This window comes from Semicossyphus pulcher, unplaced genomic scaffold, assembly GCF_022749685.1.
Source record: "Semicossyphus pulcher isolate SPU_LCO1_2020_fin unplaced genomic scaffold, fSemPul1.0.p SCAF_1, whole genome shotgun sequence".
In the NCBI taxonomy this organism is placed as follows: Eukaryota; Metazoa; Chordata; class Actinopteri; order Labriformes; family Labridae; genus Semicossyphus; species Semicossyphus pulcher.
Window position 1 is genome coordinate 19,527,322 of NW_027211603.1, and position 72,089 is coordinate 19,599,410.

Sequence of the window (72,089 nt, forward strand, 5' to 3'; positions counted from 1 at the left end):
ACGATGCTAACTCTTCAAACAAAGCTGTGCCCTACAGGTCGCTTCTTCTGTGTGGGATGTGTGTGAGTGTCTTTCCAAAAGCATCCCCTGGACCTCCGTACCCTTTCTGTTCACACAAAAAACTCAGGAGGGGCCGGCCTGTGGGCGGGGAATATGGTAATACCCTCCAGAGGAAGTGAGCGCAGTGTAGTGGAATGTAGTTGCCATTAGTGGGAGTTGAGCTGAGGTTGAGGCTAACAGCTAGCCTGCTATGTTGAGTGTGAGCCGGAGACGCAGAGGATAGTGATGAAAACATGCCTCACTTCACTGTGGTACCGGTGAAGGATCAAGCTCAGTCCAGCTATGACAGCCTGGAGGGGATTAACTGGGTGGATTACAGGGACACTGGACAGGAGTACCATGACCATCAGGATACAGTCAGCTCTGATGGTGAGCCTCACAACTTTTTACAAGTTTTTAATCTGTCAGCTTAGACATAATGTGACTAATTTGGAAGTTTTCAATTTAAAGAGAATCCTTAAAGTTCACGAGTTGGACTCAGCACAGCGTGGGGAGGCTTTGCTTTGTCCTGAGAGGCTCCTGAACAGCTGGTTGTATGGTTACCATGGCAATTCTCCAGCGCCAGAAAGCAGTTCTCCTATAGCAGGAGGGTCTGTTTCTGACAGCTCATTTTGGGTAAAGTTGTTGCAACATTTCTGGTATCATTTTGAGGGTTTTTTTCCCGGCTTTTGGAGTCCTTTCAGAATAAATTCAGGGACAGATGAGTAACAAAGGGGAAACAATGAAGGGGGGGATAACCGTGGGGCAAAGGCACAACGGGTGTGGGATTGTGTGAGGGGGGGGGCCGGTACCACCGCAACAAGTAAAGGCCTCAAGTGCTTCCTCGCACAAAAGATGGAGCTCTCTTTGTGCCAGGGAGGGATTTCCTTTCACAGAGATTGGCTGCTCAACAACACAGGAGCAGATTTCTCCCTCCTCGCCTCTCTGCCTCAGCTTGTTTCTCACTGTCACTCACTTGTTTCTCCACTGTATCAGCATGGAGAGGGGGTGCAGTCCCTGACAGGAGAGAAAAGGAAGACAAGGAGAGGAGCTTGTGGGATTATGTGAGAACAGGGCTGTTTTGTGTGGGCTTAGGGAGTGAACCAACTGGGGGAACAGAGTTGTTTAATAAAAGACGCGCATGGGTGTGGCCTTCAAATAAAGCACCCACGCTTTACAGAGGGCCTAAAAGGCCGGCTGGGCACAGAAACCACACACCGACTGGTCATCCATTTATACTACATTACTGCCAAGCACTGAATATCAGACTCACGTGTTAGCTCCCATCAGAAAGAATCAAAGTTTATGCTCACATAGTTGTGTAAATGTGGGAATGCATACATATACATTTGCTAGAAATCAGTGGCATGCATGAGATGATCTTTGCTTCAGTGAGCCGCAGAGCTAAATAGGGCTGATATTTGAAGCATAACAAGCAGGAATCTCAGCACATGTTGACGTAGCTGTCTGCTTGTGTATTTGTGGAACGCATGGAAGTCTCCCTGCAGAGCCAAATGGCAGTCATAAACAGCAGAAATGCAAGGTAATACACTAAAGATTCTGGCAGAGCTTTCAAAGTTTTAAAAAGTAGCGGCTTGCTTGTTTTTGGCAGAAGTTTGTACCATACCATTATGCTGGCAGGGAGGAAGGAAAAGCAGATGTCCTGAAATAACCCCCAAACTTTTATGGATGAGCCTGCTGCTGTCTCCCTCGTCTTCCTGCTGTCATAATTCTCCCTAACTCACCCGAGGAGAGCTTCCTGGAGATTGAGAACAACAACAACCATTAAACATAGTGCAAAGCTGCAAGGATGACTATAGGCCGGAAAGGCTGAGAAAAAGAAGAAGAAGGAAGTGAGAGAGTGATGAATAATGAGATGGAGCAAAGGGCACGCAGTATGACACCGTCAAGTTTGAAACACATGTGGGAAATGAGCCGTAACATCTACTCTACGCAAGATAAATGCATTTTTGGAGCATCTTTAATGTGTTTTAATGTAAAAAAAAGAGTAAGTGAGAGTGAGAAAGTATAACATGGTAATTTTAAGCATGTAAATCTTTCCTATGTCTCCAACTTTAGTTTTTTCCGTGCAGCATATTAAAGCAACAAAAAGTTGGGTGGGTTAGTGTTCTGTGGTAAAAGCAGTCCAAAAGTGGGTGTGGGTACAGCATGATTTCATCATGGGAGTGGTGGGTTGGGGTATAGCAGGCCTGTGCTGTGTGTCTGAGTTACAGTGTGACGTGTGCAGCACGGAGGAAGTGACAGTGCAGAGTCTGTTTCAGCCTGTGAACTTGGCTCTGTTCAGATCAGCACAGGATCTACACTGTGGTCATTGTGACAGCACTACACTCCTGAGTGAGAGCAGTTACCCAGAAATAGGCCGAACATCTCAGAGAGGAAAGTTTGTCGCACAGTCTGCGCTTCTTACTTTCTTGCCAATGTGGAATATAAGAGCACATGTGTTTAACTTCTCTTCATTGGACAAGACTTCTTATTTCACTACCAATAGTTAGTCAAAATCTTGTTGCCCTCATTTCCTTGTTTGTAAAAGTCAAAAGGCAATCAGAAACTTCTTGTTCAGCTGAGTTTTTAAGATTTTTTTCTATGCATGGTCTTGAAAAGTAAGCAAGACACGTCTACAAACTTTGTTGTAAATAGTTACACAATCAATTCAGTTATATCAACTAAAATTCTGTTGATATATTGAGTGTAAAAAGTACACTGTTAATCCATCCATTGTCTATAACGCCTATCCTGTTCAGGATGGCTGGAGGGGCCGGAGCCAATCCCAGCTGTCATTGGGCGAGAGACGGGCTACACCCTGGACTGATCACCCGTCAATCACAGGGCACACTGTTAACAGCGCATTGCAAATCTTATGGCCATTTATTCTTCTTCTTTTCGATATTCGTATGGTATGATTAACTCCAAGCTAAATGATTATTTTTGCCACTTGGGGGCAGCAGAACAAACTAAACACCATGTTTTAGCATTTCCGTCTTTCTGCTTATATTTTTTTGTACTACCTGAGTAGTAGTTCAGTTCAGTTTTACCACTCTTGTCAAAGCTACGGAAAGCAGAACTTTATCACGTAAAACCTCTGATAAACCACACTACAGAACCACTGTACCTGCTCCTTGAGCATGGCCATGCAAACATATTGTATGTATTAGCTGATAAATATACAGAAGTATTCAAGCTGATAGAATAAGAGCTAAATTCTTCCTCAAAAGGTTGGTAGAGACCGAATATTGGACGCACATTCACCTTGAGGCCAGAAACCTGGATCTGTATGAATTCTTATGCTGCTCTTAATCTGCAGGATGCATACTGCTAATAGTTTGCTAGCAGGTTCTTGGCACCAACTTTAATGAAAGTGTGTCTGTGTTGTTAATGGAAAAAAAAAACATATCGCTGTGTCTCTCTTGGTAAATAATAACCATGTAGCAAACCTTGGCCTAAATCTAAACAGAAACGTTCCTGAGAAACATGTGTGATGAGCGGATCATTCGGAGAATGCTGCAGTGTGTTCCCTCTCTAATTCAGGAGAACAGGGGATCATTCCTGTCATGCTGTCTGGCATGCCACACAGATGGCCCTGCAGAGATAAACACAAAGTGGAGGAGCACAAATGTTGAGCTGATGACAGATTTGGAACACATTCAGACACACAAACAAACAACTTAAGTTTGTAAAACTCTTTATAGATGATCATATCTGATAAAGATCACACTTCGATTCTAAAATTTGTCACAGATAATTTCCTGTGATGCTGCTCTATTTCCATCCAATCATCTGCCATCTTTGTTCCATCTGCTCAGTCGCGTCAAAGTGACAACAGAGCAGCTCAGATGTTTCTGTTTTTCCATCGTGTACCTCCTGCTCTTCCTGAGAATCAGTGTGTCATGGCACTTCTGCTATGGTTCACTTTAAACCTCAAGCATGACATCAGTGCGAAACAAAATGCAGCACTACACATGAACACATACATAGCTTAGTTTTCATGCATGATGGATTTTTACTGGTTGGTTCAACTCATTTTGCTTTCAAAATTTGACATGCCTGTGGGTTTTCTTCATGCAGAAACATGCTTGTTAGAAATACTGATCCAGGAAGCATGATGGGAAAAGTAACTGCAAGAAATGTAGCAACAGGCATTACACCTTAAAAGCATGTCCCTCAAATGATTCATTTTCTGTCATTTTTCAAGTGCCATAACAGACCTCATACTATATGATGGAGTGTGACATCTGATCTGATCCTCTATAGTAGTGTGCTGTTATGCTATGAACATGCAGCATGATGTGTACATATACAGGGCAGTGACTGTGTATACGCATAAAGTCTAGGATCTGCATTGTGACATTTACACAAGGCAAACATTGGTGCATATTGCTTGTGTTTGCAGCAAATGTAAAGCTTGAACTTCGTTAGGACACTGCATGTTCCTTTACATCCCACACGTTGAGTTTGTCGAGGCATCAGTTCTACGTCACAGTCACACACACGCGTTTAGAACATGTGTTTCTCCTGTCTGCTGTATGATGCAGCTCATCCCGCCCACCTTTACCCCCCGAGGTAATAAGTCTGAGCTGTCATCCTTTTCTCGTCATTAACACACGTCAAAGCTAATATGTTTTGCTGCACGACTCAGCAGGTTAGCATTCCTCTGTTCTGTTCGGATTAAACACAACGTTACAGTTTTAGTTGTAGTTGGTCTGTTGCTACAGCTGAATTTCCCCAGAAATACATGCTGATCATGTCATGACAGTTAATGCTGTAAAATATGGTGCAGGCTGGTACAATTTAAAGTGGATAAGTGTATCTATATCTATCCATACACTTAAATAACTGTGCTTGTGAGTGGCTTAGATAGGACATTTGCACTTCAAAAGTGTATCTAGGATTACTTTTGTGAGTGGATTGGATTTTCCATTGCTGCCAATCAGTGCATGGAATCAAATATGCACGCTTACATGTATGATAAATACAATTAAAGCACATAATGACACAACCGGACTTTTCTTCCGTCATATTTTGGACTTTGACATCAACTTCTGCTCATGAGGTGGAAATAAGGCTTCATTACTGATTCTGATGTCGGCAGGGGTCGAGTAGTTCAACATTACAATACACTAAGTCATGTTTAAGATTTTCAGTCCGAGGATTGTTTGTTCACTCACGATTTTGTCCTCACACAGCCGGTTGGAAAAGCAAGCTGATAGAGAGCAGTCAGCTGTAAGAGGTCAGAGTGACTCTGACAGTGGAGAGAAACGTTTTACAGGCTCAGAAACATATAATGACCTGAATACAGAGGACAATAGAGAACAAGTTTGCCCTATCACCATTTGAGCTTCTCCTATGCAACCGTCGTATCGTGTTTCACCCAACACAGTTTCATTGTTACATCTTGCTATGCTTTCAGTGTATCCATTGTATAGGAGCAGAAGGAGCGTATGACACTAATGTTCTCTTTCTCCTACATACACACAAATGTAAACAACTACATCCACACATCACCTCCAAACACTTATTCTGCAGAACATTCTGGCCAACAAGCTGCACAAAGTGGCAAAGTGGGCTAAGCTGCATGACTTCTCTGGCTCTCGGTGTTAAGTCTTAAATATTAAAGAGGAAGTTTAGCAAAGAGGCTTTTACGAACAGTAAGAAGCTAATGGACACCGATATTGTTTTCCACGTGTAATAGGCTTTAAAAAGTGCCGACACATTACTGGGAAGTTTCTGTCTTAAACATTTGTGCCTACATACCCCAACAATACCCCAACGAGTGCATCCAAATACACCGTGAAGTCAAAGTTTAGTGAAAAGTCAATCAAAGTTATCTTTGGACGCATGTCATTTGCACTTTGGAAAAACTTGACAACATAGCATCTTCTCTGGGAATTGATCTACCTGTGACACAAACATCCAGACACCCTGACACGCTGTCTGGGGCAACAATTGAGCCCTAAATAGGGTAGTTTATCTGTTGCCTACGCAGAAGATACAGTATCTTGAATGCTTGTCTCCACATAGTTAGTGGGTAAAAAGTAAAAGTTATTTTCGGCTTAAGTTCTCTGACTTAATGCATCTTACTGTAAGTGCGTCGGCCCCACAGCACAGACACTCTTTGATCTTCAGGCTGTGGGTGTGAGCCGGTGTTCGTAGGGGCTGAGGCGACATGTCGGCACACGTTGCAGTAAAGCCTCTGTTCTGCTTTGTGCCCACAGCATGAGTCCTGTGTGCCTTCATAACAGGCCAGTTAATCTTTAATCTTTTTAATTAGACATTTAATGTCAGGTTATTAACAGGAGACCCCCTCTGTCTCCTCGGCCCTGATGTTAAAGGGACTTTTAGTTTGGAATGGAGTGAGTTGGAAGCTGAACTATTTTAGGTTGAAGCATTAGGATGGATCATGTTAAAATATGTTTAGAGCAGCACTGGTCGAGTAACAGTTCAAGAACAGTACCTTCATAACATCTGCAGTAGTCTCCTTTCTGGGTTGCTTCTAACACAGACACTGTGTTTTCATCGCATGGCACTGACAGGAAGTTGACACTAGAGGACAGTATTTGCGCTTAGATCTTCACATCACTTGAATGAGTAGTTTGTCATGGTTGGAAAGACAGACCAACAGGAGTTTTCTTCGTCCAACTTAAAATGATCATATATTTATTTTGCATTTTTAAAAATGTTAGTCCTTGCTTTTATTGTAAAATGAAACATTATTTCATGTCTCTGTGCCTTGCAGATCTTTTCACCCTCCTTGAACTTTTTCATTTACTGTCATGCAACAACTGCTAATGAAAATGGATTATATTCGGGCCTTTATTTCTGAAATGGAAGGGGGGTATTACATGGTATTCAAAATAGTTTACTTGAAGAGCTTTGAGTGCTTTTGAAACCCCTGAATAAGATCTGGTGCAAACGACGGCCTTCAGATGAACTTTTGCATCCAACCCATGTCTGATTTTTGGACCGCTCTTGTTTGTTAATCAAACAGTAAAAAGCCAAATAAGTCTATTTTGCTCACAGGTTGTAACACTGACAATGTGGTTAAATACTTATGTAATGCTCTGAAGATAATTTATGACTTATTATTAGTCTAGATTCCTCTAAACTAAACTTCAGAACAAATATAGATCCTTCATGTGCTTCTTTTGAGATACCTTCAGCCCAACCTAAGGCCCTCACATCCCCATGAGCAGACACGTGCCTCACCGTGTGCGAGTGAGTGAGTGAGTGAGTTACCACTGTACCCTCTACCCCCCACCTCTCTCCCCCCTCACCGTGCACCATGTGTCAGATCAGGCCCCTGAATGAGTTTTCACCCTGGGTGACCGGGTGTCCTGGATAGTAATCGACAATTCCCCAAGCTAGAGCTCAGAGTCCTCTGCTGCAGACTGCTCACACAGCGCATAACTATGCTCACCCACAGTGACACAGAGAGCAGTGGGACGCAGAACACAGGTGAGTGAAGGCTCAACAGAATGACTTGCAGCAAAGCGGAGCTATTTTATTTCACAGGATTCATAGAGGGAATATTTTCTGTTACATGCCCACTTTCTGGGGTTTCAGTCTTTGTGTTGCAGGATGTCTTTGTGTTTTGAGATGCTGCTGTTAGAGTTTACATGCTCTAATAACCCAAGGTTGGGTAATTTCTGGGTAATGAGGTGTGTGCATGCCTGTTAGCACGAGTGTGTGTGTGATAAGTTTGCAGAGCTATTTTGCGTGCAGTAATTGCTCCGGGCGCTGTGCTCATCTCTGCGTGATTCTTTTCTTCAAAAGCAGAAGTTAATGAGAGTAAAATCTAATTATGTGCCTGTTTATCACCTGGACTCTGCTTTGCTGGGCTCTGCTGCTTCTGGCCTTCCGCTGCAGCCTCACTGCCTGAACTGTGTTTCCAAAGTTTACTGCTACAAGGGGATTATTTAGATGTCTGAATTATAATTAATAGAGAGCGTTCAAAGCAGGCTGGATATTGATTGCAAGGGACAAACTAGAATTGCTTTATAAGATTGTATTTTTTCTTGTCTGCTTCATTTCATTAATTGCATGCAGGAAATGATTTTTCCCTAATGGAGGTTGTGTCTCAATAATACCCATCTTTTCACAGTTAGAAAACTCAAATCAACCAAATGAAATCTTTTCTGTATTTCTAAATCTATTTACAACTGCAAATAGTTAGTTAACAGTGAGTTGAAAAGGTGATTTAGTGTTTTTAATAAAGTGATATTAATTAAAGCAAGTTATGTTTAGTTGTTTATCTATCATTAATGTTCATCTCATTGACAGTTTGCATGTGAAACATAGTGGTTTGGGCTGTTAATGTGACCCTTTGGGACAAATGATTGTAGGTTCCTAGTTGTTTGTACTATTTTAACTAATATTTTATGTAAATGAAAGTGACACAGTTTGTAAAGCTGTAAATTCTACTTTTTTTAATTCAGAAAATAATTGAAAATAAAATAGAATCCTGGTTTCAGCATCTTCATAAGACAGGCTGATGCAGATATTATTGCATGTTTTGATAAAAATCACATCTTTTTTGGTGGTCGCAGTATGTGTTACACGGAGGCCTCAAATATACCTTAAAGAACAGTGTTTGCCTTATTTTTTGTCAGTAAATTATATGTTTGTTTGGCTATATCGATCAAACTGTCGCTATAAAGCAACATTGCTTTGAATGCTAACCTTCAGTTTCTTCCTCTCTCTCCAACAGGACATGGGAACCACAAAGAAGACAGCCCGTTTCTCAACAGCGCTGATGCTGCTAGCAAGAAGAATGACTTCTATGACAGGAACCTGGCTTTGTTCGAGGTCTGTCCTTTTCACTCTCTCATATTTTTCTCTTATGACAAACTTAAACCAAACTCATTAATCTAACCTCTTTCCCTCCTCTGTTCCACCAGGAAGAGCTGGACATCCGGCCCAAGGTTTCTTCTCTGCTCAGCCGCTTGGTCAGCTACACCAACATCACGCAGGGAGCCAAGGAGCACGAGGAGGAGGAGAGCGCTCAGGCCTCACGTAGGAAGACCCCCAAGGTCAGGAGTCGAGCACAGCGGACGAACACTGTGCCTCGCTGTTTTAATAACACGTACACAAAGTCTTCTGAGGGTTTAGAAACATTAGCCTCCAACTTTGGCTGGAGATTTAGTTTAGTATTAAGACTTGCTGATAGATTGCTTCGGCACGCTCTGCAGTCACACTGTGGCCGTGTAAGACCTGCATACATGGAGAGAGCTGATAACATGATTGGATGACCTTTAAAAAGTACATCAATCAATACTAATGATCAATTCACTTGTTTCCTGAAATGTCATGGTCAATATTCTCCTCTCTCTCTCTCCATCAGTCTCCTAACATGGGCACTCTGATGGGAGTCTACTTGCCGTGCCTGCAGAACATTTTCGGTGTCATTCTGTTCCTCCGGCTGACGTGGATCGTTGGGATGGCTGGCATCATGCAGTCTCTCCTGATTGTCCTCATGTGCTGCTCATGTGTTAGTATGCATGCACACACACATACTGTATTGTACAATGACACACATTCTCTCTTGCACTGGGTTGATTTCCAAACAATATAGGCCAGATTTTATTGCTAAACCAGTCAATAGAATGCATGTGGTTGCCTGAGCAGCTGCAACTATTTAAGTCTAGAATACCACAGTAAGCTTCCACTAGCTTTTTACACAACAAATACCATGGGCTTATTGATTTCCAGGCTACATACTGTATTCTACATGTTGAGGAATATGCTCTCTCCGAGGAAAGCTGTGCATGATTTAAGCTGTCAGTTAGATCAGCAATTTAATTAATAATATGCAATTATATTAATTAGATCTCCTCCTTTCCCTTGCAGACAATGCTCACAGCCATATCAATGAGCGCCATTGCTACTAATGGTGTTGTTCCAGGTAATACTTCACTTCTACTCCGTTGCATTCGTTAAAAAAGTCCGCTATGACACATTTATTCATGAAAATATCCTTTATTATTATTGTTTTTTTTTAATTATCTTTATTTTAATTTCATGCTTTTCACCATGGGGTTTCGCTTACAATGACTTACTCACATACGTCTAACATGAAACCACTTACATACACATTCATAACACAAATACCCATCATCCCAGTCCCTTACCCTCTACAAACAAGGCATAAAATAATACAATATCCTTTACTAATACCTTAAAAATTTCCTAATTGATTTAGCATGATTGTGACATAAACTCCTTTCCAAATTCCTTCACCTTGAAAACTTCCTTGAACATAATTTTCCATTTGACATTCTCCCACTTGGGGGCAGTAGAGGTTTACTGTTGTGTCCACAGCATGTAGCAGGCCTATACTTTTTGTGTGTGTAAACACTTAGCTTTATGTTGCAGCTGGAGGGGCTTACTTCATGATCTCACGCTCGCTCGGCCCTGAGTTTGGAGGAGCGGTGGGGCTGTGCTTCTACTTGGGCACCACCTTCGCTTCAGCCATGTACATACTGGGGGCCATTGAAATCTTCTTGGTTAGTGCTGTTGCTACAACATAACTCTATGATGATACTCCAGCTCACATCTGTATGCTAATATGATTCCTAAACACTCGCCCGTATTAACTGTCCTGCTGTGTTTGTCCTCTCCTCAGAAATATCTGGTCCCCCAGGCGGCCATCTTTCACGCCACAGACCCCCCTGGGAGTGACAGTGCCATGCTGAACAACATGCGAGTCTACGGCACTATCTGCCTCAGTCTGATGGCTGTGGTGGTTTTTGTAGGAGTGAAATATGTCAACAAGCTGGCCTCTCTTTTCCTGGCCTGCGTCATTATCTCAATAGTCTCCATATATGCTGGAGCAATCAAATCCATTACTCATCCGCCTGAATTCCCGTAAGTCTGTAGAGAAGGTTTACCAGAAAGAAACGTTTGTCTTTACAGGAAGCAGTTTGAAATATTGTAGAATTAGTGTTCATGGGGAAGTGCTATTTTTATGTGACATTCCTGATTTGTTATGATCCTGTCTCCCACCCTGCACCAACATAATATGTGATGCTATTTTAAATCCAAATTCAGTCCTATCTGACTTAACTTTTCATAAAGAAGAGATACATGACCATAATGACGTGGTGTAAAAATGTAGACTAACACAGTAATTCTCTTACTTGTGTTCATGTTGCTGCTGTAGGATATGCATGCTGGGAAACAGGACTTTGGTGAGAGATCGCTTCGATGTGTGTGCTAAGACTGTGATAAAGGGAAACGTCACGGTGCCCAGTCAGCTGTGGGAACGGTTCTGTCTGCCGGGGAACATGAGCAGCGCTCAGTGTGACGACTACTTCATCCAGAACAATGTGACAGAGATACAGGGCATCCCTGGACTGAGCAGTGGGATTATCAGAGGTACGTTTATAGTTACTTCACTCGGAATTTAAGTTTACAGCATGTGATTTTCTTAGTGTCTAAGTTTCTATTTAAATCATAATTATTAGCGGTGGGGTACAGCTGTTGTGACCCAATTCAATCCATTAAATGTGATCCATTTAAGGTCATTAGAATCAAATTATGCCATAACTGTAAACAAAATCTGCATAAAATTATACCACACAATTTAAAGTATCTCTAATGTTAGTCGGTTGCTAATGATTGAAATGTCTGTCCTCTGTTGTCAGAGAACATGTGGGGCGACTACATGCAGAAAGGAGAAATCTTAGAGAAAGCAGCGCTACAGTCAGTGGATGCCCACAGTGCCGTGGAAAACTTTGGCATGTATGTGTCAGCGGACATCGCGACATCTTTCACACTCCTGGTGGGGATCTTTTTCCCGTCTGCCACAGGTATAACAATGACATAAACCAAAAATGTGTGGCATTACTGTCTGCAGTTTTGACAAAGGAGTTAACCTTTAATGATGTGACTGTTACAACAAATAAAGTGTAAAGACTTTGTGGTTAACCTGTAAAAGCATAACATGATTTTTGATGCAACATATTAAATACAAATTAGATTAAAAATAAATCAGCTTCCAGCTAAGTTGTAATTTTGTATCTTAATATCTCATTTAAAACAAGGAGCTTTAAACCTCTCTCTAATGCAGCCAGTAGGGGGCAGCCTTAAACCGTTTTATATGCTGGTATGTTTTATGTACAGTTTTTATCCACTGTCTATACTTTCTTGTAGGTATCATGGCCGGCTCCAACAGATCTGGTGATCTTCGGGATGCACAGAAGTCCATCCCTGTGGGAACCATCTTAGCTATCACTACTACTTCCCTTGTTTGTATCCTTATTTTGGTGACTACACAGAAAAGTGTTGCCTCTTCAAACAGGACATGAAAGCAGATTTGGTATTCATCTGTGTGTCAGTGGATGCTCCTTGATGTCTTGTATTCAGATTTCAGCTCTGTGGTTCTGTTTGGGTCTTGTATTGAAGGAGTAGTCCTTAGGGACAAGTAAGTTCAATGTGCTCAACTGCACGTCAGTACTATTATTAAAACTACAGTGGAAAGAAGATGACTTCAGTTTTGTTTTGCAGGTTTGGGGACGCTGTGAGAAAAAACTTGGTAGTGGGAACGCTCTCCTGGCCGTCTCCATGGGTCATCGTCATTGGCTCCTTCTTCTCTACAGTCGGGGCGGGCCTGCAGTCTCTTACAGGCGCTCCCAGGCTTCTACAGGCCATCGCCAAGGACAACATTATCCCTTTCCTCAGGGTGGGACAGCAAACACAGTTTCCACTGTATAATCACTTCACTCACGAACATGCCTCCTACTCAGTCCTACATCAGTTATCCCATAGTCTGCTTTGTGCTATTCATAAAGCATTACACTCAGGATGTTGTGTGGTGCAATGTTTGCATTTCCTAATAATCATTTGACCTGCATGCTAATTTGAATATGATACATTACCTAAGCGGGAGTGATTTGCATTGCCGCATGTGAAGGTTTTGAATTTTTTTGTTTCAGGTGTTTGGTCATGGAAAGACAAACGGAGAGCCGACCTGGGCTTTACTACTGACTGGTCTCATAGCCGAGCTGGGCATCCTTATTGCCTCTCTTGATATGGTGGCTCCCATCCTTTCCATGTAAGCTCACCTGCATGGACACATGCCAAATATATGACACTTGCCAAGTATTTCTTCACACATCCCACATATTAATTTCTCTAAGGCTCAGTTATGGACACAAATGTCTGCATTTCACTGTTACACCACTGGTTATAAGATATGATCTGTGTAAAATGTGTTTTTCTTTACTCAACAGGTTCTTCCTGATGTGCTATCTGTTTGTGAACTTAGCCTGTGCAGTTCAGACACTTTTACGCACACCTAACTGGAGGCCGAGGTTCAAATATTACCACTGGTGAGTACAGCTCTAACTCCACCATGCCTTTCACATGTGGTGGGATTTGGTGAATGCTAAATTATTTGATTGTCATGTCTTACGCATTCAAATCACCAACTTTTCATATATGACCAGCTCTCTGTTTATCCTACAGTGTTCATGATAGACGAATGGATTATGGATTACTGGTGAGCCTTAATGTAACTTCAGGTTCTACTTTATACTCACAGGGCTCTGTCCTTCCTCGGCATGAGTATGTGTCTTGCTTTAATGTTCATCTCCTCCTGGTACTACGCGATTGTAGCCATGGGAATTGCTGGGATGATCTACAAGTACATCGAGTACCAGGGGTACGTTTTAAGTCTTGAGTCAAGTTCAATGTGTTTCTTTCTGACCCTTGCGTGTCTGTTGTGGATGCTTCTGGATTCTGATTATGCTTGTGTTTGTCTCTTCGGCTTACAAACAACAACAGAGCTGAGAAGGAGTGGGGAGACGGCATAAGAGGACTGTCCCTCAGCGCTGCACGATACGCCCTGTTAAGATTGGAGATCGGCCCCCCTCACACCAAGAACTGGAGGTACAGCTTCACCTTCAGGATATGCTCTGAATATCTCTAGAAATGGGACATGCATGGTGGGATGAAAAGTCAAACACCCCACACTGTCACCCTCACAAATATCTCACATTGTTATGATTGTACAGCCTCTTATATGCAGTCAGTGTCATCTTTATGTCTCTAGCTTCTATGAAAATGGCCCTTTAGACTGATGATAATGCCACACAAAGTAACTGATACACAATAATTATGTGTCATCTTTTCCTTTTTCGTGAGAAGCTTGCCCACAGATAGTTTCAGTGAGTTAATGTGTCACCTTCTGCTGTAATATAAAACCACTCTGATGCTGCATTTCCTCTTTTACCACCCACACGAAGTGACACACAAGTCTTGTTTGTGAAGTAAACAGCACTATGTTAATAAAATGTCAAAACAAGTGAGAGCTATTTTATATTCTTTAGTCTTTAAGTCTTATTTCAACATGGAGTCAGGACCTGATTCATGGTGAAATAGTGTCATTTTAATCAAGACTTCTATACTGCATTCTGTCAATGGGATTTAATAGAATGGCAGGTGCAATTGACTGTCTTTGATTCTGTGCAATACAGACCTCAGCTCTTGGTGCTGTTGAAGCTAGACGAGGACCTCCATGTGAAATATCCTCGCCTGCTCACCTTCGCCTCGCAGCTGAAGGCAGGAAAGGGTCTGACCATTGTGGGCTCCGTCCTCCAGGGCAACTTCCTGGACAGCTACGGTGAAATGCAGGCGGCTGAACAGGTAAATACTAGAAAGGGATGCGTGCTGTACGCGCTCTATACAATTCTCCTTTGTGCTGTGCTGCTGACTGTGGTGCAACTTATTGTTGCAATTTAACAGCTTTTGTGGTTTTAAAAGCACAATGAAGCCAAAACATGCTTCAGAGTTCTACATTTGTGTCACATTTATTCATCAGCCACTGATTATTTTTTAGTATTAGTTGCTTTAATCAAAGGGCCTGATTGGGAATCAGCATGCCCTGTAATCTGAGCATTATATATTTCTTTTATAACTGTCTGATTGTTCATTATCACTGCTTTTTGTCATCATGGATTACATTTTGTTATTTTTTTTCCCGCCAGGCCATAAAGAATATGATGGAGATCGAGCGAGTGAAAGGTTTCTGTCAGGTGGTGGTAGCAGCTAAGGTGCGGGAGGGTGTCGTCCATCTGATCCAGTCCTGTGGTCTGGGGGGCATGAAGCACAACACTGTGGTGATGGGCTGGCCGTATGGCTGGAGACAGAGTGAGGACCCCCGAGCCTGGAAGACTTTTATCAGTAAGTGTCTCTCTGATATAGTTTCATACTACAGAACACTTAGCTCATCCGGCTGTATAGCAATCTTGAACTACTGCCACCCCAAATCCACCATGTGCTAAACAAAAACCTCACTTTTATGACATGCTGCTGTCAGAAGCTCATGTGAATAAACAATTTGGATGTCCAAATTTATATTGTCTAAGTTTTAAAGTGCCCTTTACAGGATTTAAGTTGTAGCTAAATCCATTTACACAGTATATTTACTATCCATGCCTCATTATGCTCATCTGTACTCAGACACAGTCCGCTGCACCACAGCCGCCCAGCTGGCCCTGATGGTGCCCAAAAATGTCTCCTTCTACCCGAGCAACCACGAGCGCTTCACAGATGGCAACATTGATGTGTGGTGGATCGTCCATGATGGGGGGATGCTAATGCTGCTGCCTTTCCTGCTCAAACAGCACAAAGTGAGCAGACAGATATCTTTGAGTTGTGTTCAAATTAATTTAGAAGTTGTGAATAATGAAGCTGATAATAATGAAGCACTGTCTGTAGAGTTAATGTCTGAAGTGTTTGAAGGCTGTTTCAAATATTATTGTGAGTGTTTATAAGTTTCAGCATTTTGACATTTTATTAAAAAAATGCAAAATAAAAACAAAGAATCAATAAATATGTATTGTATTCCTCTTTCATGTTATTTGGGACCCTTTCTTTCTGATGCTTTTACAACTTTTATTTGAAGTATTTTTTCAAAGTAATTTCACTGACATTGCAGGTATTACACTTGTGATTTCACACATGATTATATTTGGCTTTTAGGTTTGGAGGAAATGCAAGATGCGCATCTTCACTGTTGCACAGATGGACGACAACAGCATCCAGATGAAGAAAGATCTGGCCACGTTCCTGTACCAGCTGAGGATAGAGGCTGAGGTGGAGGTGGTGGAGATGGTGAGAATCTCTCTTACACACGCTAAGCTACGTTTTTATCTGGGTAGAACCAATAAAACAAATAAAAGTGAAACCAGATGTTCATTTTGGTTCAAGGTAACAAAACAAGCAGGTTGTTAAGTACAAGATTCCTTCAACATGTTTCAAGGTATTAAAAAAGTGCTGCTTTCATTGAACGTGACCTACTTTGCTTTTATGCTCTTTATTTATCAGACAAATATATTTCCGTTGGTTTAACCACTAAGATTACGTTTCTCCAATGGCGCTTTAGCATGACAGTGACATCTCAGCCTACACCTACGAGCGCACGTTAATGATGGAGCAGAGGTCTCAGATGTTGAGGCAAATGAGGCTGTCCAGTGCAGAGAGACAAAGAGAAGTATGTTTCCCTCTTACGATTAAAAAACATATGATGTATTATACATCACTGAAATACTAAAGTCTGCTGTGTTTTCATGTTTAAAATCTTCACTACTCTTGTCTGTGGTGGTCGATTTGGGAATTTAAGCTCTGTTAATTGAAACAAGTTTTAATAGTATGTTGCCAGGCAAGCCTCATAAACTTTCCATGGCTGTTGCAGGCCCAGCTGGTGAAGGACAGACACTCTTTAGTGCGTATGGGAAGTCTCTACTCAGATGAGGAGGAGGAGGTGGTGGAGGCTCCTCCAGAGAAGGTGCATATGACATGGACGAGAGAGAAGTGTGAGGCTGAGAGGAGGAACAGGAACAATGCGCCCGAGAACTTCAGAGAACTCATGAGCCTCAAACCGTGAGTAGAGCGCTTAACCTCTAACCTCCCCTGTTGTATGTTTCTTCCAGTTACTTATCAGCACAAATCTGTTTTATTCTGTCTTTATCCCCCGTGCTGCACCTCAGGGATCAGTCCAATGTGCGGCGGATGCACACAGCTGTGAAGCTAAACGAGGTAATAGTCAACAGGTCCCATGATGCCCGATTAGTGCTGCTCAACATGCCGGGACCACCCAGAAACGCAGACGGAGATGAGAACTGTATCCTTTGCTTGTGTGCTTGTACAGAAGGGGTGCATAGAGTTAAAGACACATAGACAATGTGCTGGTTATTGTCTGGTTTTACTTCTTTAACGTGTACCTCAGATATGGAGTTTCTGGAGGTGTTAACTGAAGGCCTGGAAAGAGTCCTGCTGGTCCGAGGCGGAGGTCGGGAGGTCATCACCATCTACTCATGACCAGTTATTAGCTGCTAGCCAGGAGCGTCGGCCTCATCAGACAACATTCCCCCCCCCCGAACAGGAGGCAGCACCTCTGCTCTGCTTCCAGACAGTTCTGGGTTGATTTAATTCGACACTATTATTGTGAAGTTTGGACTTTTGAGTACAAAAGATGGTTATCCTATTCTTGTAGAATATTGGGACACATTCGTGTACATATCCACCTGTCAGTGCTCGACTCTGCCGTTCTTTACAAAAGAAAGCTGTTATATTTCTTAGAAATCAAAGCCTATGTGTCAAACTGTCAAACACAAACTTTCGATAAGCATTTTCTATTTATAGGTCACAGATTTTTATAGGGGCCAGATTTGTATTCTAAAACAGCTCTTTGATTATTTTGGAAGCACATGTCTATTTATTTATTTATTTTTTCAATACTTCCCCACTGAGGTGAACACAATGTCACTGTAGGGAATGACCTCAGTGCTTGACGTCGGTTGTGTTATAAAGGTGGCACAGAAACCAGTTTGTAAATGTTGATACCAGAGATCATAAAGAAAAAGAGTTATAATTTATGGTTTTTGGACAGATGTTAGTGAGTGAACGACTGATGAAGAATTGTCTATGGTTGTTTTTTTGGACATGAAGAGTTTATCTTCACACACACAAGGGTCATACTATAAAATAATAGTCCTTTAAATGACTGAAATGTAATTTTAAGGATTACAACTTCAAGCTATTCTGATCTCACCTACACACGTCTATAGACTCTACTTTGTCTTTTCTGGTCTTTTTGCTAAACATCAAAGTATGATCAGTATTTAAGGCCAGCATACAGTGTAGAGAGCAAATGCTTATTTTTCATATAGGATAAACCATCTGTGCAAGCCAAGAGTGTTTTATATGTAAAGGATAAACCATGACAAGTGGTGCAGTTATTAAAAACTAATCACACAATGCTAAGAAAGCTCCTTGTCTTCCTTTCTCTTTAATTTTTGCAGCATTTTCGCCTTCCGATTAGCATGCACTGGAATGGATTATCCCACTTGAACCACTGACACCCGCCAGTTATCCAAGGAACTCTTATGTTTGCAATATTTAGGGAAAGCTATGAGTAGTCATTTCTGAAGAGCAGTGTGGCTTTAAAGTCAATGCTTAGTGTTTGTGTGAAAATAAAGCACTTAGTGTGACCTTATTAAAACATTAAAGTGAGCTCACCAAAGTTAAAGCGCTAATGTTGAAATGAGACAAACAAAGGGAGCTTTTGTTTGGTTAAAGTGCCACTTATCCTCTAAAATGCAAACTATGTTTTGTAAACCTCCATGATATCATTTGTAGCTGAGATAAAAAGAGAAAGAATCTGTTTATAAAAAAGAATATCTGTTTAAAGACTTCATAAAGTACAGCAGTGTTTTTATAATGAGAATTAGACATTTTGACATTTCCCATAACTAAACGCCGGCCTTGTGACCTCACCTCCGGCTCAATGGGTAACAATATGATATTTTTTCACGAACAAAAAACTAAAAATACAGATTTCAAACAAATTAAAGTGCCACCTCTCTTTTATTCATAAATGTCATTATTCTGCTTCGCATCATAATTCTGCACACAGATCAATCATGTCAGGACAGCAACAACAAATTCAGCAATACATTAAATATCTAAATAAATAAAAAGATACAAATTTCTTATATCTTTATTCTTATTGCCTATTTTTTATCTTATTCTATTTAAGTCTTTATTTTTATTCTAGTTCTGTGTTAATTGTTCTGCACCAAAATCACCAAAACAAATTCCCTGTATGTGTAAACCTACTTGGCAATAAACCCCGATTCTGATTCTGTATGTACAAATGTTTGTGCTTTTAAATATCCTCCTTAAATAAGTGGGGCTCCACACTGAATGTTTGTATAAGGGGAAAGAAAGTGATGAAACTCCCCTCATCCTTACTGACCTGTGGAGAGCTGGGATGACCCACACACGGCTGAAGTAATCTCATTAAGCTCTCTAAAGAAGGTGTAGCTGAACGGAGTTTCTAAATATTCAGTCCATCATCAGCAGGCTGGAAAGCAGCAGAACTAAGGCCAGGATTAGCAGACCTTTGGGTCTCTGTTGGGCTCTGGAGGAGGGGCTCCGGTCAGAGGGCAGCCCTCTCCTGTCAGGAGGTCTGAGGACCATCCTGCAGGGGTTCTGAACCTCCTCTAAGGGGACCTGGACCTCACTGGGCCGCTTTGCAATCAACGTGTCACGGACCTGGAAATAATGTGAGACAGGAGAAGAGGGCGACGTATAAAGTGATACTTTGCTGTGTTTTTTCAAATTTTATTCTTTTTTTAAATATTCAGTAGAAAAAAGCTTTAAATAAATTAGTATTCAGTCATTTTCGTCATCAACGTCCTTCAGACAACTGCCTATTATGTAAATGTTACTGTGGATAAATAAAAAAAGACTCCATCATAAAATAAGGTGGTAAGTGCAGCAGGACTGAAAAAGCTTTTTTGGCTTTTACCTTCCCACCCTAATTTATGAGACAAGGATGTTTTTCACATAAAAACATAATAATAATCTTCTCTCTTACCCTCTCCACCTCCTCAAACACTCGCAGGAAGTTCCTTCGCAGGACATGAGCCAGGTCATTCTCAGTCCAGTTCCTCAGCAGGAGTTCCTGGATCAGGGCGGGATACTTTGACACATCCTCTAACCCCCGAGGAAAGCTGTTAACGAAAAAACAAAATTTTAATCATCACATATTGTTTTGCAAAAGAAACCACTTATTTTGATGTTAATTTAAAACACAAAAAACGATTTATGAAAAGGCACTTATAATAACAATCACTTGAATCAAGTCATTTTAATTTGTTTTCGGACTGGATTGTTTCCAGGGAACTAAAGAAATTTGAAGCCGACCATTCAACGGTGACTTTACTGCAGCAGCCCTCTTTTTATGGCTTTCAGAAGAACAAAGTTATTGATTCTTTTCCCTGTTCAGTCTGTTGACAGCCAAGAAAGCTAAATTGCTGATAGCATGACAGGCTAACAAGAAAAAAATTGATCCGACTCAACAACAACCTGTAAAATGTTGTGTGGAGAGTGAAAGTAAGATGTGTCTCTGAAGATTCCCACTCACTGTTATCATAGAACACCCAGAAAGACTGCAACAACCACAGTACTGTAGCTTTACTGTTTGCAAACATGTTATCTGCATGTCGTGTTTGCAGCTGCATATTTCTTACCTCACAGCACCATCAAAGTCTGCTCCAATTCCTATCGACTCAGCTCCAATCACCTTCTTAATGTGATCAAAATGATCTGTAAAACCCAGGTGGAATAATTAATCAACTGAGATAAGAGAAATGAAAACAACAGATTTACTGCATCACTGAAAAAAGGCTCAACATGGACGCCTCACCAGCCACAAGATGAATGTTGGCTTCATCCCTGCAGGAAATGAACTTGCTGTGGAGATTCACCATGATCAACCCTCGGTTCTTTTTCTGAAATCAATTGAATGACAATAAATTAAAACCTTAAAACAAGCTATGTATTTCTGTCTCATTTCCAATCATTATTTCTACATATACAGTAGATGTGGTGAACATCAGGTTAATACTTGTCTTATCGAAATACCCTGTGACTGTGAACTGCAGTAAACTCACAGACTTGTTGAGCAGCATACACACAAACATCTACGGCGAAATAAGAAACATGCTCGCTCATGTTCAGAGCTGAGTTGAGGTTCAGTGAAATTAATATAGTATTATAATATAATATTACTACAGTTTATTGGCATTAAGCCTTTATCTCCTGCCACAACATGTTCTCACATTGTACATGCCACACTTACATTTGAATCAAATCAAAAAAACTCCACTGAGATCATGATGCTTCAAGGGATGGGTTTATGTTAACCAATATGCTGTTCAGATCCAACCAGAAGAGTGTTTTTATTTAAGGGCTTCTAAAAGTGAAAACTCCCAATGGATGCTTCTAATTTTACACTGCAAGAACATTTACACTGATGATGGTAGAATGAGCTTGGCTATTAATAATTAACACAGCATTCTACTCTTAACAACATATGACATATAACCACATATTAACAGCATCTGCATCTTTTAACAGATATTAAATATACATCCATCCAACCATTATCTATACCGCTATTCAGGGTCGCAGGGGAGCTGGAGCCTATCCCAGCTGTCATTGGATGAGAGGTGCAGTACACCCTCGACCGATCGCTAGTCAGTCACAGGGCCAACACATAGAGACAGATCACCTTGCCTACAGGCCATTTTAAAGTCACCAATGAACCTAATGAGCATGTCTTTGGACTGTGCACAGGGAGAACATGCAACGTCCGAACTCCGTCCAAACCGGGAACCTTGTAGCTGTGAGGAAACAGCGCTAACCACTGCATGTTGGATTAACGAGAAAAAGCACCAGTGATGAAGGAGATTGATCTTCACTTGTAAGCAAAGTACAGCCTAGACTCCAGTCCAGTGCCATAACGTTTGTTTGTTTAATCATCAACCAGGATACAAATCTTAACTGTCAGTGTCACCCATAGCAACAATATTAATGTATGGTACACATTTAGCAAAGAATGCTGGGGCGTAAACTTTAAAGTCTTGGCTCATACAATTCTTAATCAAATTGCTTACATTGTGCTGGAGGAAAAACACTCATCATCCATTAGCGGCTTCTACCAGTTACACATTATACTGACTGTTAGTGGGCTGTGTTGGAATAATGGGGTAATAGTGGAAATCTGGTCATACATTTTTAATCCTGTGGTACACAAAGTTAACAAAGAAAACATATAGCATGTTCTTTGTCAGAGGAACAAATAAAACTTAGAATGAAACAAATAAGTCAGTGACTCGGTTTTAATCAAGCAACTAAGCGAGCAATAAATCACTGCGTGAATGGGTTGTCTCACCAGCTCATGCAGCAGCCAGTCAGGTACGTTTCGGCTGTGGTTACAGACGGAGTGGGAAGATGAATGGCTGAAAATAACAGGAGCTTTGGAGTGCTTCAGAACCGCCCAGGCTGTGTCCCAGGACGTGTGCGAAAGGTCCACTATCATGCCCAGTCTGTTCATCTCCTCCACCACAGCCTGGAAAACAGATTGAAACCCATGCAAACTGCAATTGACAAAGTACATCCTGTAGCTGCAAACAGTTTATCTATAAACCGTATCTTTTCCAGTAAACATTAGTGTGCAGAGAACTTTCCACGCACATCATCAAACTCCTGCAAATGGGCTGGACTGGCTGATAAGAGGCTCTAAGCGGCTGATGTTTTGAAGTTCTCCCCAGGGAATGATATGGTCGCCTCTATGGAACTTCAGATCCCTGACGGGAAAAGTTCTGACTGTAATTCAGGGTATCTAGCCTTCTTGGGGTCTCTGGGTTGCATCAATGAAAGGATTCTGTCTCTGGATTCTTTGGTTTTACTTAATGACTTTCAGGCACCAAACAATGGAGAAACCTGGAGCTGATTTGGAACAACCTTAACCAGAGCTGTTTTTATTATAAAAATACCATTTCAAAGTATTGGGTGGTTCATAAGTTTACTTGGGGAACAGCTCTGAAAGTACTTTTTCTTGTATGCCAGTGACAGGTCTTTCTGGCTTTGTTGGAACAGGGGTCTCCTTGAGCAGCAGGCAGGTAACATAAGACAAGAAGGGCTGTGGATTCAGCAGTAAAGAAAAACTTATTTTGGCAGGAGTTCAGGAGGTCATGGAGAAAGACTTTTGGTTGGCCTGAAGGAGGTCTGGCAAACCATTAAATGACTCAGGAGGAGGATAAACATTCTGTCCTGGCCTCGGAACAGTGAACCAGCTCTTTACCCTCTGGATGTTGTTCACAAGAGAGGGTAAAATGGAGCATAAGATTGACATTACCAGTTGAACAATGACCCTTGGTACCAAGTAAAAAACATACTGCTACCATTACCAACCACTAAAACAACTACTTCTACAACAACTATCGCTAATTTGACCAGTAATATAAAAATAATAAAAGTAATAGTAGTAATAGAGTGGCAAAGAGTGTTGGCAAATATATAATACACAGATAGTTAACAGAATCATACCGACAAATTGTTTTTTGGATGCTATAAATTAAATGTGCACAGATAGTAGGTGGGATTAGAGAAGATCAAACTTACCTTCCCAAACGGTGTCAGGCTGTTGTTATGTCTTTGATAGACACTATAAAGTTTTGAGGATGATTCAGCCCTGCATTGATAAAGAATATTTTAATCACAAATTATGAAAGTATCACTACCAGAAAATGTAAAATATATCCAAACACAGCTTCATTTAGAGCATCTGAATGGGGCTGCTGGGGAAGATTTAGTCACATGCAACGTTTTAAAGGGAGTAAAAATAAGGTCTAATTTGCAAAGAGGAAATAAAATGTGAACACAACTGGTCTTTCAATTCAGTCAAACCTGTGAAAAAGAACTTAATCTATAATCTAGCAACAGAAGCGTATGGTAAAAGCATAGTTTTTTACATTTTTACCAAATATCTTTGGTGGACCTTTAGATCTTGTTATGTAGTATTCCCTAGTATTAATACTCTTTTGTGTTATGCGGCCATCATTGATGCCAAACAGAAACCCTTCTCGAAAATTCAGAGAAACAGGACTTTGTGCAGAAAGAAAAGCGTATTTTTGGTCCTAAACATACAGTATGTTGACTTCCGGCAAGTACATAAATATTCTGGATATTCTAAGTAAATAATGCCTTTAAAATAAATATCTTTATAAATAAATAATTAAGTATATATAATTACCAGGGCGTGTTGCAGGTGTGAGTGAGGGCCATGGAGCGGACCCCAAGCTGGTAAAACATCCGCAGGGCTGGCAGGCTGCTGTCGATGGAGTGGCCCCCCTCAATGCTTATTAAACAGGCTATTTTACGTCTCATCTCAGAATTCTTCAGTTCTGCAATGATGGAAACACATGTGACCTATACAGTACAAACTATCTCCAGCCAAGCCAAAGGCTGAGCTGTATAATAATCTTTAAGACAAAAGCCAAAATATGGTAATTACAATAGTGATGCAAAAACCATTATTATTTGTATAGCTCTTTTTTCTATGGACTGTTAAAAATACGTTAACAATATGGATTCATAAAGCACAGATTTTTTTTTTTTTTTTAATAAATTCATTGAATAGACCAAAAATAATCTCGCCTTCTTTCATCTCCATGCAATGTTGGATACATTGCATGCAATACTGTGTTGAGGTATACTTTACCCTGGGCCGATGTGACCAGCTCAAAGTCCTGGTACTCAGTGCACATGCGTCTGACTACATCTATTTGTTCCAGAGTCAGCCTCACAGCATCCTTCTCCTGGGCCCCACACATCACATAGACCGCAAACATCTGACAAAGGGACGGGGATATGACACAAGACAATAAGAGATGCATTCAAGTTACTGAGGTAACTCTAGGTTGGATCCATTCACAACATGTTACTGGTGCAGATAAAAAACAAGTCAAGGATCGTCAGTTTAAATGAAGTCAAGGTTGTTTTTTAGCCAACTCTCTGGGGCAAACACAGCAGTGTCAGGCGTAAAAGGGATTGATGAAGTTACAATACCTGTGCCTGCACATGGCCTGCTTGGAGTCGGGTGATGTCGGTGGCCACTTTGCTAACATTATGAAGGTCAATTTGGCTCAGCCGATTGTTGTGAAGTATCCTCAGCTGGAGAGCTAGGTCATTATGACTGACAGAAAGAGAGAGGGTGTGAGGAGAGCGGGAAATGAAGATTCATTGCAATTCGATTCCATTAATTCATGCCTATGAATGTAACCGCTGCGCAGGCAAGATGGTAAACATCCTTTACCCATCTATAAGAGGATATCTGGACATCAAGTCATGTACTCTGTCTCTCTCGGAGTATCCAGATATCAAACAACACAAAGAGGAGAGCACCACCAGCTGCCCGAGGGACTTCACCAAGAGGCAGCTTGAAGCACTTGTTGAAGGTTTCATAGAAGACATATTCTGAAAGAAAACAGAGTAATATTTGTGAAATACAAGAATGGAATAACAACAATACACACAAGTTCACATACATAAAACATAAACCATGACTATTTTTGATTTAATATAAACAAGTAAAGAGTAAGAGTAAGAGTAAAGAGTAGTCCCTTTTTTACACTGATAAAACATGAAGTAGGCTAGTATCAAACTTAAGCCTACTGCTTGGTATCCCATGAATCTTTTAGGCCCTACAAAGAGTACAGTTAAAACTATTACTATAATTTTGACGTTTTGACTAATTTATAAAAAATTCTCATGCATTTAATTTTAACGTTACTATTTATACAATGGTTGGAAACAAGGTTATTTAAACAACAATAAACATACCTGCCAGTTCGTCAAAGGCAACCTGTTGACCACCTTTATCAACAACTGCATAGAAACAGTACGAACTTTCCAGCTCTCCGCCCAGGCAAATGCAGAACAGACCTACCGGCATATACCACTAGCAGCTATACTCGGTGCAGCATTCATAGTCTGTCGGAAATACCAACACATATAAGTTAAGAATCCTGTTACGCCAACAGCCACATATTTCTTAGTGTTTTAATTACAGTTTCAGTGGAAGAAAATGTGACTTAGTGGTTATGGCTCTTTAGCCGTGCTCTGACTTCTGCCACGTCCACTCTTCACTTTCAAAGGTATAAAAGTGATTAGTATTGCAAACTAAGTATAGTCAATGATGGTGATAAATCAAATATATAGCTAAAGTTATTTAATGACACTAGGGAAAACAAAGTCATCTTTTTTCTAGGTTTTATGGCCTACATGCCTGCAAAGCTTTTCTTATGTAATCTACGTTTATTGTAATATCTGCACTGTAGCTTTTACTCTTATTTTTTTTAAAATATATTTTGGCTTCTGTTTTAGCTGTTTTTATTTTTTACTTTTAATGTCTTGTTTTATGATGTGTTTCTTTGCTTTTGTAGTTCTGTGTAAAGCACTTTGAATTGTCTTGTTGCTGAAATGTGCTATATAAATAAACTTGCCATGCCTTGCCTTACAAAACTCCCCCACTCGGAATTAGGAATTTACGAGAAGCATTTGAAGGCAACGTTAAGACCTGTGGGTTTGATGTTGCCATCTGTTGGCGAAATAAGGTAATCGTTACCATAAAACGTTTGTAAAACCAACTTTCACCTTTGCAATTAGCGTTTTTACATTTGACACGTTTGCAGTAAGCCCACTTTCGAGTTACTTAGCTTGTTTACCTTCTCTGAGGTTTTATAATTGTTAATGTTGTTTGATAACAGTTTTAGCCTTCAAGAAATACTCGAAATATTTTGCAAAATTTCAAGACGAAAAATGACGGACGGAAGTGCTCAATGAAAGAATGGCCATGGAAGACACAAAGGTAAGTCTAAAGAAAAATGTAAGCATTTTGGTATTAAAATGTGTAATGGTACAAAGTTTGGTAAGGAATATCCTTGTGGGGAGAACACTGTAAGGCCTAAATTCTGTGTATTTAAAAACAACCACACCCCCCCCAACGTTGTACTCTAAAAATGGTACAGTCCAGTTCCCTCCTTTTTGGACCCATGACCAACAGGTAGTATGGATGAAAAATCATGTAACAATATGGTTGACTTAAGTTGCATATAGCTAATAAATTTAATTGGATACAACGTATTGGTAATTGAACTGAGTGGTTACTTATTAAAAATGTGAAAGGTGGCTGTATGCATATAGAAATCATTTGTAGTGACTTCTGGTTACCATCCACATTTGCTTACTATGCTAACATGCTCACAAGACCCACCAGAGGCCTACTGTGCTGGTAAAATTGAATACATATTCGAAAAGCACGAAGCAGAATGTGTTATACTCTTTAACGGCACAGGTTAGCACTATGACTAAGCTAATACACGAAATAAAAATGTGGTTGATGCCCCTAAGCAAGCTATTCCTTCCCACCACCACCCTTAATTTAAAGTCTTCTCTTTTTTTTGCAGCGCAAAATATTTTTCTAACTGCCAAACAGAAGGCTTGAGGACTCTGAAATTCATCAAGACATGGTGAGTTTGGTTTAAATTCCTTTTACTTTTTTGGCTTAAAAAACTCCATTTTAAGTGTTGGGTTTTTTCCCGACACAAAGAATGCATTGCAATTTCTCCCTCAAGTCACTTCTCATGAGGAGGCAGTCAGAGACTATGGTTGTGACGCAAACTTTTCAGAATGCATAGTTGCCTGAAATTGCCCTAATATTTTGTATAGCCTACGAGTACTTTACATCACACTGTGGTCTGTTAGAGAAAACCTTTTGTCTGTGTTCTGTTAATACAGTGTTTGACCAAACATTGCATGCGTGCTGATGTTAATGTTGCTGGATTAAATCTGCAGAACATCCTCATGAAAGATTTCCAGAAAACCTGCAGTCTATAAGGTGTATTCAGTTAGACATTTTGTTATGTGGCAGGTGGTGACTTATTTTGCCCTTAAACCCTCCAGTGTCTGTGAAAGAATAAAGACTTTCAGGTACCTCTCCACTTTAGCAGTACCTGGTCAGATTACCCTGCTGTGTAACAACAAAAACCGCTCTGTGAGCTGCAGCTTAAAGTCCAAACCACAGAATACAAACTCTGCTTTCATCTGCTTTTAAACCTAAAATGTGCTTGTGTTTAATTAATCCGGGCTGGATTGGACAAATGTGAATTAGTCCGGTGTTGATGGCGAGCATCAGGGTGCCACAAATGAATTTCAATTAATTTCAGGGGGAAGATGCGACGCCTGATTCTGTGTTCCTCCAACTGAGATTTGGCCCTGTAGTCTGTAATGAGGAGAGTGATTCGCCTCTGATTGGAGCACCCTACTGCTTCAATGGAATAATCACAACTGTGTTGATATTACTCTACCAATCCACCCACTGTGCCGAGTGGACCCCCAGCTGACACTGTTTGAATTCAAATTAACCAAATCATTTAGTCATATTGTCGACCTGGAACGGGTCTGGCAATGCAAGAGATAGAAATCCCTCACGTTAAACTGAGTTTTTGGACGAGGGAGTTAACGCCAAATTCTGGTCATTAGTGAAGCTGGCGGCTGTTTTTGTTTTCGATAATGTGTTTGAAAGTATTAGTGCAGGGGTTAAAGCATCAGTTGAACCATTTCAGAAAATAGATTTTTCAAAATAATGCTTTTCTTTAAATCCCAAATGACACTTGGTGAGAGATATCTTTGTAAAAGAAGAACTTTGAATGACCATAAGCCTCCTACAGAGGCTTTTATTTCTAGCTCTGTCCGCCAGTCAGTTTGGAACTGAAGAAGCCTTTCGGATGAGAGGTCAAGTCAAGTCAAATTTATTTATATAGCACATTTAAAACAACGTAAGCTGACCAAAGTGCTTTACAGAACAGTGGCAGATAAAACAGTGCAAGAGATACAACATATTATGAATATAATACACCACAGTATACAATTTCACATGCATACAAACACACACGTATATACACCCATTTCAAAACTTCTTCATTGGCTTAAGTATTTTCAAAGGCCAAGGAAAAGAGGTGGGCTTTGAGCTGAGCTTTGAAAGAATTTATCGAGTCTGCCCTTTTGATACGAGTTCCACAGGTTGGGGCCCACAACTGAAAAGGCACGATCGCCCCGTAGTTTTCGTTTAGCCCGTGGGACGTCCAGCAGGGACTGCTCAGAGGATCTGAGTGCTCGTGATGGGGTATAGGGGGTTAAAAGGTCTGCTAGGTAAGAAGGGGCCAGTCCATGGAGCGACTTAAAAACTAGTAATACAATTTTAAAATGTATTCTGAACCTAACGGGTAGCCAGTGGAGAGAGGCGAGTACAGGGGAAATATGATCACGCTTTCGTGTACCTGTTAAAAATCTGGCAGCAGCGTTTTGCACATACTGCAGACGTGAGAGGTAAAACGTCTTCAAGAACTTCAACCAAGTCCAGATGCCTTTTGGATTAGGCTTAGAATTACCATGACCTGGATGACCGAGAACCTGCACAGACATAAACTAATTTGAAATGCCACTGGTGTTAGTATCAGTAGTGTAATTAGTGGAACTTGAATTGCGCTTTTGTACCTTAAAAAACAAATTTTACTTCATTATTTAGTTCATAATATTTTCAAAAAGGGCATTTTGGATAACTGCAGAAATGTCAAAAGCAGCTGTGATACTAAATTCACAGTCATGTCAAAATGTAATAATTGTTTTAATTCAAATACTGAGATGTTTAATATGTATAACATTACATGTAAATTACTTTTTGTGCTGCAGAGAATGTATAATTGCAGCATCTATCATTTTACAGTCTCTTTTTAAATATTCAACTTTCCTTTCGGCTCATATATATGTGATCAACACAGGACACTGCTAAGCTTCAGAGGGAAGACTGTTTCTTGAACAGTATTAGTTCATCTGTAATCTTAAGTGCTGCCTTTCAACTGCTGTCCATCAACCACAATTAAAATGCAAAGTTAACCGAAATAGACTTATAATCATTACAGAATATAAATTGCACAGTTAGTTACATTTTGTAACATAATTTACATAAGAGAACGTCAAAGCTGATGCAAATGAAATAATAGTGAAAGAAAACTTACTATACCACTTGGAATAATAACAGTCTCTTCCTGTTTGATGCAAGGATTCATGGTGAGCTTATAAGTAGTTAAATTGTTGTAAAGTTTGAAGACAGACTTTTACTCCCTCGCTGCTTCAAGGGTAAAATGCTTAAGAAATCCTCTGTGCCTTTCTTCAATTATTAAACTGATAGTGCTGGAAAGGGGGATCCAATTACAGCGATGACACGGAGAGCCAGCAGCTGTTCATCACTCGATCAGCACTGAGAAAAAGACTAAAGAATTTTAATATGCAACCACAGAGTCCTGCACATTATACTTGGAGTGTATGTCACAGCCAGTATTTTAAACCTGTGCATTACTAAAACCCAGTAAAAGCTCATCTTTCCTGTTGCCCACAAAGACTCCACCTGTGTTTGTGTGTGTGTGTGTGTGTGTGTACGTGCATTTGTGACTTTCCACATTTGCTTTATTTCACAAATACCGGTCTGTAAGAGCAGCCTCTCCTGTTTCTCATCAACAGTTTTTAGAAGAGACCCTACAGTTATGAGTGCTTGTCATAGTAAAAGAGGCCTCCTTTATTCTGAAAATCCTTTGAGCTAATTGAGTCTAAAGTCCTCTCGTTATTGAGGGGAGGTGGGATTGGGGATAAAAGGGTAGAATGCGTTTTTTTTTACAGCCTTAGCAATTACAAATAGTAGGAGATATGTCATTGTTTATTAGTCTACCCCTGCCTAGCATGGATAGTAATCACCCACAGCTTAAAGTGCTTATTTTAAATTCCATGTTCTACTATTACAAACATGATTACAGATAATAATATACTCTGTGGGTCATAGATATCTGTCTAAAAACAACAATTCTGCTCTATAAGTAAAGAGATGAATCATTTCTCTGCTTCTCACTTTGAACTAATGTCTCCACCAGAGGGCAGCAGCACTCAGAACAAATCATAGGTTTTCTTCACCTCCGTGAGCCAATCCTTCATTCAAGAAAATGAATGCAGTACCTTTATGATTATCAGAGCTGACAGATGCAGAATAGATGCATGAAAACATACAAGAGTATTAAAAATTCCTAGAGGCTGATTTATTTGGCTTCAGGTTGCTTTTAATTTCTAACAGCACAATGCAGCTGTCACAAGCCATAACAATTACATTATACTAACCACAGCGTTAGGGCTGTGCTTTTAACTGACTTTAGTTAGTGTAAATGCATCGTGCCCCCTTTTCCCATAAGGGTTTAAAAAAGAATGCTGAGGACATTTTGGTCTCCAAACTTCTCATTTCTTTTGCCCTGGATTCTGGCAGCCCTGTACTCAGTGTTCATTATCTGCTCTTACAGCTTTGACTTCAGCACAGCAATTACATCCTCAGCTGCACTGATTAATCCAACATGGAGGCATTTCACAAAATGGTTTTGAAAAGACATTTCCAGACACTTACCAGGGAGTAGCTGTGGCACAGCTTGTTTATGCAGATAGACCACAGCCAGTCATATTGCAATGAGTTGTTTTCAATGGCTGCTTAAGTGTTCTCTTAACCTCTAGTGTACACTGTGCACAAAACAATAGACCGTTAGGAAAGTGATTAATTTAATCTGTTTTACTCCTGACATTAAATGAAGGTCTGCTGATGTCATGTTTGGGTAATGTACGTTTTCTTTTGTCGAACGTATTCCCTCTTCGGCCGTCCGTGATTATGTCTCCTCTGCTCTCTGCTTAACTGCTTAACCTTCCATTCTCCGGACAATCACATAATCAATCACTGTCCCATTACTTGACAAGGCGGACAAAGAGAGTGTATGAGTGAGAAAAACCTTTGGCCTGTCTCGACAAGCAAGAGGAATGTCGACTTCAGAGGGCTAACACAGGCAGAAAACATAGGCCCAGTAAATATTCAATTTAAAGGATTCCCAGATAAGGCGAGTTGAAAAATTGAGGCAGCACCCATTCTTCTAGATAAGAGAAGACGGAGCCATCTGGAGGCTGGGAGATAGCGAACTCCCACACCATCCCGGAGACCTCACTCTCATCTGCTGCTGCGGCGGAGAGGGGAAAATAGAGTGCCAACACTTTCATTATGTTCACTTCAAAGTGAATTTATTCACATTCAGTGCATGTAGTTATGGTCTTCGGTAAACAAAAGATTACCCTATTGTCTGCCATAATAGATGATCGGTCAGTCTTAACACAGTGTTGCCCTTTTTAATGAACCATTTGTTGAGATATGAGTTTCTATGAATTATAAAATATGTCTTTTGTTGCCTGAAATTTTGAATGAATCATTAAAAAAAAAGCAGTTTATTCTTTAACAGTCCATGTTATACTTAGATCATCACTTATTTATAATAAAGTTCTGCATCGGTGTCTTACCCGAGTAATCTGATTGGTTGTCAGAAATGTACCTGTTTTCCTTAACTAGTCTGTTTCATAGAAAGAGCAGATGCTCAAAACAGTTTGTGCACTCATTTTATGCTTTTTCATATTTTCTCTCATTTATATTTCTTACATGTTAGGCCCGGGCATACATCTCCTCTGAATCCACCTTGGCTGCATCTTTGAAAACAAATGTTTTGGCAGAATGGACTCTCAGCTGGAGAATAACCTTGCCCACGATATTATAATGCACTATGTTTACTCCTCCACCACGCTATTTCTTGCCAGCCACATTGGATTTAGCTCGGGGATAATGCTTTTGTCAGTATGTTTTATCTGTTCCCTCACTCAGGTACGCTATGCCGTTATCCCTAATTACCCCTGCTGCATTTTCCACTTGGCCCAGAATTCTTAATGCTTGATAACAGATACAGGTCGATTTGAAATTTACTTACAGCCGCATTATCTGTTTGACCTGCATCGCAGACTTGGCTGTCCCATAGGCTCCCGGGTGAAAACTGTTAACTCTATGATAACAGAGACACGAAGTGATAACCTTCCAGCAGTCTTGAGGACGCGCAGTGTGCTACATATGTGCTGTATTGCAGTGGCAGCATTTCTTATTCAACCTTGGGTGCTCTGCTGTGCTCTGATTCTTTTAATGGGATCGAGAGGGAGGTTAATCACTGTGTTCACCATAGACTGTTAAAGTGCTAGCTGACCACTATATAAATATTACAATTTGTATTCCTTTGAAAAATATATTTAAACGCTTTGCCATAGGGCTGAACTCTCCCTTTTTTCTCCTTTTTAAGCTGTAACAGAATTGTCTCCCCAGTGAGGAGTCACTTTGATTAATTTACTTCAGGAGGCCGACATCTGCGTTTGCAGATTTTCATTAAGATCAACAGTAAAAGCATCAGACAAGGTTCCACTTGTCTAAGTTATTATCCCCAGAAGACACGGCTGATTAAGTGGAAAGAGTTCTTACGTAGTGCGATAAAATAATTCTCTGGAAGTTTTTTTTTTTTTGTTTGTCTTGTTTAGGGCAACTTTTTAAGAAACATACGTAGAAATCTGTAATCCATAAAATTTAATATGTGTACGCTTCCAGCATTTTTCTTCTTTTACCACTTTGCATTCTGCTCGGAGTTTAATTTTGATCCAATTGCCATAGATGTCTGCTGCAGTTAAGCTCCAGCAATTACTCAAATGTACCTCTTTTGTGCAGCTCAAATGGAATCTAAAAGGTGTGAAAAGGCAGAAAGTTAATGCATCACAACAAGTAAAACCGCAGCCATTCAGTCAAACACAAGTGCACAGTGTTACTTTGGAAACTTGGCCCCTTTTAGACAAATGGTTCAGCATATTATGTTGCTTGAGAAAAGGGAGAATATAGCTGAAGAAGTAGACACTATACAATAGAAATGGTGGGTGGATAGGCCTATTGACTGAAAGGAAAGTATAGCGTGTTTCCTTGGTTTTATATTTTGCAGGAACATTGTAGTGTGAAGCTGTGTCAAGCCTAGTTTTGATCCTTTTCTCCACTGTGTTGTGTGATGTTATGCTGTTATCTTAATGATAATCTGTGCTTGTATTTCTGCCCCAGGCATATCTGTCAGACCGGGTTGGTTTAGGAGGCTGTGCCTTATCAACAGCTTTGTCATTAAATCAGCTTTTTCTACAGACAAATTTCACTGCGGTTATTCTTATCAAAAGATCAGCACACTGTGATTTTCTGTTCAATCAGAGCTTTGCAAATTCACTGATGTGGGGAAGAAAGATGAAATACAAAACAAAATTTCCATTGGAAAAAAACCCCAATTTATTTAATTTTGTTTTCATGAGTGTTAATAAGACAGGAAATTGGTATGTTTTGCATTTGTCATACCATCAATGGCTTCAAGCTGTTTTTATTTCATGTTCTTAGGTCTACTTTGTGTATTTTTAGAGGCTACACTTTCGAACATGGAGGAACAGAGATGATTGTAACATGATGCTAGTAAATGTTTTCGTCCACAGGCTGTAGACAGTTTTTACTGCAAGCAGGAATCTTGAACCTGTGCTGTTCATGGCTTTTTCTTTTGTCCGTCTTTAAAATGTTAGGGCGCATCCCCACAGTTCTGTGGATGTGGGAGACCATGTTGGACGTGCGGAGAAACACATCCCTTAAATGCTGTGTGTACGGAGGCAAGCTTTCAGGTCCCAGTCGAACTGACCTCTGGAGACTGGAATTGGTACTCAGTTCTTGTGAGAAAGCACTGTTCTGTCTGAGTGAGTGTTCTGATTGTCTCAGCATTGTGCTTGAGTGGAGGGCAGCGCCAAATGAACTCCTCTGATTCAATCCTCTCCACTGATTGACACCGGTTCAGCCAGTCAGTGAGGAGGGACGACTGAGACGCCTTCCCCCAAACACATTCTCTTACAGTGAGGGAAAGTGCTGTACGGCAGAGGTCCGAGAGGTCTCTTGCATGCTGTCTGCGAGGCGCCAGATTCCACGCCCTCTCTTTCCTCCCACAATGCACTGAGAGTCTCTGGGGGTTGATAGCCTGGTTCCTGGGGGTCCAGCGGGTCTTTGGAAAGCAGGATGCTGATGGAGGGAACAGTCCTGTGCACCGTCATCTCAGACGTCCCCCCTTCAGAACTCTCCCACACCTCTTTCACCACCTTGTAGCGCAGCTTGGTCAGCTGGTGCAGCAAGCCCACTTTTCGTTTCATGATCTCAGCGCATGTGATGGTCTTTGTGACCGCACGACCTGACCCGGTGAAGACCACCTGCCTGAGTCCATCGCCGCTCACACCTCCCCCGCTTACGCCCTTCTCTCCCTGCATCCGTGCCATAGCAAATCCCATTAAGTTGCGGATCTTACTTCCCTCCTTCACGCGCATCTCCAGCACCCCCGAGGCCAGTCCTGGAAAGGGACAGGGGCTGTCCTCCTCAGTCCGACAGACTTTCTTGAACCCTTCTTGCCCTAGTTTGATGGCAGGCGGAGGGGCGGGCACTGGTGTTGGCTTCAGCAGGCTGGAAGCGTTATTAACCGCTGGTGGCTGTCCAGCATTGCTGTAAGTTTGATTGTGGTAGACGGAGCAGGTCCCCGAGGTGACCCCATTCTCCATTTGGATCGGCCGGTTCACCTCTAGTCCTGGGTGGGGCCTGACAGCGTCTCTGGTAAGGTACTGGTTCTGGCCGCTGACCACTCCACACCCTGTAAACATTTCTCCTGTCCTCAGCGCTCCAACCAAATGTTAGTCCAGACACACACTTTCCCCACATGAAAAACAGCTCATTTGCTCTTGTATGTGGCTCTTTCTCTCCCTCCAGTAAACAGCTGTAAAGTTTCAAGACTTCATATAAGAAATATCACCCGCTTCCCCAGAGCACTATCAATGAAGTCTTTAATTCTCCCTCTCAGAAAGAGCTGCAGAAATAAGATAAACGCCTCACTGGTGACTTAAGAGCACTGCCGGGACCATACGACTTCTTTAAAGAGCGTCCCAATTTCATAACACAAATGAGTATTCGGAAAGTGCTTTGGAGATAGATAAGAATAATAAAAAAACTAAACTAAATGATACTTTTCATCATCTGAAAGTATTTCGTATGGTGCTTTTATCCGTAATAGCTGCAAAAGATATGGAGTACTTTGTTGTTTCTTCTTTAACAAAACTTTTCTAAAGAGAAACTAAAAGCTCGTATCAAGACTCCACCTTTTTCTGAGCGATCCAGTCCGGCGTTGTTGATTTTGATCGGCTGATCATATCGCCTTCAATCCAGGATTGACCTCTTGGCTTGTCCAGCTGTTAAGTTCCACCTCTGGATGTTTTACTCCAGCTTGAGTCCAGTCTGTTCCTCCTCTCCTTGTGCTCCTCTGGGCAGCCAAAGTAGTTGAGGCCAGGTCTGCGTGGAGGTCTGCGCCCAGGGTGTCCTCCCTAGAGCTCTGTCTTGTCTCCAGTGATGCTCTGGGAAGTCTATTCTGTTCTCCACAAAGAGACATAAGGGACAGGAGCTGCCTCACAAATGCTCACAGGAGGAGTGTCTGTGTGGTTGAGGGGGAGCATGAGGGAAAGAGGAGACAGCCCTCTTAAAGGCGCAGGTCTTTTCATCTTTTAGATGAACACCCTCCCCTCCTCGACTGAAGCCTGCCATCTGAGGAAAAAGAGAGGGGAAGGGCTACTGTGTCCCTTTAAAACGTCGAGCGCAGATCCCCGGCAACTTTGTCAATCTCTTTAGAGGACGTTCCAGTGTTCAATGTACATGACTGATTAAACCGGAGTTCTGAAATAGAGACTCAGTCAACCTTTAAAAATGCATTTTCAGCTACGAAACAATGAATTAAATTATCTCGGTTATAATTGAAAACATCCTTCAAAGAGCCACTGAAAGTCAGCAGCATTAAATTGCACTGTACTTAGCCTTTATCCTATTAGATGTTTGTGACCATTACCATTTACATAATGCAGCATTAATAGCTTCATTGTTGAGGCGATCAAGTGGCGCGTTTTAAAATGCCTGTCTCTTAACGCTTGGATTGTTATATTGTTACAAGGCTGGAGAGCTCTTGTGATCAAGGACACAAGGATCACAAAAAGCATAGAGGCATGACTTCCATGTTCAGGGTGCTGTATTAATAGTGACTGTCTTCATTAGGCTGCCGTATCTGTGCAGGTGAGGAGACGGGGGCTGACAGGTGGGGTAATAAGCATCTTAATGGGCCTTCCATCACCAGTGGAGGGCGCTGGCTCGCTCCCGTCTGCGCCGAGCCGGGCCCAGACAGCTGTAGCATCGCCCCGCTCGGCCCAGTCTCCCGGTCGACAGGTGGATTTGTTTCTGTGTGTGACTGACAGATGGGAGAATAGGTAAAGACAGCCCACTGAGGCTGAACCTATGAGGCCAAGACAGAGAGAGGCAGGCAAGTCCTAACTACTCTCTGCTCCGTATATCCCATGGTGCACGCTGGTATACAGACTGTATAAACTCTCTGTGGCTCGGCTCAGTCCTTGCTCTGAGGCTAATTCACAGTGGCATGTGTATTATATTGGATCCCTATGGTAATCAAGGTAAAAATAAGGAAACCCCCCACATCTCCAGCTTCAACTGGCAAAGTGAAAACTGGATTTGAGTGTCTTTTATTCGCAGACTTTGAATGGGAATCATCATTGACGATCAATAGTTTGATTGGATCTGTGGAAGGATTTCCATTCTTTTTTCTTAATGCAATGGGATCGCCTTTTAACTCCACGGGAACCATTCTAGAAACTACACCAGACGTAGTAACAAATATCTTTCTCTTGCCTTTTTTTGTAGGCTAAAAAATAAACCAGAGAGAAGGAAGAGAGAGAGGGAAGGAGGGGAGGGTCTGTGGCGCTCACCAGCAAAGTGATCATTCTGTTGTTTGGGAGAAATTACCCTCATCAGTCATACAGAGATGCACAGCTGCCTAAGGGGATCTGGTAATGTTACTGCATAATAAACCGTGTTTGTGTGTGTGCATGCACTTGTGTGCGAAAGGCGGCGCGAAAGAAATGCAAGAGGGCAGGGGGTAAAAGAAGTCTGATTTAAGCACAGAGAGGTTAAAATTGATGATAAAAGCAGCCCTGCAATCATTCCTCCTTACTTCATGATGTTGGCACATAATTTATTGCTCCTCAGTTTAACTTTAGGGACCTGTTTGCTGGCGGGAATGTGATAGATTAAGCAATTCAGCCTCGGAGTAAAAACACAGGCTTCTAAGTAAAGTGTCCTCGACCCATATTTACAACTTTTTGAGTCTCCATTAAAGACGAAACTATTCTCCAGATGGCTAAATAATACCATCAGGGTGGTGCAGAAGTGCAGTTTGTAAACCCTTTTTCCTTTAAGTGGCTTCATTTAATGACGGGTGGAGGCGTCGGGGCTCACGCTTGGTCACTCCCTCCTTCACACCTCCTCCACAGAGCTGGCCTCTGCTCCTGGAGCTCTCCAAGCACTTATTCCTCACTTTATCTGACCTTGGCTGGCATCTGTGACAGTCTGGGCATTCTCTCTCCTGCACACTCACCTCCCTTTCTTCGCTCAACAATCACACTCTGCTTTCACTCCTGCCCACAAGAATTTAAGTAAAGAAAAGCCATTTATTCCCAAAGACTGTGACAAATAGTAGTGCTTGTGTTTCGCTCTTCTCCCTCTTTGCTATGTACTTCAAATGTCTGAGTGGTTGCTGTTATGGATTGTAGGTTAGTGTCTTTGTTGTTTGTTGCAGCACTGCAGACTCTAGTCATAGAGGGGCTTGTTGTGCTGTTGTCAGGGCTGCACATAAGCGCGGTGCCTCACTGTGACAGACGCTCGCTCACTTTACGTTAACCGCGAGTGTTTTCACGGTCATCAACCAATGGTGGCCTGGAGGCTGTCATTTCGCTCCGTGCGGAGCTCGCCCGCGGCTCGGTTCTGCCCCACAAACTCACAGCCGGCCCTGGTGGGGGCGCAGAGCAACACACACAAGTGCGTAAGCACACACTCGCAGACACACACACGCACACTGGATGGGGGCACACACAAAAAAAAACTATATGCTCAGCATAAGGCAGGCTGTTGGAGCAATTACAGAAACATGGCAGAACACGATGAAGCAGGCCCCACTATCAGAAGGGAAATAGAGTGAGCAGAGGAAAAATGATGACGCCATTAATAACAGGGAGGCTCGAAGGCTCGGAGGGAGGTGGGGCGGATGACCCTCTCTGTGATTTCCCTGTGACAGCACTTTGAGGTGCAAATGGTTGTGTTTGTATTAGATTTTTGGACGTTTAAATGAGCATGTTTTTCCGTCCGAAGCAGGGAAAAAAAATGAATATCAAACCACGCTGGTGTAATATACCAAATGTTGCGTGAAGTTATCTTTTCCTGTCACTCACATCCATTATTTTGGTAAATGACAGGTCAGACTTTGCATCTCTTTCTGACACTATTCATACACATCTCTTCTCCTCCTGCCACTGCTTTCCCCTCGGCACTGCAATGCAGATGTGTCTCAGACAGTGGCAGGAAACTTTCATTGAAGATTCTTGTGAAAGGGGAACATGAGAGAGATGAATGAAGGGCATGAAAGGGATGGAGCCAAACGTGGAGGGGGACAGAAGTTGAGGGAAGATATGCAATACTGCCAGAAGTTAAAAAAAAAGCTTCTGCACTTGCATTAGAAAGTGAAAGAGTGAAAGCATATGGTAGACCAAAAAACAGACGTCTTGATTTATGAGGCCTGTCAGTGAAAGTGATGTCTTTAGCTTCATCAACCAAACTGCTCTACAAAGCGTTCCCAGCACATAACAAATGTTTTCATGTGTTTGAAATGCAGCCACGGTAAAGAAGGGTGGTGTTTTCTGGTTCAGCATTAAATTGAAAATTGAACAGGGTGGAGCTGAACCTTGTTGATCGCTGCTTTTACTTGTATTGCTGCACACAGTTTGAATAACGGAGCCGTTTCTAATTTAAATTGGCTGCAGCAGTTGATCTTTGCGTCTGTGTTGGCGCTTCTGTTTTGTTTGGCCCCGAGCTAAAAGTTAATGGACTTTATAGAAAAAAATGTGATCAATTATCTGGAGAATTAATTTGCCATGTTGAAACAAATGTAAAAAGTAAATGAATGCCTCACAGCAAGTATTCACTTATTCTGTTGTCTGAGATTGGCAATCCTTCATATCGGGGCTTATTTATGTTTAATATTATTCACAGATGACATTTTTTAGGCTGTGGCCATTCAGTGTGCGCACAGTAATTGTCTTTTTATATAGTAGTTGTCATGCTTTCCTGCAGAGTCAGCTTTTCCTGCGTGGCATTCAAATTGCCTGCCCAAGCTCATGGGATTCAAAGTAAACAACGCACGCATGTCCTCCAGTATTACTGTTCATAATATGATCTCATTCATAGAAGCCTCACTGTTTACTGACTGCTTCCCCTGCTGCAACAACAGCAAATGCAATGAGGCTAGCAGTTCTTTGTTAGCACTGCTATTGCTCAGTCAAAGTGGTTCTACTCGGCAATTCATAAAACCTCACGGATGCATTTTAGGTTTTTTTTCTGTCAGGTTTTGAATATGGCAAAAAAAAAAAAGAATCGTGCAACAAAACAGAAAACAGCCACTGTTAGATGAAGAAGTGAAAGTGGAATTTACTGCAATTCATGCAAACCAGCACACCTTCAGCATATCAATGCCATGTTAAAATGCCTTTTACCATTCTGTCCTGTACATGGAAAACCAGTTTCACTGTGCACATATAATCTGAGGGCACTTGCTCATGGCATGGATTAGCATGGCTGTATTTACTTAGATTTTGTAGTCACATTGAGGCCGCTCAACAAACTGTAAATGCAGCACTGGCACATTATCATATTATTAAGTCAATATGGCAAATGGCCCTATACTCACAGGTTTCCTGCCTCCACAGACTCCTTATACACGTGTGTGGTAAAAACATGTTGCAGACCGTCACTCAGGTGGTAGAATTGACTGTCTCTCAATCAGAAGGTTGGGGGTTTGACCCCTGACTGCTACAGTCCACATGCCAAAGTGTCCTTGGGTAAGACACTGAGACCCAAATTGCTCCCTTCGGTGTATGAATAACATAGATCCTGAGTGGAGATTGTAAGTTGTAAGGGTGAATGTGACATGTAGCGTAAGCTGACAGAAGACTAGAAAAGCGCTCCATGAGTACGGTCCATTTACCATAATAAGTATGACTTGTGATACAGTGTGTTCTCCTTCAGATATGCGGCTTTTTGTGATTTGTGGCTGTTTGTTGCCAAGATATCAAATTGGGCCGCTGAACAGCATGCAGATGGGGCCAGTGTGCCAATACATCAATGACCAACTGGAAGTGTGTCACAGGGTGCACCTTCCCTCAGGCCTCAATCGCTGATTAGGCTCAGGAAAAATGGGAAGATGGATTTTTTTAGGGTAATAAATGCCTTCGTGCCAAAGATAATGGGTGGCCAAAAGCTAAGATAAGGTTGTGTATTTTGCTCCTCCATAACATGTTTTAAGCACACAATATTTATCCTACTCCATTTTATTTTATTGTTTTAAGTGATTATCTGTAGTACAAAACAAACTGTGTTTAACCTTCTCTTACTCTTCCATTTCAGCTTTGAAATCATCATTTGCAACTAATCATATTACTTTTCCTCAAAACAATTTATTGACCAATTTATATCTCCCTCCTCTGGGTGCCGAACCAGCCTGGTACTAACACTGCTGTGGATCAGTGGCTTCTGTAGAACAAAATGAGACAAAGTAGGCTGTGGCTCTTTGTTCCCCCCAGTCTCTCATAAACACCTTCCTGTCACTGAGTTTCCAGATGGCCACGCTCCTCTGTATCCCACAGTTCATAGCTCTAAACTTCCTCGCGCACACATTTGCATCGGGTCACTGCTCACTCCGACACGCTAGAGGAAGAGGAGCACTAATCCTACCCAGCATGCCTCCCTGGAAATGCTCTCTATGCAAATGGTTGTTTTTTTTCTTCGTTTTATTGGATCCCACAGTGAGAGGGGTTCGGTTGCAAGCGTGTGCATCCAGTAGGGGTGCTGTAACAGACATGTGGCGGAGGCTCTTTTGGCAAATGACCTCCTTAACAGACTCGGTTCAGGTTACCCAGCCGGTGAATAGTTGTTAGAAAACACAGTGGCGAACTTTAAAAGATCCATTCACAGGTCCACACCAGATTTATCCTGTATTTAATTGCATCGGAGTGCAATCACTCTCTGCCCTGCAAATCCTTGGTAAAGCTGAGCTTTACAATAGAGCCATAATTGCAGGAGTTTAATTGCCTGCCAATGCTGTGCTCCCACTGCCTGCGTGCATTGAAGAGCCCAATAATTAGAAACAGGGAGAAATTAGGTGGCAATTTTGTCTTGGCAATTATCATAATGCAAAAGAAGTGCCATTAGTATTGTTAGCCCCACAGTACATAATCCTTTGACACCGTCAAGTCCCTCTCTTGGCTGCTCGGTACAACAACTCTTGATTTCCCTGTAGCCTTTGCACTCCCTCACTCACTACTTAAGTCATCAGCTTTCCGGGCCAGCCGGCACACTCGGAGTCAAACTAGCAGACTGAACACATCCGCGCCCGGAGTGCTGGGAGGATTAGAAGCTACAGCATTAGCAGTCTGTGTTTCCTTTAAAGGTATATAAATTGGGTGTTAATCCTCTTCCACCATGTCAACCATGAAATTGTGTTTGATATAACAGAAAAATTAAAGCTGGCGACAGATATTGTATTTGTACCGTGCCTGCATTTCATTTTGTTGCAGTTGATTCTCATTGTTTTATCTCCTGTGCTCAATATGCTGCTGTGTCTGAAAGTGTACCTGGTGGTGTTATTGCACACTGGGAATATGACAGGCAGACCTTATCCCCTGGCAAGTCATGTACCTGTGATGAAATGAAATATAAGATCTGTATAAGGGATGTGGGGAACCCTGTGTGAATTTATACAACTTAATAATCAAAGTGACATAAAAACATTTTTCTTATGATTCACCATGTCTCTAATCTTTGCCTAAAGCGAAACAAAATTAGTTTCCTGCTGAACCTTAAAGATCAAATGTACAAGAAATGTTAACTTAATTTGAATGTCCATGAATTGTGCCAATTTTCTGAATACCTAGGTTAATCCACATACTAACCCACAACCTTTTATGATTAGTGATACATTGTTATTGTAATTCAACACTAGCATTTCCTCTTTATTAGGTAGAAAGGCGCTAAAAAGTAATGTTCTTTCTCAGCTGTCTAAAACAATGATGCATAACTTTTCGAATATCTATATAATATAAGACACAAATGTGAAGCCAAGGGGTTTGAGCTAGGTAGCTGTCATATTTAAGATTTGGTAGAAAATCACCTGGACTTTAAAGAAATTGAGCATTGTCTGTGTACAGTTGTCTAACTATATTTAGGTTTTTATTATGTTTATGTTCCAGGGCCCTCTCATAACACGGCTTCTCTTTTCTTTAGCCTTCAGCGGTTTGTTACAATTTCTGCCTGATTTCTCTCAGAATCTGTTTGTGCAGCCCGTTGCAAAACAGCTTCTACAATTTTAGCAATTTTCTTCACGTGAATGCATGATAGCAGATGCTGACTGTAGTGTTTGCCACCCACAGGGGAAGTGACCCCACATATAGTGACATCATGTGCAAACCCTCTGATGCACAATAAGCATTCTTTTTTTTTTTTTTTACTTTCAGCATGTCACATATTTACACAGCTCACTTTGTGATGGGAGGCAGTTGGTATGACTATTGAGGATGACACGTTACCACTTCTCTGCACAGCACATGGCTAAAAGGGTAGTATACACAGCCTTATACTTCTCAATGTACAATACTAGTTAGTGTTGGATTCAAACTTTTTATTTTTCTGATATATAAACCATGATTTTTGGCACTCTTCATGCTGCCCATCTCTCTGGGGATGCTTAAGGCTTAGAAGTCTTTGCCTCCTAACACATTGTGTCACTGTCCAGCAGCTGCATAGAACTCAAATTAGCCCATTTGGTCAAGGATGGCTAAAAGTATGTGACAATACTTGATTAAATGGGGCCTGTCTGACCTATTATGGCTGACCAGACTGTAATTCTAACCAAATTATTTTTAATGGCATTGATAAGAACTGTCCTGACTCTAATAAGTGCATAAAGACAAAGTAGAATGCACTAATTTAAGTAAGGGAACATGTGGAGTGCGCAGGTTGTTATCATAGAATGGAACTCCAACAGGGTTCTGTCTTACCCGGGTTCCTCCGTTATACATTATACCGCTTATTACACGGCTAGCTGCTTATGAAAATTTAATATCTGATAACAAATATTGATTTAGAAATGATTTTATTGAGTTAGAAATTATTATATTTGCATTTATAAATAGTTCATGAGCAGCGTCTATAGCAACGGTTAACTCTAGCATTCTTAAAATGAGGTAACCTAGCTGTAATTACTCACATTAAAATGAGATAACCTAGCTGTCATTACTCACATTAAACAGAGATAACCTAGCTGTTATTACTCACATTAAACAGAGCTAACCTAGCTGTCATTACTCACATTAAAATGAGCTAACCTAGCTGTTATTACTCACATTAAACAGAGCTAACCTAGCTGTCATTACTCACATTAAAATGAGCTAACCTAGCTGTTATTACTCACATTAAACAGAGCTAACCTAGCTGTTATTAGGCACATCAAACAGAGATAACCTAGCTGTTATTACTCACATTAAACAGAGCCAACCTAGCTGTTATTACGCACATTAAACAGAGATAACCTAGCTGTTATTACTCACATTAAACAGAGCTAACCTAGCTGTTATTACGCACATTAAACAGAGATAACCTAGTTGTTATTACGCACATTAAACAGAGCTAACCTAGCTGTTATTACTCACATTACAATGAGTTAACCTAGCTGTTATTACTCACATTAAACAGAGCTAACCTAGCTGTTATTACTCACATTACAATGAGCTAACCTAGCTGTTATTACTCACATTAAACAGAGCTAACCTAGCTGTTATTACTCTCATTAAACAGAGCTAACCTAGCTGTTATTACTCTCATTAAACAGAGCTAACCTAGCTGTTATTACTCACATTAAAATGAGTTAACCTTGCTGTTATTACTCACAATAAACTGAGCTAACCTAGCTGTTATTACTCACATTAAACAGAGCTAACCTAGCTGTTATTACTCTCATTAAAATGAGTTAACCTTGCTGTTATTACTCACAATAAACTGAGCTAACCTAGCTGTTATTACTCACATTAAACTGAGTTAAGCGAGCTGCTATTACTCACATTAAGTGGAAACATTCTCTCTGATGGTGAAGTAAAATGGTGAACGGGAGGAGGAAGGAGCAGGAATCAGCACAGCACCTGATTGAGGTTTTCTGTCTTGTTACTGTCAGTCTGTTGACATTTTCTTTTCCATTCACCGTCTTTAAACACCACCGTATCCCGTACAGTGTTCTGTTTAATGTTTACTTCAGTTCTGTAGATCTCTCTGTCTTAGTTACATATTTTGCATCATTTAACCATTTTTGTCTGTTTTGTCTCTTCTTTTTTACCCTCTGAAAACAAGCCAACATCAAATTTACCGGACTTCTTTCAGTGTATTGATATGATTACAGTTAGTCCTCTGGAATGTGTGATTAGAGCCACATCCCTAGTAACGGTATGTTCTTCATAACAACGATCTGTTATCGAGAAATAACGTGATGGCGTAATTAATCAATCAGAATCAAGTATTTAACACAGCCATGTTATCAATAAAAAATAAGTCAGATTCACATATTTGTGGAAGAATTATTCAGTCAAATGTGAGCAAACACAGCAGGGAAGGGTCTTAGTGGTAATACTTGGCATGTCCGCTCCAATAACTCCAATAGAAGAGGCACCAGTTAATTTTAGTTTCCTTGGTAATAAGCAGGAAGTTACATTAAATTTGATCCACACTCATAAGGGGACCAACTTAGATTTAAACCTAACACTAGGGACACAGTGAAGCAGATAAGGGGATGAGCACGACCTGTTTGTGTCCTCAGCTCACTGTGTTGTATGAGGCAGTTTAGTGGGAGGGTGTTATCTCTGTGTGCAAAACAAGAGGTGCTAATACACGGCTGAATAATGAAGGGAAAATGACTTTGGGAATCAGGAAGTCCTTCACCATTAACGTTGAACAACTCTCAGTGGCTCTCAAGCAATCAAGCAATGGGATTTACAAAAGATTTTAATTTGGACGCATTATCCAAACTCCTCACAGACCAAAAGGCAGGCAATTGCTCCGACAAAAGATACGCGCTGATAAGTTTGAAGGTCAACAAGCTGCTGCAGTGGAGATATCAGCAGCTGGTCTGTACCGCACGCAGTCAAACTCAGTAAAACACAGACACGCTTAATGTATACGTAGAGGGTCGACCAGGTGGCATAAACACTATCAAACACAAAAACTGAGTGTACAATTAGCCTTTTTCACTCCTCATCAAAGTTTACGAGCAGTGAAACGCTTCTGTTTCATCACACATTTGAAAGTCACACGGAGCACAGCTTACAAATTCAAAACGCCATAAAGGAGAGAAGCTAATGAGGCCCTGTGCGGGGAATAAAAGGCGGATTAATGAACAACACGGTTTGAAGAGTCTGCGTCGCCCTCGCCCAAACCCTTTACAGTGCATGCATATACTAGGTGAGAATATTGTGAGGCTTTCACACGTCGCCACAGTATTGAATGGTCTGTGCCGCGCTTGGAGGAGCATTCTGCTGATGGAATCAAAACCCCTTTCACAGATTCAAATGAGGTGCACTCAGCTGTGATTGGTATTGGAAAAGCATTTGTCGGAACAGAGGCTCACAGAAGGCTTCTTAAATACAAGGCAATCACAGTGTCGAACGCAGAGACGCGGCGAGAGGTGTGCCCGGACTGCAGAGTGGGAAACAGGACAAAGGATTATGATGGTAATAAGCAGTAAACCAAAACAAAGTCATCCCCTGATCCCTCATTCTCTCTCTCTCCCTCTGTCTCCGTCTCTCCCTATCTCCCTCGCCCCTAAATCCTCTAACTCGCTCTCTCACTCCCCCCCCCTCTGCATCAAACGCACCACATATTGACAGGGCCTATTTTTTTTCACCGCGCCTGAGCTACAATTTAAAACTCATTTCTCATTATTTGCGGTGAATCCTTACACACACAATTTCTAATCTGTCGAAAACCATGATGGCTGCTGGCAGAAGCAGAGCCTCTTTTTATGCAGATGCCCGGCTGTGCACCTATATGCAATGTCAACTCTTGCACACCCGGCTGGCCTTATTTTATTACAGGCGTCAGCAAATCTGCATGCCGTCAACTGTGAACCTTTTGTGCTAATGTCTTTTTTTCGCCCCCTTTAGCTGAGCTTGTGGCGTACAGACTGAAGGCGCTTTTACATCCCGGTGATAATATGAAAGTGCAGATCTGAAACTGTTTCTAGCTCGCAAGTTTCGCGAAATACTTTTCTCTTACAGAGCTGAGATACAGAATCTGCAGGCTGGGGACACAAAGGAGAAGGTGGAGGTGGATGAGCTTGGGTTGCTGCAGTGAGGAGGGGGTTTACAAACCTCTAATTTGGCTTGTTTAATGGAAGGTTGTCAGGGCTTCACTATATCCCAAAGTGGCTCCCCTCCTACTTTTCCCCACATCTTTGACAGACATTAGAAGGTGAGTGTGTGCGTGTGAGAGAGAAAGGGGCAGGGGACAAAAACCACCATTATTATGCCTGCAAGAACATGGTTTGGCAGCAGATGAAAGAAAAGAAAAGAGGGTAGAAGATTGTGTCTGGAATTGTCCAAGTGTGGCAGTAGTGGTCCTCAGTCACTTTATCAGTGCCACAGCAGCGTTTTTTCCTCCCATCTATCTGCCCAGTGACTATTCTTCCCCCCCTCTCAGAGCAGGAAAAACACTCGCTCTTTCACCATGGATGGCTCAACACAATCACCAACCCTTTTTTCCCCCTCCACCACCAATCCTGCTCACGCTATCTCTTCACTCGACATCGCTCTTTGTCTAAATGCTTTTCTTTTTTTTCTCTCTCCATCGCTCAATCCCATCATATTTGTAGAAGTGCAGAGTACTGAAAAATTACCACACTTCACCTCCTCTGCACAAGCTATTTCTATCTGTTCACTTAACATCAGGGTTGTTGGGTGTAAATGCCACACCGTGGCATTGTAAGAAAGGTTTTTCAGTTTGGTCACACTTAATAAGAGTGAAAGTTATCAGGAAAGAAGCTACATCTTGTCGGGAAGAGGATGTGTCAGACACTAATACCTTTGACCTCTGGGTTTCTTTCTTTAAAGATATTAAACCCTTTTCACTTAGGTTTAGGATGACATAATACAAAATAAAATGTTTAGGGTGTTTGACTATTAACCCTGAAATGAATTATGAAATTATACTTTGTTTTAGAATGCATACATTTTCGGCCTTTTTGCTTTTATTGGACAGGACAGCTGAAGACTGACAGGAAATGGGGAAGAGAGAGAGAGGATGACATGCACAAAAGATCCATGAGTCGGAGTCAAACCTGTACAGAGGACTGTAGCCTCTGTACATGGAGCGCCTGCTCTACCAACTGAGCTAAACCAGCACCCCTTACAATGCATACTGTACATCTTTGATGCTCAATAGGTTTCATAAGATGTAGAATTATCTGCCCTCAGTAATCCCTGAACAAAGACGATATGAAGTCACATACTGCATGCTACTTTTTCTCTAATAGTACTCTAATTGACTATTTATATTAGCCTTTAATTAAGAAGAACTTAAGTCAGTACTGGCAACCTCAAATGTCTGCAATGATTTAAGCTTCTTATTATCACCTACTTTGTAGGGCAAGTTAAGTCAGTACATCATAATGTGATGGTTACTGCGCTGTGCAAGTAAAAGGCAGAAGCTCTATTGATTAATGCACATTGGATATTAAGAAAAACTAACAGTTGCTTACCTTTATATCAGTCTCACTCTATCTCAATATATACTGGAAATGGGAAGCTTTGTAGAAGACATTAAACAGAATACTACAGGGATGTCTCCTCTTCTCAGAGGCTCAGATACTTGAGACAACACTCCAGAAAACACTTATCACACAAGCTAAAAATGTAATGTAAATATAATACATCTTATACCTTCTGAGAGGGTAGTAGGATAAAGTATGTTAACATTCATTTTCCAGTTCCCTGCGTTTTCCAATGTCAGTCAGTAAGGAGCATTTGGTTTACTCTGTCAAACCATTTAGATGCCTGGTAATCAATATGCTATAATAACAGCTGTGTTTATTGTTGATGATAATGATGATGAGGCTGTTTAGTTGAAACTGATTTCTACTTAACTCTACTTCTATTGATGCACTGGACTTTGTAATTACACTTAATAAAAAGCAGTTTGGTTTACTGCTGCCAGACAGAAAATTATATAAAATGCCCTTCTCAGGACTATGTCATCAAATAACTTCAAAACATAGCTATTCAGTTTATAAGATAAGATATGCTTTTATTGTCCCCATGGGGAATTTTTTTTCTCGAATCCATCCAACTGCAGTTACAAGCTAAAATGACACAGTCTGCACCAAACAAGGAAACTCTTTCACAGAAAACTGATAATCCAGCTCATACATCCATCCACATACACAGATGGCACATACATGCACACACACTGTCACATATTGCACTGTCCTCATGTCACATATTGCACTGTCCTAACATAACATATATGCACTGTCCTCATGTCACATATTGCACTGTCCTAAAATATTGCACTGTCCTCATGTCACATATTGCACTGTCCTAACATAACATATATGCACTGTCCTCATGTCACATATTGCACTGTCCTCATGTCACGTATTGCACTGTCCTAACATAACATATATGCACTGTCCTAACATAACATATATACACTGTCCTAATGTCACATATTGCACTGTCCTAATGTCACATATTGCACTGTCCTCATGTCACATATTGCACTGTCCCTATTACACTACCCCTATATAGCATATTTCACTGTCCTTATGATATCCCTGTGTTATGAGTCGGTATGAGTGTGTTATGAATCCGGGTCGCAGGCGCCACCGGAAGTTGTTGTCAAACATGTATGATTAGGGGAAATGTATAAAGGAAAAGAAAAAATGTTATTGAAAATGATTACATATTATTTCTAAATGTGACTATTTCAGCTCAGCTCCCTCTAGTGATGGTTATCGAGAACCAGTATTTTTTGGTACCAGTACGTGATTGGTTGGTACAGAAAGTACCGATAAGCTCATGGACAATCGGTGCTCCTATCAGTATTTAACATTAACATTCTGTCTTTAAATCTAATAATCTTTAATCTTTTTTTAAATTAATTTTCATTCAATTGTTTCATTATGATGTGGCTGGCATCTGTCCCCTAGTGATGAAGAAGCTGCCAGCGTCAGGCAATGATGTTGCATTGTTGTGGTCTGATTCTGGATAAGTAGGTCTAGTAGGTCTATTTGGCGGACAGAGCAAAGAGTTCGAAAGTTTGTGCTCACGTTACCAAATTTAACTTGGAGCAATATATGTATCATGGTAGTTGCACCTAAAGCGGGTAACACCAGCAACCTCACATACAAGTTCAACATTCTATAAATCTGACGCAGTGTGTTTGACTGCTTAAGCAAATCGGCCAATGCTAACACCTATGCTAGCATTACTGCTAGTATGTCCAGTTGGTTTAGGTATGTTAATAAGTGATAGCTTGCCTAAGTGGGAATTTTAAGTTGCCATGACAGCTAGAAAACTGTTTTTGTATTGCTTATGATTGATAAGGTAGGAAGAGGACCACAGCCCTTAACCCCAGTTACAAACCCCCTTCCAGGGGCACATTACCACACACCCTAATAAAGAAATGTTTGTATTTTTTGCACCAAATAATGGAGAGTAGTATCAATAAGTATCGTTAATCAGAATCGGTATCGATAAAATCCTAGCAATACCATCCCGATCTCCCTCTGTCTAAACACTAAGTTTTAATTCTCTCTCTACAATTTGTTTAAATTATAGACCTGAAATGTGAGCATGCAGTCTGCTATGTTGTCAGAATCAAAGTCAGTGGAGGCCTTCTACCACAAAAAGATTATCACCCAAACATTGGTCAACAACATTTGTACATCCAAGTCCAAAACCTTCTAGAGAGCTATTTTGGCAAAGTGTGACACAAACCTCCCAGCTGGAATAGAGACGACACAGCAGCAGTGTTATCTGTACCTTTACACGAACATGCTGCACAGACGGGACACATATGCTTGGTCAGCAATAGAGATTAAATAAAACCAGTAATCCGTAGATCACAGATGAAGAGATGTGTGCCCTTTGTGTCTTCTGAAGACTGAAAAAGCTGAGTTCAGAGTCTGAAGAATGACTGTGGCTGTCATCATCAGAGTGAAGAGGTCAAAGTAAAAGATGTGTCAGCAAACGAAACAGGCCGAGGGCTCACTCTGTCAGAGAGAGGCCACCAGGTAGCAAGATGAAAAACCCTGAGCATCTGATACTGCAATTTTGTTTTCCAATAAAATAATAAAAAGTCATAACTCAAATGTGAATATACGGACATGATACATTTATTGGGAGAAACCTACACTGTCTAAGGATTCGGTGTTGGGACACGTTACAAAGTAATCTGTTAGAGTACTCAGATTACTTTTTTGTTGTAACAAGTAACACGTTGCTTCTGCAATTCAAGTAATCCATTATTTAGTTACTTTTTCACAAGAGGTAATTTGTAACTGGGAAAAAAAAACGCAAAAAAAGAAAATCCCTGAAGCACTATTTCTGTTTGTCTCCTACTTCTTGGCGGGTAGCTGTGTGCCAGCGAAAGGTAAAGTTGTGTCAGTGCACATGCGTAGCTAGCTAATTCAGCTAGCGAGATGGCAGAGAGGACACGGTTTACTTCGTGGAAATATTCCCATTATTTTTAGTATTTTGTAGAGAGCTAAACAGCTCCGCAACACTGGTGGGACTAAGAGCCTGTGTTGTATTGTCTTCACTGAAACTGAAAATGTGCCTAATACTGCATGCCTCTGCACTGTCAGATAGTAAAGAGCTGTAAAGTGTATATTGCGTCTGTCATTCCTGTTATAAGGCTGCAGAGTTACAGATTATGGGCCGTAAACTAGGCTATGAAATGACAGTAGAGTCAATACATGCAAAGGTAGACGTACAGTAGGCTACACGCCGTCCAGACAATATAACCGATGTGCGTAACGAGTCGCGAAGGGGGTTTAATTTCTGGTAACGCAGAAGTAATCTAACGTGTTACTTTTCTCTGGAGGTAACTCAATAACTTAACGAGTAACTTTTAAAGTAACGTAACCCAACACTGCTAAGGATGTCATTATGTCTGACACTTATCCTATGGTGCCAAAATGTAAACAAATGTAGGTAAAAACAGGGCATCTTTATGGTTCCTTTTGACCTCCCAAAAGGATCACAGAAACTGCAGTTCTGAGCTTAGAGCATTTAATTACATTAAGGAGTGTTTTAACTAAGTCCAACTTTAAAAAGAAAACTCTAAATCTGCCCTTATACACCAATTAGTGTCTATGATAATATACATTATACATGTGTATTCTGAGGTGCTCCCAGTTTTCCCTGTGAATGCATGATAAACTTTTGCACCAACATACTGTATCAAATCAAATGTAATTGTGATTTTTGATAATCATTACTTTTTAACCTAACTGGCTGTTTTAAAAGATGTGCATTAAAGACTGAACATTTACAAATTTAGAAGTAAAGATTCAATTTCCTATTTCAGAAACAAACAAAAAAAGACACATTTTCAACATCAGTTATGGCAGGTAAAAAACTGCATGATTGTTTAAAAGTCAATTTAATTTATTTGAATAGATGCGCTGAATTATGTGTACGTTTGTAGCCGTTTTAACCAAACTGAAAGCACAGTTTAGTTTGTCTGAAAATCTACTTTCCGACAGTAACTAGTTTGTCATTGTTGTACACAGAAGCACATCAAAACAAGCTAAAGTGAGAATGTGCTGAGCCTGAGTGGATAATTGATCAGGCTGAAATTACCATGGATTTCTGCAGAGCTTGCGCCTGAAAATCTATTGTGCTTCAGGTCATCTATTGGGAATCATAGAGGTATGTAATACAGTGAAATGGGCTCAGAACACAGTGTTAATAATCTGTTTACACTTCAACCCCCTTCCTATTGATTTCCATTCTCAGCATGCACCACCTGACAGGCAGCACCTCCCCGCAAGGACTTCAGTTAGACAGAAAAACAGCACATTTAAAATAAAACAATGAAATGTAACTTATTGCATCCCATGAAAATATGATGCAGGATATTTAAGTGTCTGTTGGTGTTAAACTGTTTTTAATATTTAATAAAACACCTATTGATTAGCCGTTAACCCTTGATTATTTACATATCTGTGAAACCCTGTATTGAACTCAATTCGCTTGTTTGTGGATGCACATGCAAAATGCGTCCATCTGTATGAGGGGCCTGGTGTTTCCTGGATGACCTGATGTATATTCTAGTGTTACGCTTAGTTAAGTATTGCTACGTAAGTACTGTACCAAGAATTATCAGCGATGTTTAGAGAATCTGATCAAATGACTGCTGTTTCTTGTTCTTGATGTTTTCCCGAAAGGTTAATTTTTCTGACCAGTCAGAGTAAAGTCAAATTCTAATACTGGTTTTCCATTAAAAGACCCGATTAGCCCTGTTTTTTTTTAGGTATTACACAAGTGGTGATATTATTTTATCAACTATCAACTATGAAGACTTTCAAATTAGGTTTGTATTTATCACTTTGTTACAGCAGCAACATTATACCTCAAGTCAAACAATGATTGCATAGGGACTGACAGCTCTGCACTCAAGCTACTTTAGCTTCACAGACTGACAGGACAAACTGCCTCACATACTACTTAAGGTCCTAATTTAAAGCATTTAATGTCAAGAGCTTGATGCATTAATATGATATACTTAAAGAAGTCCGTAGATCATGTCAATTCTGCTCACAAGCTGTATGTCAGTTATGCTCGACACCAACCAAGAAACCTGACACGTGGTCTTTTTTGAACAAAAAAAAACTGTTTGAAAAGTATTTCAAATATAAAAATCAAAGTGTGCCCTCTTTGACAAACCATATTTGGTGAAGTATAAATTGTGTGCACACAATTATTAATCAGGTAAAAGTAAAGAGTTTATTTTTTTGTTGTTTGGCAATCTCCCGAAATGAGCATCAGTTAACTACAGCTGAGTGAATTCAGTCTGTCATGGTTATATCACGGCTCATGTAATTCGACAATTGATATGTTTCACATTTTAAATTATTAATCATTACGCTATTCATCGGAATTAAATGTTGCCTCTAAAATTTGATGCATTATCTTTTTTAGCTGTGTGCTTCTACATGCATACACATCCTTAAATTGTCTCGTATCCACTCCTCTCTTCCATGGCTGTGTGTGTGTGTGTGTGTGTGTGTGTGTGTGTGTGTGTGTGTGTGTGTGTGTGTGTGTGTTTACAGTGTACTTTCTTTCATTCACCTACACCTTCTTTCATCCAACTGCATGCCGGTGTGTGTGTGTGTGTGTGTGTGTGTGTGTGTGAGTCCCACAGCAGCTCTGTCTGTCTGTCTGCCTTTAAAGAGGCTGTGAATGATCTTATTTAGTGTGCGCTGATTGCTGCTTTAACCTGGCGGCCACGCTGGCTGCTGCTGCATTAATAATCGCAGGGAGGCAGGAGAGCTGGCGAGGCCCGCACCTTGTTCACCGCTCGCTCGCTCGCTATCTCCACGGCACCAAGGAGAGAGCCAGCAAACAGCAGGGGAAGTGTGGCGGAAAATTACAGTCTTCACATGCCAGCCAGGAAGGCTGCTTGCCGCTGCTCGGTGGGGGCCGCTGCTGTGTGAAGAAGACAGAGGAATTGGGAGGACGTCAAAGTGTATAATGCGTCTGTGGAGGCAGAGTGTGTGTGCGTGTGTGTCCTTCTACTTGTGTCCATGTTTGAACCAGTTAAAGCTGAAGTTCTTCACATATTCGGCCTTTCTTCTTGAAGGGAAAAGTTTAAAATCAGGCTTCAGGTTTGAATTGGGATTTAGTTTAGAACATGTTTTCTTATTTAACATTAAGACATATAGGAAAATAATTACATAGACTGTGCGTGTGGGGGTGGGGGGGATTGGTGTTGTGTTTGTGTACCTGTTCCATATTAATTTAAATGATTTTGCAGATTGTGATATCCACCTACAGTCCTGATACATGCAGGACAGGTGAATTGGGACCTCTAATTTGCTTGTCGGCCTATGCCAGCTTCCAACCATCAACGTCTCAAAGAAGTAACCTGCCTTTAGCCCAGAGCATGCTGGGATTTGCTCCACTTCCGTGACCCTGCACAGTAAAAACGGGTGTAGAAAATATATGGAGACTGATTTCGTATGTCAGTGAGTGGGTGTGCATGTGTGGCGAGTGCGGGGGAGAGAGAGAGAGTAAAGGAAAGTAAAAGCAGAACATGGCAACACATCGCTCCACCAACAGACCTCCTTTGTGTCAATATTAACTAGACGGGTTGAAACTGCTGCCCTTTTAAAGCGTGGCCAACAATTCCCTCTTTCAGTCCGGTCCAGACGACATTTTGATTGGTTGTGTGAAGATTAAAGCTTCGCGCTCTCTGCCAGGGAGAACAGTATAATTGATATTTCAGCTCTGGGCAAACTTGCTCTCGCAGGCCAGTGGCTGTTTCAGCAGAAAATTAATGTTAGCACAGCTTGGCGGCACAACGCTCGGCATGTTTCAGGAAATATACTCTGAGTTGGGTCTCTCTGGTCCACTGGCTTCTGCTGCAGCTCTGTGTGTGGAATGAACATCCTGTGCCGGGAGAATGCATGTAGTCTGCCTTCGTGCGCAGACACACACACAAATATTTTACCACAATATTAAAGATCTGTGTGAATAGCAACAAAGCTTGGGGAGGTTCAGTGGCGTACATCAGTCCCTGCAGGACGTCTTGATTTCGCCATCGTGACAGTTTAGGAACTGGATTCTTCATTGAATCTACGGTTTGTCATTGTTCGAGACATCTGTGCACTTTAAATTTTATCATTTGGTGCTTGCTTTGGAGCTTTTAAAAGATTTAGGTTCTTTAAGGATCACCTTCAACATGTCATGATGCCTTCACATAACGTATGTTTTTAAGAACTTTTCTAATCCAGAGCTTATTTGGTAAAGTTGCTATGAACACTCACTGTAGTTGCAACTATTGTTGCTATATTCATATGCTCCATCAGTTTAATTGAAATAATGTTTGAAAAGATTGCAACTTCCAATGCAAATTTCAAGAAAATTGCTGCGAAATCCGGCCTATTTGGTCGCAACAACCCCTGCGAATGAGATCTATAACAGTAGAAATCCTTATATAATGGACGCACTTTTCCTGCTGGTTTTATGTCAAAATGTTGCAACACAATTTAAGAAGTCAAGAGCACTTGAAAAGGAAACACAAAGAGAGTCTGAGTGGTATTTAAACAGTCCCGGTGCTCCTCAGTAACATCAAGTTGCTCAACAATGAGCAGCATCTCCTCTGTACTTCATTAACACATGTATCATTCAGTCAGTGTGAAGAACATAAAGATCGACCTAGCATGAAACAACGCCTGCGCCCTCGTTCCGATAGCACCCTCATGCTGCACTTGTCCTGAATGGGCCATTTAAGTGGACACAGGGGATTAGGCAGATGATGGCAGCCGAGGTCCTCTTATTGGTGCAATGTGACTTGGACCACATTAACAGGACATTAGTCTCATTTCCATTCCGACCGCGTGCTCTTCCACACAACACTGGAGAGCTGCGACCAAAATCATTGTGACCCTCACGCTCCAGCCTTTCATTTCCTGTCGCCATTCAAACCTTCCTTATCTCTCTCTCTCTCTCTATTCTCCCGCTTTCCTCTTTGCCCTTTCTCTGCTGTCTTCCCTTTTCTCCCTTGTCCTTGCCCCCCGCGCACCCCTTCCTCTCCCCTCCATCTCCCCTCTTTTTTCTTTCTCTCCTTCTTGTTCCACATCAGCGGCTGGGTGAAGTCTCTCCCCCGTCACGCTTAGCCGCACTCCCCTTAATTACCATGTATTCTTCTTTAGCTAATAAAAAACGCTGATGAAACCGATTACATGGCAGCAGGGCTTTGTGCGGAGTTGGATTTGGGCACGAATGGAGAGCGAGAGAAGAATAGAGAAAGAGAGGGAGGTTGAAAAAAGAGATAAAAGGAGAGTGAGACAGTAGGGAGGTAGCGACAGAAAAAGCTGTAGACAAAGGGGGGTGTGAGAGATGGAAAGAGGAGGAAGAGACAGAGGCAGAAAGGAGGGGAAACGATGGATGGAAATGAAAAAGGAAAAAAGGAATGGCTTGGGCAGTAACCCGTTTGTTGTCTTTGTTGTTGTTTGGGTCAGGGATGCTTTAGGCCCTGAGGGAACTTCCTCATCTTATCACAGTGAGCAGACGGCTGGCACATCTTTCTCATTACTAGCCTCTCAGTTATAGATTACTCCTGCCTTACTCCTCTCCCCAGCCACAGGCAGTCTCTGTTACAGTCTACAGAGCCACGCTTGCACCAAACGCAGTTTGAACTCCTGAATATAGACTTTGCCTTCTTCTTTCCCTTTCATGTGCATTAAGTCTCTCTGTCTGTCCATGTAATTGTGGTTTCAACTGCAACCAACTGTGGCTCGGAGGAGAAAATGAATTATGGCTTCCTGCTTGATTGAAAAGCCTTCTGAGGAAAGCTGGTAGGTGGCTCATGATACACCCTTTCTCTTTGCTTTGTATTGTGTCCCCGCTCGGCTGGATGGAGGAGTGCTTGTTTAGTTTCAAACTTGATGCATTTGCACATGTGTGGAGGACTTAAAGTTTCAACCCATGCAACAAAAAGAGCTGTTTGTTTCTTATAACATTTGAGATACGTAAAAGTTGGTAAATATGATTCACTGCATGTTCCTTTTTGAAGTTATAGGTTCCTATAATGTGAGTATGCATATAAAAAAGGCTCAAGCATTCCTACGCATCATGCTAGAACTTACACTAAGACCTTTGCACCCACTTTACTTCTCCGTACGCATATCTGGACCCATTAGCAGCAGAATAGTGCGACCCAAACAAATGATTGGAAACAAGCTGTGCCATTACTGGTTTGTTGTCCCATTTCATGACCCCTTTTCAATGAAAACGGAAGCCCTGTGAGGCATCCTCCACATTTACATGTTAATGTTGGCAATTTGTAAACATAAATTGAAAATGTCAGAAGCTCAATAGCTAAATGGAGATAAGTAAACACATTATTGAAGCGCTGTGGCCACTTAAAGTTGGACACCCATTCCATTCGAGAGCCGAAAATTATTAGGAGGACGAGAAGGATGAGGAGGAGGTAAGAGGAGGAGGAAGAAGACAAAGAGGAATAAGAAAGAGAAAAAGAGGGCAGGGGCGCTTTAATTCGCACAGCACGTACTTGCCGAGGGGGTGAGACGATTAGGTTTGTGATGAGAGGCAGCAGTGTGACGGAGAGGGCATGGGGGGTGTCAGGATGAGCGAGGATGAGGGAGATGAGAAAGAGAGAAGTATTATCTTGCTGTGCTTTCACAATCCTACACGTGCACAACCACACATTTCTACGTGTAGATACATGCACGTGCACGGCTATGCCCACAAGCACACATTTAACATGTACACATATGCACATAATGTCACACTCTCTATCTGGTTCTCTCTCGCACACACACACACACACACGCCCGCACACACACAGAGCCTTGCACACAGTCAGTGGAGAAGAGGAGTCAGTGCATTTGGCACCTGGTTCCCCTCTCTGCACACACATTCATCACTCAGTCGCAGGCCTGACAGAACCCTCTGCCCCACAGGCCACGGGCCCACACATGCAGGCGAGTGTACACACACCTTAACTCTTTAACACACATGCACAGACAGGAGATGTAGAGTGATGGGACATCAACAGCACATAAAACTGCCAACGGGCCTGCAACATGTATAAAGAAACACTTATGCTGTTGCACACTATGAAACAACATTTTTCATGGTGTGCCTGCAGATGAATCTTCTTACTTCAGGAATGAAAATTAGTTGTAAAAACAAGTAGGTACACAGAAAGGTAACATACGCATACGTTTGCCAAGTGCTGGACTTGAATGATTGGTTATGTTGTAGTAAGAAGCTGGTTAGCTTAGCTTAGCTTCAAGACTGAGGTGTATTTGGTTTAGTTATGTAACTCAATCTGACTTCAGTGAAGAGGGCACAAAGTGCATGCAACTGATGCATAACTGTTATTGAAGTTCAAGCAACCAGTGTAAGTCTGGGGAACATACTATACAAACCATAGCCTAAACAAACTAACATTAGCGAAAAGTTAATTGGGCAGCAGTGTACTGCAGGTCATCACCCATTGGTTTATGAACTGCTCTTCTAAAGTCTCCAGTTCAGCAATATGGCAATTTTTGGACCAGAGGGTGGAGCTTGAGAAAAGCAAGAAGAAAGCAAATGCGAAGATATACAATCTGTACCCACTGCTAATTCCTAAACTTGATAATTGGATTGTAAACCCTTGTTTCCAACTGAGTGACACTTTTTTGTGTTGTTAGCTGACCAGAGTTCTTTATTTATTAGATTAGAAAAGCTAAGAGAGCTTGTGGAACATAGCTTACTTGCATTTTGATTGCTCTCATCTCCTGTGGGAGAGCGAGCACCTGGTGAATGACGTGAAACTGATGACTGAAAATAACCTGTCCTATCATTATAGTTCCCAGCCGTCTTCTCTGTAGGTAGAAAACCACCAACATTCCTGACTCCTATGCACAGGCTGCCACAAGTGCTAACATAAAAATAATGCTTTTATTTTTTCACTCTGCAAAAAAAGATGGAGGACAGAGTTCTTGGATGGTCTTGCTGCGCAATTAACCACACAGCGAGCCATATGTCCGACATTAGTGTGAAACATTCTTCATAAGGCACCAACACCACAAACACAGCTGAGATGTGACTGAATTCAGCTGAGGTGACACCTACCAGGCAGCTAAACTTTTAGCCTCAATATAATTTAAACAGGTGAGTTATCTAAATGTCAATTGTCATGAGCAAAGTTAAGCATTTTAAGCCTCCAAATTAATGCAGTTCATTTTTTTATTAAAGCTCCTGTGAGGAACTTTCGTTTTGTGTTGATTTTGGCGCCCCCTGTGGACAAAGCTGTACCTCTTATCTCTTTGCTGATTTTGTCCTGTACATGCTTAAGTGGTGTTTTTTAACAAAAAATCTCATCCTGCTTTAACTTTAAACTTTTGCCATGGAAAATATAAATGCCCCCCCCCCCCCCGCCAATGGTTTCAGACATTGAAAATAACTATATAGAAATAATCAATCTTGTTGCTGATGGTCTGCTTTGTTTTTGTAGCTCATATAGAGTCATCAGAATTAATTTCATAACCAGCCAAAAACTCCTCACAGGACCTTTAAAAAAGCTAAACAGCCCCACACTTATATTGTATTCCACTGTTTATCAGAAAGCATCCTCCACTGTCAATAATTCACTGTATTTCTGTTTAGGTGTAAGAGCATGCATATATTTCACCCTTTCTATTTATTCAAACAAGATTTAGGCTTTGAAACAAGATGGGATTCTGAATTATCTCCAAACTTCAAGATTCGAGGAAGATAAAAATTACTCCCACTCTTTGTGATCATTTCATCAGCCTTTCGGCCAGAGAGAGAATACGTATTAGCTAGAATAGAATATATCCTGGCTTTGAAGGACCAGTGTATTAGATTTTGCTGGATCTATTGGGAGAAACAGAATTTAGTTTTCATAAGTATGTTTTTATTTGTCTTTCTGCCTTAGAATTTGATCTTTGTATACCTAAAGAGGTAGCTGGTCGTCTTCCACAGACCGGGACAGGTGGCTCTAGTGAGGGCCTTTACACGAGTTTCACAGCCTCAGTCAGGTCTCCTACATGCCTAAGAGTGGAGGGTGAGATTTGGGGTTATTTGTTGGTTGCGATCTGCAACATCGCCCATAACTTCTACATACTGGCTCATTAATTGATTGACCACCAGAGAAGATGCTAATCAATAGTAAAATAAACATTTACAGGATATGCTCTTGTTCCGGTGTGATGTGTGTTAAACTGCAGGATTAACCCACGACAGCAGGTTGAATGTGTTCATTACTCTGAACCAAACACAGGGTTTACACGAGACAGTTGTTGCTGACAATCAGCATGCATCATGGGAGGCAAATGTCATCTCACAACAGAGAAGAGACAAGCTGTTATTACGCTGAGGAATGAAAGATTGTCTTACAGAGAAAAAGTGTCAAAAAACTTCCACTTCTTTGAGCTACAGAGGCTTTCAACATTAACATGCATCCAGGAGAAGAGAAACAAAACCACTGCTAGCATTAATAAATACACAGCGTGTTGTCTGGTGCAGGTATAATCAGAGTAATCAGGATTTTGCTAATCCTGCTATTCATTAGATTATCATCTTTAAAGCAGTTAAAGACAAAGACATTTCCCACATTTATTTTTAGTATTCATTCTTCTAAGATATTTAGTGTCTCGAGTCTTAAATTTAATCAAAATATCTTAGTAGTAAAAACCTTTGGTTGTTAACTGGTACATGGGCTGAGCCTCTCTCACGGCATGTTAAGTCCTGTCTTATCAGGCAGTTAAAATTTGCTAATAACACAGGCACACATGAAATGAGTAATTGGCGAACTTGTCAGAGTTATGGCAGCGCTACCTTTATAACTTGTCTAAAAAAATGGCAAAGAAGAACATGAACAACCGGTACCGCGTCTCTACAACAGAGAACTCAATTTACAGTGAGAGCATGGCTTCAGAGGGAATCATTTTTCACAACCACCCACGTCCCTTCATACCCTAGTTGCTGTTTTTGTTTTGTTTGTCAGCAATAACCACTGGATCACAAAGCAGGGGAAGAGTTACAGCTGTATTTTGTTAATGGAAACTGGCATTTGCAAATTGCCTGATTTATGTGTTACACAGCCAAACTTATTTTTCTGAAATGTTGGCAGTTTTGGCAACACAACCATTTTCATCATCATTTTCCTACCTCTGTTTTCACACTCTTCGTATCTATGAGGGGTAAAGTGAAGTTGCCATCTCAACTTAGACCACTCAAGATTAGTTCAGTTAAGTCGACATAATGTGCTGATGTCAGTCATCAGATTAAATGTATGGTAAAATGCCCAATTGGGTCTATTTAACCCCCAAAAAATCTTATGTGGTGTACAGCTGGCACTTTGACAATATTGTGGTTCTTAAAAAGCCTTAAAGGGGACATATTTTAGCTATGCAATTAATTTTCTATTATTCTAACATGTTTTAAAATCACGGTGGTAAAGTTTGTTTCGTTTTAAAAAGTGTATAGCTATTTTAATTTAATTATTTTTCGGAGCCTCTCCTTCCTCCTGAAACGGACAAGCTGTTTTGCCATTCAAAGGTTAGACCTGGACTGCACTCCAAAGTTGTAGAAAACATGGCTGCTCTAGGATTGGTTATTCGGCCTTATCTGTACAAGCCATAATCGGCAGGAGATATCAGAATGGTAAGTTGAAATCTTGACGTCTTTAAATGAAAGTTCGGATTTTTGGACACCAAGTTGTATGAAATACTTGCTAGCAGTGTAGTGGATGCAAAGCTATTAGCTTATTTACTGAGTCCCGCGGTCGTTCAGGCTGGTTCTGAACGCAGAATGAGTGGTTCCGGTGAGATGCCAGGGTCATGAAACCAAAAAGTTTTACCCTACAAAAACAACACGCAGGCAATGGTGATCCATTTTCAACACAAAATCATCGTCCTTTGATTTCATATACTGTGCCGTTCTTTTGGCACTATTTTCTCTCTTTACAAATCCAGTATCACTACGCCTGCAGCAGGCCAGTTTCTCAGGTAAGCCGATTCGTGTCATTGTTGAAGTAAACATGGCGGACTACGAAAGTGAAGAGGAAGATTTACCTTTAACAACGTATCCAACGGGCCTCTTAGGGCACGATCCGTGTCAGGAAAACGATGAAATACGTGTGGTGGAATTTTTTTATTACTACAGCCAGGAAAATCACAAATTCACACCATTCTGACATGTATTTTACTCTGTGACAACAAACATCGCCTCACAAGTTACCAATTCCAGCGTGTTCTCTTAGAAAAAGGTGATGGATCACGTCACCTGAGAAACCGGCCTGCCGCAGGTGTAGTGATACTGGATTTGTCAAGAAAGAAAATAGTGCCAAAAGAACAGCGCGGTAAATGAAATCCTAGGACGATGATTTTGTGTTGAAAATGGATCACCATTGCCTGTGTGTTGTTTTTGTAGGGTAAAACTTTTTGGTTACGTGACCCTGGCATCTCACCGGAACTACTTACTCTATGTTCAGAACTGGACAGAACTCCGACCACGGCACCAAGTATTTCATACAGTGTGGTGTCTTGGTGTCCAAAAATCCGAACTATCACTTTAACTACAAGCTAGTGCAAGAAGGCAGCCTGAGGTGAATGACGGTGAATGACGATCAGTCGATTTCAGCGAAAGCAAGGTTCTACGTAGAAACCTGCAGCTGTTCTGAACGGCCCATTTCAGAGGCGACCTTTTTAAACATGTAGTTCTGGAAAAATTATGAATTATGAAGTTTTAAGTTTTTCACTGTGAACAATAAACACCCACAAATGTGAAACACATGCAAAAATATGAGAATATCCATTCAAAAGTAATGCCTTGTAATGCCAACTGCTATTATTGTGTTCAGGTGCAATAAAGACAATTTACTATAGCTGTGCTTTGAAAAGTAAATGAGGTCATCAGGACACTTTCAGGGACCTTTAAGTAAACATTACATACAGATTCAATTTTTAAAAGTGTTTTAAATCCCTTCTTTAATTTGCACCACAGACGCTGGGAAGAGAGATAAAAATGTCCGACAGTAAACACAGTTTAATTCTCTTAAAATGTCATTGCGCTTTGTTGCTCCCGGGCATTTTACTGTCAGTGTATTAACCTCTCCTGCAATAAGTGTCAAAGAGCATGCACACTGTACTCTGGAGTAAAATTCACTGATTTCTGACATTTCGCTGTGTGCAACTCATCAGCCGACCTTTACCGTACAGACCTTTTACTCTTCTCACAGCATGTGAAACCAGTCAGGGGTGCAGATAGAGATCTTTTACAGCTGGTGAGATCATGATGTTACATTACATAGTTATACATACAGTCATCAGAAATAATGTAAGAAACAATACTTGTAAGTGATCTGGAAAGTCCTGTGGAAAACATTATTTAAAGAATGTGTTAATTCAAATTGTAGATGATGCTTCATTAAAACACACAGTATGTCTTTGTTATTTTATCAGCTTTCAGTAAGAAATACAAGCCTTTTTAAACTTCTACTCACCCACTTGACGCAGTAAAAGCACAAGCAGAATTTGTCCGTTTTTCATGAGACATTAGGCCTTTTCTCTAAGTGCAGTTTGAGGAAATTGCCAATGTGCATGTATGCCAAGCTTCGCCTGAAACACGTACATTTGTGTGTCTCTGAATGTGCTCATTTGAATGTGAGCACTTGTGTGTGCATTGCAGTATTAATGGACGTTCCAGTACATTTGGTCTGACGCCAATGGGCCCAATTGCTTAGCATGCCTGCAGGACATTAATTGATGGCCGGGTTACGCTGCCTAATAAGTGTCATAAATAACGGTTTAGCAGGACGAGGGGGAAAATCTCAAATACATTAACCACTGCGTTGACATCTTAATGGAGATTCAACTGAGATGTGATCAAGTGGAATCCGTCAAGTAGGAATCCATTAATGCGGGGCCGAACCCTCCGCAGCGCAAACTGGCGGCGGCGATGACGGCGACGGGACAGGCCGGCTTTACTGCTGCTCGTGTGTCACTCGTAGCTTTAATGGACAGCCTTGTCAACATCCTCATCCCCGCTCGCACATGGCCCTCCACCAACACAGCTGTTGAAGATCTGTCAAAGCTCCGTGTCACAGAGCCACACACACCCACCCTAAAGTCACTGATGGAGCCAGTAAAAACCAGGGACCGTTCACTGGCAGCATCATTGATTTTATCCCCGAATTATTGTTGAGGACACACTACGCCTTGCATACCAATGACAGCCGCTCACACAGACACACGGGAGGGTCAGATTAGCCCCAGGTTGCTACAGTTTTTTGCTGCAGGAATGGAAGTTGGAGATGCAGGCGCTGGCAGCTCTTGTTTGGCAATTTTTCCTCATGCAGATGCACACACAAATGCACACACATAGGCACACATACACACAATAAATTCATAAAAACACTCCCACGCACACTTTGCCAGATTTACCTCCGTATTGGATATGCAGCCAGGAAGCTCATCAGTGGAATTGCAGGTTGAGCCAACTGAGGATTTCTCTGTGTAACCATGCCTCAAATGAATGGGATGAAAAACCTCTGAGCTCCCACAGCATACTGTAAGTGGTGAGCGACTCAGCAAAGGATTGAGCATTAGTTCCCTGCTGGGGCTGTATTACAGAGAGGAGTGTGTGTATTCTCATGCTAAAGTGTGGGACAGAGCTGGAGGATGCATATATGTTGATGCACGCTCATTTGTGGATGCGTGTAAGTGCATGCTTGTTAGCATGTACGAGGTGTTTGTGCACACGTAGACCCCTGAATACAGATGAACCCTTCTCTATGTTTCTTGTATCTCTACTGTTAATGTTAACCTTTTTATAGTGGGCTGTTTTTGTTACAAAAAGTTGCATTTTAAAATCCTACACAAATTATTATAACGGACTATTTTTGTGTTGATTTTGGCCGACCCTGTGCACAAAGCAGTACATTTTATCTCTGTTATTGTGACAAGTCAATGCCTAAGTAGTATTCTCCAATAAAAAAGGCATCCTGCTTTCTTTTAACTGTTAACTGGTTTAGTAGAGATTGAAAATCCTGTTTACATGAGATTACTCAAAGCAGTGTTTTAACTCCACTGTATTTTACCCCCTTGCTGTCGGTGTTAACAGTGGCTGTTCAACAGTGAAGCTAAAGAAGTGCCGCGCTCAGCTCTTCCAGCAGAGCGCTGAATGTAGTCTATCATTAGCCTACATAGTGTCTCGACAGGTGCTTTTGTTAAAGGAATTCCCTCAAGTTATCAACCAGGTCTTCTGAAGTTTCTATTGTAAATGTGCCACTGTTTAGGAGGTGAGTAGAACTGCTGCAGTGACAGCGTGTGCATGTGTGCCAGCGTGTGTATGTCTGTACGTGAAAATGTCTGTTGGGGCCTGCGGGGTGACAGTTCTGCTCTCGGCAAGTAGGTAATTAGCATGCATTATTCAAATGAAAGACGGAGGGAATGAGGGTGGGGACCTGTCCACCTGGTTGTCAGCGCGGGAGCCCGTCTCGTTCAGCGCCACTTACTCCGCACATTTGGAACATCAGAGCGTGTCTCTTGTCAATGTATTAGCCTCCTGTGAAGCGTGAGGGATAATGCACTTTTACAGGGGCCCCATTATGAGGTAAGATATGATCCAAGTAAGTCAAAGTCAAAGACATTCCATCTTCAAATTGGATCAGAGATGGCCATTATCCACGTCTATATTTTAGTCAGATCAGCTTTATTTGTTCTGCACTTTCAGCAGAAAGGTGAGACAAAGTATTACACACAGCAGGAAAGGGCAAAGAGAAGCGAGGCCTTCAAAATAAAAGGCGTATCTCAACACATCTTGACACACAGTAAATAATGCAGGCAGTATAATGAGACTTGACACGCTGAAAATCAAACGACGGCAAGGACACAATTTGGGAAAGTTTGAATTATCTTCAAATTGGGTAAAATAGCCCTGCATTAAATCCTACTTTTGTGAAGCTAGCACGTATATCTTTTCTGCTCTGTGGCAGCCTTATGGTAATTTATTAGGCTTTAGGTTTTGGTCTAGCTTGATTACCATTTATTGTAAAGTGCTCCTGTTCTGTCTACTCCTCTACTTACTCACCAAGGCTTTGTATTGTTTGTGTCATTAAAACTTCACAGCAGCAAGGATGCACAATTGTAAACACTTTTCTGCAAGGCATCAAAAGCAAATTGTGATATTTTAGCCCCATTAAGGACCTTTAGGTGCTGGGATCTAATGTGTGAAGAACTCTCCTTGTCTTTGCATAGACTGAAGCATCTGCATCTCAGGCAATATGTCCCATTGTTGGTCTGAATCAGGAGAATTATGTTCCTAAAGCAAGTACTCTGGCAGGTAAAGTCGCAGGGACTCATTATGCATTTGACAGCATAAATTTAAATGCAAAATATAAAAACAGGCCCATAAAATAACTGAGGTGAAGTATCTTCTAAAGCTAGAAATACACACAATTAATATAGAAAATACACACATGCAGTTTACCCATGATGCTGACTTTTGGCATGGTTTCCAACATATTACACTGACCACCAGGTGCTCCAGTCTCATCACAGTCATTTCTGTTCAATTATCATCTCCAGGCTCATATTTTAGCCAGATGAGTCATTAGCACCTTTCCTTATCTCCCACCCATTCTCCAGCCGCACCACACCACCCCTTCAGGACGGGCCTCTGTTTACTTAATTGATCAATTAGCTGCTTGAGAAGGCTCCCTCTCCTCCACGCGTCCCATTTAGCCAACATTTACATGTGTCAGTTTAATTGTGTGCCTATCTCCTCTCCCAAATTATTTACCTACTCACTCACCCTCACCGCAGAGCTCCCATCGTCCCCAGGTGACTGATGGTCTGACCGGAATGGCAATGTTTGGGCCTGGATCATAATCTGACTCTTTTGTAAATTATGTTAAAACAGGAACCAAATTAAACCAGTAATAATTTGAGTTTCATTCTACAAGGTCTCTTAAAACTTTTACCTGTCATCTGCTGTTTGTCGAGCAATATTTGAGCAACCGTTTACTGTTTTGTTGTGCAAATATACATAAACGTCCGCCCTGAACCTGGCCTAACATTAAACCAAAGCCAAAAGATGCCCCCAGATGAAACCTGCAGGAACAAAACACTCTCAGAGAACACTGTTTTTGTGTCGGTGGCTGACTTTTCACAATGCCCTTTTTTCTGCGCAACTATTCAGCCATGGGTCGGCAGGCCTGAGGTCCTCTTCCAGCGGGTTGACTGGGCATGAAATCGGACTGGCAGAACCCTCTCCTCCCACAGTGGATTTACACAATTTACATACAACTGTCTTTTGAATGTGCTGGACCACCAACTAATCCTTTGTTCCCAGGAGGGCTTCTGCTGCACTTTGTCCACTCTGCCTCTGTAACAGACTCACACTGCCCCCCAGTGGTGGAAGGAAATATTACACCCTGGTAAAGAAAATAGTTCCTCAGTAGACTGTGTTTTGTTGGTTGGTGCTGATTCAAAGATCGTGAGACACCAGTCATGTGTTGTCTTCCACCACTGCATAGGGTGCATTGATGATCTGCAAATCCTGCAGCATAGTTTCTGTTATAAGTTGCTTTTAATGATTTTAAGGATTCTTTTCTTCTACACAACGTCTAACTTTTATTTAAAAAACGTCACCAGGTTTTGTTTGTTTCCTACATGTACAGAAAAGTACTGCACGTTCTATCATCTCATACATAAACGGTGATACCCCACATTGACCACAAGGTGGTGGTAAAACACCATGACTTATTTTGATTTTCCTTCCCGTGCAGCTTCTCAATCACAGAACAAAATGTCTTTTTCTCTTTTTAAAGAAAACATCAAAGAATATGTTTCTTTAACAACATGACATGAAATGATTCATCCTTATTTGAACACTGTCACAGCTTCAGCATGTGCTTCTTCGTCTCTACCAGTTCTTTAGTACGGAAGGGGAAATTTCTGTTCTTGGAAAGTTCTTTGCTTGGAAATGAAATAGGTAAACATAAAGTAATCTTTGTTTCTGAACAGCCTTTTAGCAAAGCCCCCCACAAATTTTGCTTTGGATCATTTAAATTTAATACATTCAAATATTTTTTTGTTTTAGTAAGCCAGTCTCTGTAGAACTTGCATGTAGTGAACACAGAAAGTGACTCACTGTTGTATGTATAGAGAAAGAAGGGAAAAAAAAGGCCAATAAAAGCTTAACTTTTATTCAGTCAGCATCAGAAAACAAACAGTAAAAATCAGTTGGTTCCTTATAAGCTCTCAGTGCAGCAGGAGCAGAGGAGTTGCACTTTGAGTCAGTGTCAAGTGTCCTTGAGCAAGACACTGCAGCTCGGCCTGCTCAGGGCTCCTCCGACTGAAACTCTCTCTTCAGTCTCCAGGAGAGATGAAAGTCGGATATGATTCTTGTCGAGCGTGTTATATCATGAGATTCATACTGGTTGAGTTAACAGGATTACATATAGTATAAGAGCACATATAGCACATAAAGATTTATCTAGGATGGTTGTACTTTGCAAACAGTTTGCAGAGGACAGAGTAAGTCAACTTTGAAAAATAGAGATCACATGATGAGATCCCTTGTTACCAAATAAATCATTAGTCACTCAAAGATGAATCATGACTTTACAGTTTTACCCTGTAAGCCTTCATACATAACCTTTCATTTTCAGCCAACCTGTAACTAGACCTGTGAGATGCCCTATAGTAGCCTATTATTTATAATAGTGATGCAGTATGGTGAAAGTTCAGTGCTATTATTATTATTATTAATTAATTATTAACTATCTATATAAAAAATAAATACTTTTTAGAAATAAGAAAGATGAAATAAAGAAAAATCTGTAAAATAAACGGATGTACTGACATATCTATGAGGTACGGAAGCCCTAAGGGGACATGCATCCATACATTTTATTGACTGCGTTAATGAGTAATTTCCAAAGATCTCGACTTATTTATCTCGTTATCTCGAGATAACAACACTTGTTTTTGCATGATAACAAGATAGTTTTCTCGAGATCTTGACTTATTTAATTTTCAAAGCAGTTTTCCCCATTTTAACTGAATAATTTATACTATTATTGCGAGACAACTAGCTTTGTTTCTCGAGATAACGAGAAAAAGAAGTCGAGATCTTAAAACGACTGTAAATTACTCGTTATCCCGGCAAAACGGAGTAATCAGAATGAATGGATGCATGTCTGCTTAGGGCTTCTGTAAGGAGGGTATTGGGTAAAGTTTGTTTAAACAGTTGAGTAATGTACAAACTTTAATTTAATATCAAACAACACAGTATGTACAGCACAGTTAGTTTAAATGGTAAATCATGAAATAGTTTAGTTTGTAAGGCAGCCGTAAAATCCTCTTTGTTTGAAATGACTGTGTGTGTGTGTGTGTGTGTGTGTGTGTGTGTGTGTGTGTGTGTACTTGCACTCCCTCTGATACGTAATGAGGAGCATCAGTAATGACTAAAGCTAACACCAGAGCACTGAACTTTACCTGCTCAGTGTGGAGCCGAGGCAGCGGCGTACAGTAGGTGTGTGTGTGTGTGTGTGTGTATTCTCCCACATGTGTGCATCTGTACTCTCAGTTGAACCAGTGTGCTAATGGTACTGCGCTCTGTCAGATTCAGGCCCCCATCACAAGCATCCAGCCGTCAGAGTTCAAGCTAGGATCTGCCCATTAACACGGAGGCCGGAGGATGCGGGCTATGCACACCGGGAGAGCGAGCCTGACACGCAGCAGCTCGCTCTACCACAGCAGGCTCACCAGCCTGCACTTTCCAAGGACATTACAGCTCCATTCCACCAGCTCTCCGGTGGCAGGCTATCATTAGTGCGCTTGCAAGAGCCCAGAGAGGTGATAGCAGGGGAATTGTGGGCTTTCATACCCACAAGCTGGTCCACAGGATGCCAGGCAGAGTGTGGTAATTTAGCTCAGAGGTGATGGAAAATAGTAGGTTAGTTTAATGACAAGTTTGTGTGGCCGTGTAAAAGCACTCATCAGAGAGTGGGCGATAGAGAGAATGGGTGAGAAGCACTGAAACGGAGGGAGAGAAGGGTCTGTGTCAGGGTTTTTTAGAGTGTGTACGTGTGCCCCCTTTCTTATTAATGCTCTGTTTTCTCTTTCTAATAGTGTGCCAGCTGACACGCCAATTTCAGTGGATTTAGTGCCTTTTTGAAAGATAATAAATCAAAGAGATGTCAAGGATAAAATCTGAACCACAAGTCCTCCTACTTTTATTCTGGTTTAAATACTATCATTGGAATTCGGGAGCAAACGACAGAAAATAATAAAGGGTTTGGTACTCTCCTCGATATTACAACACAGAAAATATTGGAATAATATTGTACAACTATTCTAATTAAAGTTCATCCTAACAAGACTTTAAAGTTCCAAGGTAATCCATTTATACAGCACTTTAAAAAGCCATGATGGAGTACTATTACTGATGGTAATGTTTTAATTAAAGTCACATTATTTGAAAACCAAAAGAATAAAGTCCTATCTATTAATTTGATAAAGTTAAATCAAGCAAATTAGTTCTAGTCTGCCTATGAATTGTGTCCATGGCTGGGTATTTCTGACTGCATTCTTACAGTGCAAGAAAAATCAGAGATATAGAATTGAAAATGTTAATGTTCAATATGTTCAACAACCCTCAGAGTGACCCACAGAAAGCAGCTCGACTCATAAAAAAACATTATTCTGTGCTAACCTCGGCTAATCTGTAGCAATCTGTATCAAAATACAAGAGCTCACACATAAAACAGGCTCCATTCATTAATGTTAGCGTGTCCTGTCTTCACACATAGTTTATTCATGCATCTAATTCAGTTTGAATTTCATCCCTGTAAAAAAAAAAAAATCAATCCTCCATCTCTGTCTCCCTTGGCAACAGGTTATAATCCATAGTTACGAGGAGCGGTTGCTAGGTGCTACGTAGGAGGCCACCGGGTCCTTGATGATGGCGGAGAGATGAGGGACGGGTGAAAGGATGACAAGAGACAGGACAATGAGGAGAGGAAATAGACGCGCACACACACACACACACACACCTGACGGAGGCTGTGCGAGCCAGGAGCACAAAGACAGAGCAGGAGAGAGGCAGAGAGTGAAAAGTAAACGCAAAAAGGATAATGTAGCAGTCTAAGTGGGCAATCTGCACACCTCCATTTGATACAGCTACATTTTATGGTGTGTTTGTGTGAGTCTTTTACTCTGTGTGTGTGT

The 72,089-nt window shown here is 41.2% G+C and overlaps 3 protein-coding genes across 3 annotated transcripts; 1 reads left to right on the plus strand and 2 right to left on the minus strand.

Moving 5' to 3' along the window:
- Window positions 1-215: 215 nt before the first annotated feature.
- slc12a4 (solute carrier family 12 member 4) lies at window positions 216-18,310 on the plus strand. Its single transcript, XM_069669175.1, has 24 exons — window positions 216-429; window positions 8,762-8,859; window positions 8,952-9,083; window positions 9,395-9,541; window positions 9,901-9,955; window positions 10,426-10,556; window positions 10,676-10,917; window positions 11,213-11,427; window positions 11,697-11,861; window positions 12,205-12,303; window positions 12,418-12,475; window positions 12,559-12,733; window positions 12,987-13,105; window positions 13,284-13,382; window positions 13,595-13,714; window positions 13,837-13,941; window positions 14,529-14,697; window positions 15,039-15,234; window positions 15,514-15,683; window positions 16,036-16,167; window positions 16,439-16,546; window positions 16,748-16,935; window positions 17,043-17,176; window positions 17,282-18,310. Exons 1-24 carry the CDS (start codon window positions 294-296, stop codon window positions 17,371-17,373), a joined length of 3,285 nt encoding a protein of 1,094 aa, XP_069525276.1. The 5' UTR covers window positions 216-293; the 3' UTR covers window positions 17,374-18,310.
- A 581-nt stretch (window positions 18,311-18,891) lies between these two features.
- dpep2 (dipeptidase 2) lies at window positions 18,892-25,826 on the minus strand. The gene is made up of 11 exons (XM_069661246.1): window positions 25,750-25,826; window positions 25,223-25,383; window positions 24,976-25,102; window positions 24,629-24,758; window positions 24,161-24,311; window positions 23,530-23,599; window positions 22,298-22,474; window positions 20,768-20,852; window positions 20,592-20,667; window positions 19,937-20,072; window positions 18,892-19,611 (listed from the first exon to the last, which is right to left on the minus strand). The coding sequence occupies exons 1-11, from the start codon at window positions 25,798-25,800 to the stop codon at window positions 19,402-19,404; spliced, it is 1,374 nt and encodes a 457-aa protein (XP_069517347.1). The 5' UTR covers window positions 25,801-25,826; the 3' UTR covers window positions 18,892-19,401.
- Window positions 25,827-34,164: 8,338 nt separating this feature from the next.
- On the minus strand, window positions 34,165-36,280 carry LOC138591699 (ribonuclease P protein subunit p25-like). Its single transcript, XM_069662372.1, has one exon. It carries the CDS (start codon window positions 35,554-35,556, stop codon window positions 34,717-34,719), a length of 840 nt encoding a protein of 279 aa, XP_069518473.1. The 5' UTR covers window positions 35,557-36,280; the 3' UTR covers window positions 34,165-34,716.
- Between the last annotated feature and the right edge of the window lie 35,809 nt (window positions 36,281-72,089).

Bases quoted from the DNA above. Each gene is read 5' to 3' on its own strand.
- slc12a4 (XM_069669175.1), top strand. From the start codon at position 294: ATGCCTCACTTCACTGTGGTACCGGTGAAGGATCAAGCTCAGTCCAGC. The intron at 9,084-9,394 runs GTCAGGAGTCGA...TCTCTCCATCAG, and splicing joins CACGTAGGAAGACCCCCAAG to TCTCCTAACATGGGCACTCT. The intron at 9,542-9,900 runs GTTAGTATGCAT...TTTCCCTTGCAG, and splicing joins TCCTCATGTGCTGCTCATGT to ACAATGCTCACAGCCATATC.
- dpep2 (XM_069661246.1), bottom strand. From the start codon at position 25,800: ATGCAGTTGTTGATAAAGGTGGTCAACAGGTTGCCTTTGACGAACTGG. The intron at 20,073-20,591 runs GTAAGAAATATG...TTTCGTTAACAG, and splicing joins GACTTTGATGGTGCTGTGAG to CTTTCCTCGGGGGTTAGAGG. The intron at 19,612-19,936 runs GTAAGAGAGAAG...CATTATTTCCAG, and splicing joins TGTTTGAGGAGGTGGAGAGG to GTCCGTGACACGTTGATTGC.
- LOC138591699 (XM_069662372.1), bottom strand. From the start codon at position 35,556: ATGTTTACAGGGTGTGGAGTGGTCAGCGGCCAGAACCAGTACCTTACC.